Source organism: Lissotriton vulgaris, chromosome 8, assembly GCF_964263255.1.
Source record: "Lissotriton vulgaris chromosome 8, aLisVul1.2, whole genome shotgun sequence".
Taxonomy (NCBI): Eukaryota; Metazoa; Chordata; class Amphibia; order Caudata; family Salamandridae; genus Lissotriton; species Lissotriton vulgaris.
In genome coordinates, this window is record NC_141696.1 from 1299919571 (window position 1) to 1299991659 (window position 72089).

The 72089-nt window shown below is 43.9% G+C and overlaps 2 long non-coding RNA genes across 2 annotated transcripts; one reads left to right on the forward strand and one right to left on the reverse strand.

Annotated features, from left to right (window-relative positions):
- Window positions 1-28782: 28782 nt before the first annotated feature.
- LOC147698644 (uncharacterized) lies at window positions 28783-31000 on the reverse strand. The gene is made up of 4 exons (XR_015299216.1): window positions 30939-31000; window positions 29670-29768; window positions 29495-29574; window positions 28783-29168 (listed from the first exon to the last, which is right to left on the reverse strand). It is a non-coding gene; the product is annotated as an uncharacterized LOC147698644 (long non-coding RNA).
- Window positions 31001-38610: 7610 nt separating this feature from the next.
- Window positions 38611-40887, forward strand: LOC147698645 (uncharacterized). The gene is made up of 4 exons (XR_015299217.1): window positions 38611-38672; window positions 39843-39941; window positions 40037-40116; window positions 40443-40887. It is a non-coding gene; the product is annotated as an uncharacterized LOC147698645 (long non-coding RNA).
- The last annotated feature ends 31202 nt before the right edge of the window (window positions 40888-72089 follow it).

Consider the following 72089-nt stretch of genomic DNA (forward strand, 5'->3'; position numbering starts at 1 on the left):
ATGACACTCCCCAGACTCGACAGCCCAGTACCCACTTCCTTCACTGAGGATCACGATACCCCAAGAACAAGAACAAGACATTATGGCCCATTCCGATTCCCGAGCCACCAGCATTGCAATACACAGAGTCAGTATAATGAGTGGCAGCCCCTTAACACAGGTCCTAAAAGAGAGGAAGAACACCTGCTACAATTCAATGAAGTAAAGAAAGACAGCGAACAGTATCCCTCTGAGGTAGTAACTGAGGGAGACATTAGCAGGAATAGGACAGAAAGTGACCTATGCCAAAGAACAGGTAAAGAAGTAGGGGACGTGTCACACACACAGAACTCAAGAAGCCCTACAGAAAATACAGCAGCCCTCCAGCAACTGTCATTATACCTAGCCAGTATAGGGGATAGAATGACTGAGCAGATGGGAGCAAAGAAAAAACAGGCACCAAATGAAGTAGCTAGTAGTGTGAAGGAGGTAGAGCCACACAGTGGTGGAGTCCAATCTATCATGCCACAGCAAGGGCCATGGATAGACTTACATCAGGAAGCACAAAGTGCAGCCATACCACAGATCACCATGGCAGCTTCTCTCACAGCCCACTTAAGTGTGCCCCAAGCTCCGTCTACAGTCATTAATTGTAACACTCAGGTGACACGACCGCCTATGCCTCAGACATCACCTCCAGTAGTTACACCACGTAGGCTAGGGAGACCACAGCTAGAGCAAGACAATTTGGATCTGCCAAAAATGTTCGGACAGGCAGAAGAGAGGAGAAGGCAGAGAAGAAGAGAGATAGAAAGAATTGCAGTATTAGGTGACTATGGGCGACTGGATGACGTCCAACAGGAATATGATGCATCAGGTACAGCAGGTCTGCACACCACAAGATTTGGTGTACTGCACCATATGACCCTTGACAGGCCAAGACAGCCACTGATTAATGGTCTGACGCCAAATGAGATAGTGATACTTGGAGAAGGGAGTGACCTTTATGTCAATCCATTCTCAGATAAATTGGCAGACTGGACAGAAGCTAATGCATCTCGAATTAAGGTTTGGCCCCGAGAGGGTTCCTTTGAGCCAGATGAAATGGCCACTGCTGAAGAATGTATATTGCAGGGAAAAGGAAATGACGATTGGAACTATACCTACATGCGCGAAGGCCTAAGGGTCTGGAAGAAATACGCACGCAGGCATTGTCACACAAGACCCACAGGGGTAACACACCAGCTGCCCCTGCTGTCCAAGGAGGTCAATTACCCTCCTACCTCAGTAACTTGGTCCCTAACGGAAAAAGAAAATTTAAAGAGAGAACTCCCACCCCTCACGGAGGGTGCGGGAAAGCGGATAGAAGCCCTTGAAAATGACACTTCAAGTGTGTCATTGGCTATTTGGGATATGAAAAGCCTACTCACATCCCTGATTGGAATGGATGCAGAGGATATGTTTTTACGCATCAACACAAGGCTTTGCACCACTAATTCAGAATTAGATGGTGATCCTTTCAATAAAATAAGATCAGCGCTATGGAACGAACTGCGCCAGAAGTTTCCAGATGTCTCAGACATCGGATCTCTAATGTCACAAATAAGGCAATTAGCTATTGAGAACACAACTGCTGAATTAGAACAGCAGAAATTAAAGAAAAGGAAGACTCTTGATGGCGTTAGGCTAGATACACCAGTGAGTCAAGTGACTACTGTCACTAATTTTTCACAAAGTGCCTTAAATGTGCCAAGAGGTAACACACATGTAACAACACATCAGATACAACAGGTACCTCAGCAACACATGCCTGTGTACAAAGTGGTGCCCCAGACACAAGCCCCGATACCATAGGAAGCTTCAGTTCTGCCCCCCATTGATTCGGTTTCACAGGGCACCATCCAGCAGCACAAGGTTGGAGGCAATTCAAGTCAGGATAAGCCCACACACAACACTAGTGTGTCCCTTGTTGTCATGTCTCACAAAGATTAGAGAGGACCCAGTTGTGAATGTCAAGATTAACAACAACACGTATAGTTTTATTGACACAGGTGCCACATTCTCCTGTACCAAGGAGAGGGCACTGCCCATTTCCAACTAGAGCATAAAAACACTAGATTTCTCTGAAAAGATATTAAGGGTCCCTTTCACAGAACAAATACGAATAGAAATAGGAGATAAAGTTAATAAGGAGCGTCTACTTCATGCACCACAGTCCACGTGATTTGATGGCCAAATTAAATATGAAAGATAAGAATATGTTTCAATGGAAAAAGGCACAATGCCCTTTTCGGTTCCTAAGTGCACGCAGACTGTCAGTTCTATGTTTGCATTTTTGTTCAGAAATAGATAGTTATGTTATGTGAATGGTCAAATATAATTCACACTGTATATTTCGCTAAATATTGCAAAATAGAGCAACTAACTAAAATTATTTATTCTTGCGTCCCGAAATTCAGCAGCAGCTGACACAGGCACAAGAAAGATATAAAATGATGGAATGGAATGCACACTAGTTGCATCGCACTTCTTTTCAGATTTAGACACGGGATCATATGCTGCTAGGCCTATTGAGCATTTCATCCTTCTAAGGTGGATTCAAGAAATACCTTGAGTTGGGGACAATAGAGATCTGCTGTTTATCATCAATATACCATTCTGAGTGAACATGTGCATTACAAATAAGCCATATTTATTTCTATAATACGATACGTATATTTTACATATTGCAAATAGAGACAGCACATGTTTTCAGATATTAAAAAGAACTGAAAAGCCAACGGGCTTGTTTTTTTATTTTCGGACCACGTTCACAAGTAGCTTTCCTGGTCAAGTGCATATTCTGGGCGTAGAGCCAAACAGGAAAAAGGTTTCCTGTAGTCGACAGTTACAAATAAGATTGATGAGAAAGGGAAAAGTATTGTGTAATAATACGTTGGAGTGGCCCAAGATCACACAGTTAGGTGAAATAAATAGTAAGGAATATGTTAAGATGGATGAGAGGAGATAAGGAATACTTTTTCAGATATGCACAGCTGTACAGTAGTTACTTCACACAGGCCCAGTGCTGGGAAAGTAAAAAAGAATACAGATATAAAGTAGATTTCAATGTTAAGAGGACGTATGCAGGGAGAAAGCAATGCTCAGTATTAAAATGTTGTCAGACTGAAATGTGCGGATTTTAGAGGTGGTCGTATATCTGAATTATGAATATGAAAGCAGTAGCCAGAAGGCCCGGACATGCACCATCTCTATCCCCAGCACAAACTGACTGTGCCCTCCATTATGCTTGCCCAAAATACACCCTCAACAGTGCAAGAAGATACATCATGCCCATACACTATTGGTAATGCACAACACTATGATTGTATTGCACAGCTGCACCTTAGAGAGACACAGAGAAGTGCCCCACCTGAAGAAAAAAGATGAGGAAAGAGAGGGGAGTACAACAGGATATTTCATATTTTATTTTGCAGACAAATGACAGGAAAGCCTGTCATGCCACAGGCCCTTCTGCAAATAGCACTCAGTCAGTTGCACCTTCCTACACAGGCCTCTCGTGAAATCATGTCCGCAACTTTGCAGACAGAGTGGTTCATCCCCAGTGCACATGAACAGATACAACTCTTTGTATCCTTTTTTAGGGTCCTTTTTGGAGCTCCACATTAACTATGTAGACATGATTGACAGATGCCTAATAATAAGACACATCATGTTAGTGGTGTGCCCCCTTTTTTCACGGTGGATTTAAGCTGGACCATGTGTCCATTATGACGCAAGGCCGCAGCTAACTTCCTACTTCATGAGGTCATATGTCCCTGAGGATTACTGGATGCCGTTGCAGTGACCCGCAGTGACAGTCATTTTTCAGACATCTTTCTTTTGAATAACTGCGACAAATGTTAGGCCTGTTCAAAGCCAAGATCAGTAAGATAAGTGCCACGATTGGGAAGGAATGGTTATGTTGCCTTCTCGTTTGCTCTGTCTACACTTAGAAACACTCTCAGCTCTGATCATCACATCTCATCGGCTTGTCACTGACAGATCAATGAATATGGTTGTTCTCTCCACCAGACTTAAATTAAGATACTGGGCCCTCTTCTGATATTATAAACGATGAATAGTTGTTCATTTATGTGCACTAATGCGTGCTCCAAAGTTCCTTTCCATCCAGATATCGAATAAAAGAACAAGGGTCCTATCTCTGATGAACTTCCGCCTATCTGCTTTGGGACACACATCTTTGTAAAGGAGCAGTCCGGAAGTGGAGAGACTTTAAATTCAACGAACACTTGCAAATGAACTTTTTGAGGTTCCACTCGTCACCATCCAAGATCTGAACATTGAAGACATCATGTATCCACAGACTTTACAAGAATGTGAAGATTGTGTGATGGCCTACGGACTGAGACGCAGCAACAGAACCACCCTCCATGTCAAGATTTTAATTAAAAGATATGTACAAGTTATAATTATTTTCTTTGTTGTGTTTATAGCTTCAGTAAAAGCATTCCACTGGTTAGCAGTGCAATCTGAGAGAGAGAGAAGTTACTAGCAATATTAGATTTGTAACGACCATAAAGCTTCCCATGCACAAGTCACTTCCTGCTAACAAGCAAACTGGGATAAGCACCAGTAGTAACTATGACACCTCTGTGCCTATCTTGACACCTTCTGTACCCCATGCTGACCCTACAGGAAGGGACTTGACACTCGATATCATCTTGATCCCCACTGTGCCAGGTACCCCAAGACGATCCCGCGAAAATAAAAGAAGTCTTAGACATAGATAGTAATGTCCAAGACACAGTTGTTTACACCTTCGACCAGCACTCTATGCCTGATTTTTCCTCCCAGCGCCCTGGTGTGTCAGCACAGAATGATGGTACCCATAACGCATTGTTAGATAACATGTGGTACAGAGACATGAGGGAGGTGGGAAGAAAAGGCCACAAATGAGTCATGCTTTGTATGTTCTCACATTCCACACGCTGTAGCCACAGATGAATTGATCTTTCCTAAAGAAGCCCCACCACCCACAGCCAAATGTCCTTTACACTTGTTTCTTTGCCGCATACATGGTCAGATACAGCTCCACTCAGCCAAAGTGGATGATGCATTTGTAAATACAACAGAGTGGGATGACAAGTATGGGAACATTTAGGGACATCACCGATACATTGGAAATAGAAAGGAGAATGGAGGTTTACTGTGATATAAAAGTACCTGCCGACATAATGCAGGATTGGGAACATCACTATAAGAAAATAGGGTACTTCACCTTCCCAACACCCCCATCGAAATGCCACTCACCTGAACATCACCGATGTAACCACACCCATGACACATGCCCTTGTCAGTGGAGACATATTCTGCACCTGAAGGCCAACATTTATTTCGACAATAAGTGGAATGGTCCACGTGACTTAATATGTAAGGCAGCCTCCTTAGGTAGCACAGCTATAGGACAAGAGCACAAACATAATTTAAATGTGGAGACAGAAAGGGAGTGTGATGAGATATGGGGTAGGGAAACTAGAAGATACACGTCCAGTGAGGGTACACCATACACACAGGAAAAAGAATACAAGCTAAAGTCTCCTCTCCTTTGCTTCCTAGGTAATGGGACGGTACCTGTGGGCAGGAATGCCAATTACAAGAGCACTAGTACTAATTCGGACTCGAAGTACAGCACGTCCATCCTCATTGGCATCTATTGGATATGCGGAGAAAATATGTATCTGCAGCTGCCTCCCCAATGGCAAGGACTTTGTTCTATCTTGACGATGCATGAATGGCATCTCGTCGTCCCAGCAGCGAACATTTCCCGCATCCACACACACCCAATGGCAGGTGATGTCACCCTGCCCCACCACCGAAAAAGAGAAGTCAATAAGTACTCCTCAGATGACACATTCCATGAGATTCCGGAAGATTTCAACGATGCTGAACTTTTCTTTGGGGGAGCAATCCCCATGTTCCAAACAAAAGCCAATGCTCAATGGCTCCAAGTAACGAGATATGAACTGATGCAGCTTGTTAACAACACCCGTGATGGGTTCAACGCTGTGGAAGAAGAACTACGACCTTTGAGACTAATGGTTCTGGAACAACGCTATGTTCTAGACCAGTTAATTGCGATGAATAGTGGTGGTTGCGACAGAATGGGAAAATGGTCCTGCTGTGTCTTCAGTTTGGCCGATGATGCTGATAACGGAACACTTACAAAGGCCATTGAGGACTTGGACAATTTGGGGAGACAGATGCCTGAGGATGGAAGTGCAAAAGCAGATGTTTTAAGTAATTGGTCCAATTTGGACTGGATGCCTTCATGGCTATCTGCAGTACTAAAATTTATAATGCCTATATTGTATGTGCTTGTGGTTGTGTAATTTTGAACACAGATTATGTTGCATTATGTTGGAAGATTAAGGTCTAAGATAGTTGAGATGAACTACACAGGTACACACAGGGGACAAGGGGAAGATGTAGAGATAGCAATGTTGAACATAGAGCGTACAATACCTGACCCTCACTTAGCGCAGGTCCCCTCTGAAAGTCAGTACCTCCCTATGAGATCATGTGTACGAGATTGGACCAGAAGAGGGTTTGGGAACTAATTCTTCATAAACTCGCCCTGGCCACCCCCATCTCCAGCGAAGTATGCAGTTCGAATGGTGTTTAAAGATGATTTGATAAAGTTCGAATTTCGAACTTAAGGGGGGAATGTTAGAGTAAGAATTTTTACCTGCACAGCTTTCCAAGGACACACCTGTCACCTGCACAACATGACCCCTGTGTGGGCCCTGCTGTTTAGAAGTTACAGGCCTCAGTTACGTTGCCCTGAGCACTGCCATTTTCTCTTAGCTTAAGCAGAAGCAGAAAGCAGGTCTGACCCAAGCTTCACCCAGCAGCTCTTGTCTGCAAGGCTCAGCACTCCTACCAGGCCCCCACCTCATTGTATATTTCGCTCACACTGTAGAAGTCAGGTTCCTCTATAAATCTTGCAACATGCCCCACGTCCCCCACCTAAGCCATGAATAGAATAAGGGAAGTTCCCACCACAGCTACGTCAAGCAAGATATCCGATAAACTGAGGATAACTGTGGCGAAGTATTATCGCAGACTGCCTGATTGACACATGAATAGAACCCTTCAAAGCAATAATAACACATTTCTGATTAATGACAAACTTCCAGTCAGAATGGCAGGAACTCAGTCTAGGCTAGCGTACTTGCCACACAATTACGAGAAGGTAGTCACATCTACACTAATGATGGGAAAGTCACCAGGCAGGGGCGTGAGAGGCAATAGAAGGATGTGTGGTTCGAGGTGACGTAATATAGCGTGACCATAGGCCCCTCACCCCTGAACAAGTATAAAAGGGTGGTCCGCCCGATTATCGTTGAACTACTCCCGTCAGCACATGGGTGGCGGACAAGAGTTTTTCCCAGGGGTTACTCGAGATAGCCCCTGTTTTATGTACTTAGGTTTCATGTACTTAGATTCTGCTCCATTGTATATTCTGCTATAATGAAATGCTTTTTCCTTGTTGCATTTAAAGTTGTATTCCATTATTTGAAATGTTATGTTTTCTCTAACTTTGTTTTATCCGCACTGCATTTAAAGTCTTTGAACTAATACTTTCAGGACATCTTACAGGTAGTGGTGAGTGTGCCCAATAATAAGTGCTTAACCTCTTCTATACAATATGCCTCATGCCTCACCAGTGTTCTTAAAGTATAGTTTCTCTCTCTCATAGCTGCTGTAAAATGTACTTTTCAAACTCAAACTGGTCCATGTGACTTTCAAGAGAATGCTGGGTACAGGACCAAGTACTATGGGATTTTATGCTATCACTGATTATTTCTAGAAGCTGTGTCTTCAAATAAATTGTACAAACTCCAAGCTTCAGTCTCCAAAAGCTCATATGTATGTTTTTCCTGTTTTAGAGCAAGAGGTCCAGGACAGCCCCGGTGCAAATTAAGCCGTCCCATTCCCCTTAGTTCTCACTCACGGTCTCGCCAGCGCGGCTTCTGAAAGCTGTGCGCTGAGTCCTCCTGGCCCCTTCTGCCCCTAATAAATCATCCCCTCCGACACCTCCAAGCCTCCAGTGTGGTCGTCCAGCCTCCCAACAAGGCAGGCGCCTCACTGCTCCGGTCCGGCATGAGGCAGCTCCAGTGGCGGGATATCAGGATCAGTGTAGCCCCCTGCCTGGATCAGGGGGGTCACAATACTAGTCACAGTGCTTGGCCGTAGTCCGCAGTCCATGGGGAGCAGCCAGACTAGGCCACATCTCACCGCGATGCAGCGGGCCTGGCGAGCCTGGAGGCTGTGTCTCAGCGAGTGAGGCATCCTGCCTCAACTGATGGTTCCTGCTGGGCTACACTGGATGTAGGGACCCTCCTGTGTAACCGGGAAGGTGCAATGTCTACAGTCTGCGCAGAAGAATTGGAGGATTTTCGGGCCACGATGAGGAGCTCCTTAGATGGCGCTGCCATCATGGCTGGCTTGCCATGCCCCCCCATCCATAACACCAATAGTGACAATAATGGCAGTACTCCCTTAGGTCGCCACAAGATCATTCCAATTAACTGTTGCAGTAACTGGTGAAATGTCACAACCAAATTTAATTTAAGTGGTATGTTACAAGATGTTCTTCCTTCAGTGATGAGACACATCAAGTGCTGCATACAGTTAACACAAAATGCAGATTTTGCTTACGTGAAGGCACATTTGTATGCGTTGGGTGGCCTACCACATGTGGTTAGAGCAATTTAAGCAGCACATATTGCCTGGGAAGCAACACTCAAAAGAAAACAAGTATAATGCAATCTTAACAAACAAAATTCTATCCCTGTGCAAGGTGTACATACAAAGTGTATGTGTCTTTCACAGGATCAACTCATGTTCCTTTTGTACTTTGCAACAGCAGCATAGAACTGCTGATGCCACCATGTTGAAATATCTAAATGAAGATGACATGGTGGAGGAATCTAAAACAGATTAATCCCCTTTTTTTTAACTGTATGACATTACAAAATAGACCTATTACAAATGACTAAAGGTCTTATTATGATGCTGGTTGGGCATGCGTCCAACCAACATCATTTCGGAATGGAAAAAGCCCAAATAGTAGTGGGCAGTTCCATCAGACAAATTGGGATGCAAACGCCCATGAGGCAGTCAGAAACATACATTTTTCCATTGCGGCTTTTGTTGCAGCCAGAAAAGGGCTGCAGCACAAGCTGCATTGGAAAAATGTATGTTTTCTAACCTCCATGCACAGTGTGCCAGGCAGAATGTGGTGCCTGGCACATGGGGTATGCATATTTGGTGGGGCAGCACAGGTGCCCCCTTGGCCTCAATGACAGAGGCCGAAGAGAAACAGGGCCCTGCTAGGGGCTCCCAAAGTCCATTTCCGACAGCCTTTCTATGGAGGTTGGCTATTGAATGGCTATCTGAAAGGGACATCATAATTCTTACGGCGTCGCCTGAGCAGGCACCACCCTAACTGTAGGGTATTATGCTCCCACCAACAGTCCGAAAGGCTCCTTGAGCCCATCAGAAGCATTGGTCTGTCCCTCTGCATGCTGCCTCTGACCACCCACATCATATTGTGGTGGCCGGACCACAGCACCAGATGTCAGTTGGACCGCAACCTATGGCCTGCATATTTCCACAAATAACTCCACCTAGATGATGTCACTGGCCTGGATTAGCTGTAAAATAAGGATGTACCAAAGGATAATAGTACTCAACAAGTTACTACAAGTACTTTTTTAATATACATTTTTTTAAGGCATGCTGTTTTAACTCTTTAAAAATGCTTGTCATTGATTTCTCAAAATTGTGTTACATCAATACAAACAAACATATTTTTTTTTAATTTTGTTATCCATACGGGTCAACTCTCATCAAACCAAAGACATATGGAAGACTATTGCCAAGAAGGTGTGGATATTGGGGTCTACAAGCGATGCAGCATTCACTTCTGGAAACGATGGGAAGACCTGCAATGCTGTACTAAGAAGTCAGCAAAAGTCCAGCTCAGCCAGTCCTCCCGACATGCGAAGCGTGTGTGTCGCACCCTGACCCTTCTAATGGCCCGTATACTTGCGGTGGCCCTTCCCCAGTTTGATGGGCAGTTGAGAGCTTTTCATTTCAAATAGCTATTTTTTGTGACAACAACAAATTTTGGCAGCAATGTAAAGGTCGACACATGTCCAATGCACAGGAAGAGTTCTTGAAGGTGTAGGTTTCGCACAAGGTGTATGATGATGTGTTTGGTATATTAATTTATGGAAACTGATACCAATATATTTCTGATCACTACCAAAGGACTGTTTTGAGCAGACATGTGCTTGCCTAAAAAAAATCGAAATTAGTTTGTTCAATGTTATAAACAATATAGAAATGTAAATAAAAAATAGAAATGAGTTTGTTCAATGTTATAAACAAGTCAAGATTGTTAATTGTGTCAGGTGAGATGCTCCGTCACAATTATGAAGGATGTTACGTTAGACCAATTACGGGTGATATAGCATAAAATGCACTTACGATGCAGTGGATGTTCCAAATGTTACAACTGTGTGTTAGTATTATGAACAAACAAGAGTGAACATGTGAGACATAAGGACTAGAAAAATATGATTAAATAGCTACATTTTTTATTAAAAACATATTACATACGTTTTCAATCAAAAATGCTATTTTATTTATGTTAAACGTAACAGATGTGCATAAAGTCTTACTCCTTCACAAATGTGTATGTTTTTTAAAAAACAGAAAAGAATGTGAACACATTGGTGACATAGTAGCACTTATCCACAATTTGTTTATTTTTATGTCCTTTTTTATTTTCAGATGATAAATCAATAATGAACAAAAATAGATTACTTAAAGGAACTTTTGCAGATAGAATGTTTCATCACATATATGTTGGATTATCCTATCCAGAAAACCCGTTACCAGGCACAATTATTGACTCATTAGGACATTTTAGAAATGCTTCAAAGGTTTATTCTTTTTCATACTGTAATGTGCATTTTATTTTTTAAAATATATATGAATTACTTAATTTTAAATTTAGTGTGTTGTTGTACCAATTTGTGACTAAACTGAATGCCAGAATATTTATACATTTTTTTCACAATGCTGAAAAAACAACACTTAACTTAAGATATTTTGAAGTCAAATTGCAAAATGTTTTACTCTGTTCTAAAGTGGGTTAAATATGTATCAACCCCCATATATTTAATTATGCTGTAAAAGTAACTTTTTTCACAATGCTGAAACAAACTAAACTTAACTTAAGATATTTTGAAGTCAAATTGCAAAATGTTTTATCTGTTCTAAAGTGGGTTATAAATGTATCAACCCCCAATATTTAATTATGCTGTAAAAGTAACTTGAAACTAAACAAAACAAATATGTTTTAGTTTCTTCAACAGCATAAGTAAATACATAGGGCGTGACACATTAATAAGCAACTTAAATACTGAACAATAATATTAATGTTAACATTTGAAAAATACTTAGGCTACTTGAAGTAAGTTTTACCATTGTGAAATGCCCAAACAAATGAAACACGCTTTCAGTTTTTGCCTTGTATACACAATGTGTACAGGAATGTTTGCTTTATTTTATTTTTTGGGACATACGTTCACTATTTTAAACAACAAATCAGAACCATTCAGAGGTGCTAAACAGTTCCTGGAGAGAATTGGAAATGGTTAAGAGAAATTCTGTAAAATATTATGTGAGCAATACTGGGAAATAACTAAACTGTGACCAAATGGTTTCTGAAGAAGTTTGCTGCATACAGGAGATAATGATAAAAAATAAACCATAGCTTAAAAGACATGAAGCAGGTGAAATCACAACATTTTGAAAATGTTTTGAGTAAAAAAAATCATGATCAGTTATATTTACACAGACACAATACAATATGGTATATGTCTTTACAGCATCTTTAGGTGTAGCCCAAGGGGATGTGGCCCTAGAAGGCGGAGAAGCAACGGGCCACTGTGTTTCGGGTGGTGATACATCTGACACTGATGTATGCAGTGTCACAGCGGGTGAGGTGACTGGAACGGAGGTCATCAGTTTGTCATCATCTTCAGAGGCCTACACAAGTGACCAGCCCTTAGTGGTGGTGGACCCTACAAGAACTGTCCAAATCTCATCCTTGTTCACCACCCCGAGACCCATCTCCACCCTCCCACTTGCTCCTCCCCCCCAGTTGGCCAAACCCAACCCCTGTGAAACAGCTGGGGTCTCCTTCACCACAGGCACCTCACCCTCTGCCCTTGTCACCCCAGCTGCGCTCAGTGAGGAGGCTATTGACCTCTTACACAGCATCTCTGTAGGACAGACCGTGTTAGTGAATGGCATCCAGGGCCTTAGCTGCCAAATGCAACAAATGGTTGCATTTCTGGATGCCATTCACAGTTCAATGTCTTCATGCTAAAAATAGCCCCCTCACTCCAGCCTCCCAATCTTGTGCCCCAACTCAGGTCCCTTCCTCAACACAAATCCCAACTCCCACGCCAAGCCCAAGCAAACTCACTTCTTTGCAGGCACCCAATACAACAGACACACAAACACACGCACACAAAGAAACAGACAAACAACATACACACACTATTGACACTATGCCCACAGGCACCACAACCACCACCACAACCACCCACACACACCACAACAACCACATTACCCACAAGCACCACAACCACCACCATACCCACAACCGCCACAACCACCCGCACACCCACAGCCACCAACACACCCACAAGCACCACTACCACACCAACAACCACCACCACATGTGCAGTGCCACAACCACACCAACCACCTTACCAACACCCTCATCCAAACCAACACTCACACAAGGGCACACTTACACACAAAAAAGACAACACCAACCAAATGCACACACTCTTATGAATGCCAAACACCATCTAAACTACACACCTCCAAACATACACAACATACACCAGTCCCACATGCACAACACAACTACACCTACCACCTCAACAGCATGCTCATAAAAAATAACAAATTCACACAAGAGAACACCTACACACAAAACAACAACAACTAACACCAAATGTGCACACCTCCCTGAATACCAAATATCATCCAAAACACACACATTCAAACATACACAGCATACTTCAGACCCACATCTAACCGCCAAACATACAGACACACACACACATCACCCACTCCAGCTCCCTATATCTCTAAAAATCAATCCTCTCCCACACCTCCAACCCATATTCCTGCTCCCGATTTCACATGTTACCTGTCCCTAACCCCTAACAAACCTAACCCCACCCCTCCCAAGAAAGATCCTTGAGGTGCCTACACTGTGCCGAATAGATGCCCTTTCTTGAGGAAGCTATTCTTTGACAGTATGTTTAGGAGGCAAGGTATGGGCTACAAACCCACAGCCTGTTGGACTAGGCCAGCCTTTTTTCTCCTTTTATGTTATTGGTTTAAATAAACCTTTGAGAGAAGTATCTCATTTAAAAATAAAAAGATTTTACGTTTACAAAGTTTGTTGTAGCACTACTGTTCATTTACAAGTCATTGATTATTTATAATATTAGTGATGTAAATGTAAACTGCACATTCTTACATATATTTTTGACAGAAAATACAAAAGAGTTTTTTAAATTACATATGTGTACAGTCCAAACATTAGTGATGAAACTTTTGTACTGGCATTAAATTTTGATGTAATAAACCAATATTTTTCTTTTACTTTTTAACCCCTTGCATGCTCCCGTCGGCCAACGCACTACCTCGCTAGTGCTGCCGTCGGCTAACGGCCGACGGAGCCCTACCCACCTAATAGAACGCCCGCACTGCGGCGGAAAATCCCCCGCGGTTAAGGCGTTAAGTATTAATATAGGTGTGTTTATTTTAACTTGATCAGTGATAAAAAATAAACACATATGAATTACACCTTAAAAAATTAAAGAGAACTTTCCAATTTAATAAAATATAGAAATAAGCACCAGACAGGGGGAAATGGTACATTTACTAATATAAGAAAGGATTTAGGTTTAGAACTAACATTGATTTCACATTTATTTTGGAAAAAAAAATTCACCTTGTCTAGTGCAATTTCTACATTATAATATATGTAACTCATTCAAATAATGTGTAATGCATACATTTATAATTTGATAGTTTACAAAAAAATACTGAAAACACCTGTAAGGACACAGTTTGAATTTGTGTTCATCATTATAAAGGCAGCTTACATCAAATTTTAAATTGAAAAAACATTATAAAGGTGTGTTTTTTTATTTTTAAACAACAACATTACACACATACGCATTACACATTAGTTAAATATTGCTTGAATGAGAGATTTAAAAATTCATGATCCTGAAGTCTAATGTGAACAGACAATTCAAACCGAAACAAGTAGAAAAGAAGCTTACCTTCAATTTCGGCAATGGGGTTGATTTGCTGCGTAGTCAAGTAGCATCAGCAAAGCCAGGACTTGGGCAATCTGGTTCATATCGGAAACGGAAGTGGAATAAGTGAAAAAGGTGAGTTTCTACCTTATATCTTTTCTAAACCGCCAACTAAGGTGTGGAGGTTTTCCCACCACCGTTACGTAGGCAGAAAGGCACATCGCGATTGGCTGGGTGAAAATCTTGGTTGGACTCCCTCTGACAGGTGGAAATATTTGGTGAAGACAGCGGCACTCAGGTGGACTATTGTCTATAGACCCACCAGCATTTAAATAGAATATGTAGACCGCCTAGTAGGCAGGGGGATAAAACTGATGGAAAAGCAATGGCAGGACCAGATCTGTCAAGATCTAATCAGGCCCTATGTGTCCCTTTTTGGGCTAGCATACTGATACACATACCAGTTATATTGGATGAGGATGCTTTACCCACTTGTTGTGGCATGCTTCACCCTTGGCAAATTCAACCTACCCTAGTAAGATACTACTACTCACCCTCAATGCTAGGGACTTCTTAATTTTAGATATACTGTATAAACCAGGGATCCAGGTGAGTTAAATCAAACTAAAAATATATTGAGGTAAACTCAAAGATATCCCTTTATTAGTAGATACCACAGATATATTTTAAAAACCACACAGATGGAGGGTGGATGGTCTTAGGGTTGGAGTGGATGCTTTTAGGGTTTATTGACCAATCCTTCTGTGTTGAGCCAACATGCTTCTGACATCTCTAGTGAAGATACAGGTCAGGGGCATTCATCAAGATAATAGATATCCCTATCTCTTATTCTAATTACTTAATAGACCAAGAGCATAATTGCCATAAAGGTAATCCCTACCTTAACAAGAGGCATAAGTAAGGCTTCCTAAAATATATATATTTATAAAGCAAGAATCTTATGCTTTGAAGCAACACAAATACTGGCAGGAAAGTGCTTTTAAAGCCATGCTTTGTGGGGATCAATCCCTTCAAGTCAAGTGAAAACGTGCCTATGTAACACTGTACTGGAAATGAAGAAAAATGTGTGGCTTGCACGTTTAGCGAGAAAAGTGTTCATGCACAGTTCCTAGCTAGCACTTACCCTAATGCTGAGAATACCATACTTCAAGGTCCCTGTGTCGGTGGTGTCCTCTGTAGTCACACATTACATTCATAGAGGTAATTTTGAAACACATAGCAAGGAGGAGAAAATGTACAGAATATTGTTGTAGTACACCCATCGTGCATGATACTGGAAGAGTTTCAAGAAATCATCTAAGGTTAATTTAGGAGCAAGAATGAGTTATTCAATGTGCATTGATACTCATTATTGTGTGAAAATGACAGGCATTCAAATGTAAATACCAATTCAGTACATAATTATTGTGGGACTTACGATCATACAGTAATACCACAGCGTGCATTTGCACATAAAGGTATGGACAAATGCCCAAATTGAGAGGACATTAAACACTTGTAGTCCTTTCATGCGCAAGTCAGCAGACTCTTAGGCTTCATTTATGAGTCTGGCGGTCCACAGACGGCCAGTCTCATGGGGGTGTGGCGGTGGAAGTCTCCGGACCGCCCACTTACAAGTCGTGTATTCAGACCACCCTTGGGCCACTGCCAGAGAACAACCATTCCCTGGCAGTGGCACAGCAGTCAAAGGCTGCAATATGCTTGGTGGGACCACAACGGTCCCACCAAGCATGTTATGACGAATCTCTCTGCCACGGTTTTAATGGCAGATTCACCCCCAAGTAAACCCTGGTTCAGAGGAAACAAAGGGGACCTTACAGGGCCCCTTATGCCTTTGCGCCCTTTGGATGCACACAGAGGGGTACAGCATGTGCACCCCTATGTGCATGAATACCAGTTTCTGCAGGTAATGGACTTTCAAGTCATTGCCGTGCAGGAACTGTTTTTAGCGTTCCCATTGCAGTGCCTATTGTTAAAGATACCGCTGCAGGAACAACAGAAATAGCCCACCAGACACGAGTTACACTCATCTGGTGGGTGGCCTGACCACAAGTTTGGGGGTGGTGCAGCAGGGTGGCGGTCAGACCAGCACCGCATCACCAAACTCGTAATCGCTAATGTTAGAAAGAGGTGTAATTAGAAAAAGTGTTGTCAATCAAAAGGATATGTTTCTCAGTTTGTCAATTTCTCCCGACACAAGATGTCACACTCCAGTTATATACCAAATTTACACATATAGATTTATTCCAACTCATTGGCAGTCCTGCGAAGTACCACGCAACACCGCACTGAAATGCATTGTTACACATATTTGCATATGCCTGTCAGAAGCGCTGTGGAAGGAACCAAGTGTGTGGCAGGTGGCAGCTCGCCGCCTGTGGCTGTGGCGTGCATGTGCTCGCAGCTGAGCTATGGTTCAGCTGGCAGGCTCAAGTGTTACAATGTATCTTAATGTGATGATACCGCTACGGCTCTGCGTCAGACAACCTGACTTCAGGGCTGGGCCCAGTCAGGTTGTTTGAAACAATTGGCTGGTGACACTGGGGGACATAACATCCTACTGCTAGAGCGCAGCGGGGAGTTTGAGAGGAGGGCCGCCTGCGAAAAAATAAATATTGCCGAGCCCTGCCGAGAGATAGGGCTGTGGATGTCATCGGAGTCTTCCCTCACACTCACTGACCGGTAAGGTTTATACATCGGCTAGAAGGACTGTTAGACAGGACACACAACAGGGACAGTCAGCCTGGACTAAGATGGGTGGCATTGCAAACAGTAATGATTGCCGCGGGCGTGGATCGCAGCCTGAGCCTGGCATCAGAACTGCAGATAGTCGATGAGTCAGGCTGCAGCCTCCCTGTCCTTACATCTCCCGGTCTCACATGTATTCGCCGCTTGCCCCTCCCACCTCTTGTACCTTGAGAAGACACAGGGTCTTAGAGTCGGAGTACTCACTCATCTCTGGCCCGCCCTGGGTGCCGGTAGCCACGGTACACTGTGTGTACAGAATGTGCTGCTCCCCTCAGGTAAAAGGGTATAAGGCGCTTCTCCTGTCAGGCCGCGGATCTTCATAGAACTCTTTGTAATGGTCTTAGCACTGCGTCCTCATGGGACCCCGCTCTCAAGCTATCACTGAAAAGAGGAGCACAGAAATGAGTTTCATTGAACTCTGTTTTTACGCCAGTCTCAACCAGTGCCCCTTGCTTTACATCTTCTGCGGCAGTGTTCCACGATACTTTTAAGGAGTCCTAAAGTGGAGCGAGCCCTCAGCCCCCGTGACATAGGTTGAAGTCGCACAGCACTGTGTATTAATTAGGCTGTGCCAGTGACTCAGGTCAGTGGTGACGGACCCAACCCGTCGACAGTCTAACATCAAATTACTTTCAGCACCCAGCAGTGTCATCAGCAGAGCATTGTATAGGTCTCTGTGAGAGCCGTGCTGTGGTGTGATCTGTGCAATCAATTTTGGTGCCACTGAATCAAGGGGTAATTTTTTTAACATTGCTGCCGTCTGACTGTGAGTGACCGGTGTTTCTCAGCTTCTTAATGCTACTTGTTGTCCAATCAATGCCAGTGCTTCTTTGCGGTGGTATCCACGAGTCAGCTATGTTGACTCTTATTTTTTAATTCAGGCAGCTCATTTTTATTTATTTATTTAATTCGACTTTATATAGCGCGAACTTTACCCGAAGGTGTCAGAGCGCTTTACATAAGAACCAGTTGCAAAACATAAGGACTAAGGATTACATGCATTACATAAAAGATGCAAACCGAAAAAATTGCAGTCACACAAAGAGGAGACTGGTGATTAGAGTTATCTCTATATACATAGCCCTTGCGGTTAGTTACAACAATCTGAAACCTTGCAAGCTATGCATTTGTGGCAGTTGGAAAAGGTACAATGCTAATTAGCCCTAGCGGTTAGTTACAACAATGTGTTGTAACTAACCGCTAGGGCTAATTAGCATTGTAACTTTTCCAACTGCCACCAATGCATAGCTCGCAATGTTTCAGATTATTGTGTATGACATTTTCACAATTTCAGTGCAATTATGAGTGACATTTCAACGACTATGAGTGACACTTTCTTATGATTACAATCATCCAATAAAGACAGAGAGAAACAAAAATATCAGAAATTACACCCACTTCAGCAACGAGATACTCCAAGATCTTAAAACAGCTGAAAAGCACCAGAAATGGAAGGGCACTTAAGCGTGAATGTGCGAGGTGCTCTGCTTCTAAGCACCTCACGGCACTGACACCCAGGACCTCCAGCCCTCCCTGAGTTCTGGGATGCTGTACGCCCTACCATGCTCCTCACACTCCTAAGGAGACACCCTGGCTGCAGGCACAGAGAGCAGGTGCAGCCTTGTGCTAAAGGTGTAAATGTGTGACATGCTTTGCTTCGAAGCACCTAACACAACTGACCCCCAACACCACCAGCCATCCTTGGGTTCTGAGGCACTACCTCTGGTCTACCATGCCTCTGACAACTCTAAGTGGTCACCCAGGCTGCAGACGCCCTTTTAGAACTCATGTACATGTCATATGTGTGAATGGGCTCGACACTCTGCTTCTTAAACACACCACACTGCCACTCAGGACCTCCAGCCCATTTGGTGTTTTGGGTCGCTCTTTTTGCCCTAACACGCCTCTCACACTCGTAAGGGAACACCAGGCTGCTCCTGCTCCTGCTCTGTCTCTACCCGGGGCTGCTGCCAGCCCGGGGGGAGCCCGAGGACTCCGACCTGGCTAAGGAGGAGGAGGAGGACCCCCCACGGAAAGCACCTCTACAACGCTGAGATGTTCACTCACACCATTACCGAGGCGCCGCATTTCATCATGTTCTTTGCGCCCTGGACCTGGACATACACGGTGGAAGTGAGAGAGTGCCGGCGCCACTCTCCATGGCTGCACTGAGCCCCTCATACTTCAACCTTATTGGACCCGATTCTTCAAACGTCGCTGATGCTTCCCCTCCTTGCTAGACTTCAGGGCCGAGTTGAGTCACAGCGGAGGTTTGGAAGTTGCACTTCTCTCAGCAACTACACTTGAGCCCATCTTTCTACCATCGCTCTGGTGAGAGGCCCCCTCCTCCTTCCCTTTAAACTTTGTTTTTGACTTTGCTGCCTCCCGTTCTGCGAACAGCTGCCTTGGCGCCTGTGGTCTTTCTTCCCTGACCCCTGGTCTCCGGATCAAACTCCTCTGCCCCAGCTCCTCAAGGACGATGAGGCTGTGACTTTGCTGTGGACAGCCTTTCTCCCCCCGGACTTGCTGGCTATGTCAGCCCTCTTCCTGGACTTTCGGACTTGGACCTTTATGCTCCCCGCCATTTTCTTTTTATGACTCGCTTCTTCTTCTACCTTTCTCCTCAGCCATTTTAGCGATCTCTGACCTCCCCCTCTGTCCCAGCGACCTTTCTTTTGTCTCTCCTGTTGCCTCTGACACACTCCTCGCTGTCTTACTCGTTACTATCTGCTTCCCTCTCTCGTTTGTCCCACTTTCCTGCCCTTCTCTGTCCCTCCCTTGCTGGTGCTGTGACTGTATTCCCCCTCCGACCCCACTTAATGGAACTCTGCTTTTCTCTGCTTTTCTCTATATAGAGATGACTCTAATCACTAGTATATGCAGTAGCCCTTTGTACTCTCTACCACTCCTATATGACCGCAGTAAATACGGCGAGAACTTCACTAATTATTCTACCCAATAAGAATAAAGAAAACATTATAATGCCAACATTCTGTGCGTAAGTTTGTCGCCACTTACATCTTCAAGAGGTGTACCGGCCTGTCAGCCGGCATGACCTCCATGCACCAGCCGTTTTCCGATAATGCGTGGTGCACACGAGCTGTTGAAATCAATTTCGCAACACTTCTGACGCAGATAGCACGTCATCAAGGACTCACGTTGCTTGGCAGCCAATGTATCCGCCAGACACTACAGCAAACAGCACATTTTATTCGGGCTAAGTGTGGCATTGATTGTTTTTCAATGAATAATGACTCTTGCCACCTGGTATATGATTTAAGTGTTTTTCCTTTGGCTAAAATCAACCACAACTCGACTTGCGGTACACAATATTGTTAACCCAGAGGTCTGGACCCAAGCGGTGCTGTGTGTTATCACTGCTGTTCTGTTCACTGTTATAATTGCCCCATCTGAGAAGCCCTCTCTCATAGTGCCCAAACATAAGAAAGGAGATCGAAGTAAACCTGCTAATTATAAATTATCCTCTCTTAGATGCAACCGGTAAACACTTTGAAAACATGAATTTACAATCTAATCATAGAATGGGTGGAACACAACAGCATTTTACATTTCACTCAGATAGGGATGCACAAATGTGTAAAATAAGTCAGGTAAATGTTGTCTACTATCGCTGCTCTAAGCAACATAATCCAGTTTGAAATTTAACATCATTTATTTACCCAAAAGTGTTTGAACAGTGAGAGTTTCTGGTTGGATCTATAAAAACATAATTAGCTCCATAAAGGAACTGCATAATGGTATTTATTATGGAAAAGGTCTGCTTCAGGATCAAGGGGACATTTCACTCCCTTTTGATACCCCATCAGAGGTTAGGCAGGGTAGTATGTTACCCCCTGCTCTCTTCAGCCTCTCTATTTATTTGTAGGCGTACGTCATAGAAAAGGGAGGGTGTAAGCCACATCCTGTGAAGCTTGCTACAGGGCCCCTACCAGAAAACTCGAACCCTCATTTGCTGTTTCTGCCTGTTCTGCTTCTACAAACAATGTGGACAGCTGTCTGAGCCAAATCCATATCAGTATCAGGGCCAGTCCCTGGGCCAGCTGGAATCAGCACAGGAGACCATGGGTCAGGTACTACAAGAGTAGGCCTCAACAAACATTGTGTGAATCTGTTTTTTGTGTGTTTCCAAGCGATACCATAGGCTTGCGATGCCCTAATTTGTACTATCTCCAAGTTACTATTTATGCTGTTGACAACTCAATCGCTGTACAGGTTGCTCTTGGCTTGTTTTCTCTGAAGACCTTTGTATAAGCTAAATTAGTTAATGTCTAGATTTAGAAAGTGTTGGTGTCTAAGATACAGACAGGAGCAAATATAGCAATGCTTATGTTATCAAAATATTCCTGCATTTTAGTGTTTCTCTCTTTTAATATTAGTCACGTTATACAGGTGATGTTCACACTTTTACTAATTGGGCATATGTATTATGCTCAATTTTCTGTATGCTTCAAAATGAAGCAGCAGTAACTAGCATCTGTGACAAAAATATTTTCACATGATTGCATGTAATTTGAACTCAATTTAGAAAGTAGCACTAAGAGACGACAAATGTGTTTTATAATTACTCTATCGAGTGGGAAGTTTATCAAACAGCTAAACCATGTCTGTCCAGGTAGATGAGTCTTGGGAAAACAGGCAGTCCATTCTCCTAATAATGTCCTAGATCACGATTACACTGTTGAAAATAATTAAAGGATCATGCTCGTTGATGTTTTACCCCTTCGATGCTGATGACGAGCTCAGCTCGTCATCAGCCACGGGTGGCGTGTGCGGGTGATGAGCTGAGCTCGTCATGTAACGCGGTTTTGCGAAAACAGCCGTACAGCGCAAAAATGACCGCAGCAGCGATGCGGTTAATCAAGTATAAACAATGCGTTGTGTTGTGTTCATCTTCTACGGGCAAACTACGTAAAATATTCATTAGAGCCTCACAAACCCTGAAAATGGTTTGGCCTGGTAGCAAGGATGCAGTGGACCACATTTATCCAGACTTGTGCAGCTAGAAAATAGACAAAATAGCCTTCCTTATTACATAAAAAAAGGTAAAAGAAATCCAATAGGAATGACATACCGAAAAATTGACATTGATAGGTGGAAATTCATTTTTAGATTACTAATTACTTTTGCGTCATTTCATGAATTTGGACTGAATTTGGCAGCACTGTGGTCTGACCTATTAAGGGTACTTTTGAATGTACATTGGCCAAGATTGGTCAAGAGGGAGGGATAAAACAAAAGTAGCATTTGATGCTGTGGTATGGTATTTGGATATGTAGATTGCGAGTGGTGGAGCTGGAGCCCAAGTACAGGACTTGGTTTTGCAGGTCCGATGTGGCTGGATTAGAAGAGTCAGGACTTTACCTTCCTCTAGAATTTAAGAAGTGATGATCAGGCTCTGATGTGTTGAGGGAGGATGTTCCAGTATTGGGTTGTGGGTTGTAAAAATTTATAGATAGAACTTTCCTGGTGTCAGAGACTGAAAGTTCTACTACTAAACAATTTTGACAACCGATTTCAAGTTGCAAGAGCGAGCCTTTTAACTCTATGGAGAACAAACTAATCAACCCTCCCTTCGCTCTCCCTGCAGTACTCCGTTTTGCTGGTATACTGAACTGACAGTAACCGTCCAAGGAAAAACGGTTCAGGGGATCCCAAGTCTCTTGGAGGGATATTATGTCAAAAGTCTTTAAAAACCTCTCCCAAATTTCATCACCCTTTTTGGCCCTTAAGCCAGCTATATTCCAGCTCAAAATCCTGCAGGATGTAGCTGGTGACCTCTCTATGGGTGCCTGTACCTGGGTATTAGTTAGTCACTCGTTCTCCTCCAGGCCGGAGAGTGGAGAGAAACAGTTTCCTAATGTGCACCCCGTTGTGTTTTGAGTGTCAGTATTAGTATTTGTAGCCCTGAGTAGATTCCCCCCCTTCATGCGCTGGCTGTGAGCAACTATTTGTGTTTATGTGCGGTGCATGTGCTTTTACCACAGGGGCAGCTGAGAGCCATGCCCTATTTTGTGGGGTGGATAAGGACCGTCCCATAAGAGTCGGTCTGCTATATTTCGGGTTTTAAAATTGATTACCACACAATCACCTTCACGCGATTTTCTTTGTCGACTCACCCAACGTACTCTTCTAACCATGATTATACTTGCAGCTATGTCAGTATCCCCACTCGAAAAATTGCTGCACCATGTTTTGGTTCTTTCCATGATCTCTTGGTTGCTTTCAGACCCGTTTTTTTTTTAAGTAGAGGAACCCCTGTTAATACAGCCACTAGGGGGGCAGCTTGCTGCGGGAGATGTAGGTTGAATTTGCATGGCATCACGTCAGGATCCTTACCACAATACTGTTGGCCAATTGGGATAGACTTATGTTGCTTTACTACGTTACTGCTCTCAAGAACAGAGGACCTCACGTCCCTCCCTGGGACCAACCCAGCTCGGGCAGTAGTGACAACAGGTACATGTGCTATATTAGGGTGTGTGATTGGAGTGTCACTTTGCACCGTGTTCCCTTGGTGCGAAGTCTGTGGTCCTGGAGTCTTGTCCAACTGCCCACGGAAGTCTTGGACAAAGCTGTCCAGAGCAGCCCATTTCTTTAACAATCCAGCTACGCACGTATTGAGAACATCGATGATATCCTTATCGATACTTGTCAAAGCCGGTCCTAGGTGCAAATTAATGAGCACTTCAATTTTGGAGCTTAACCTGTTGACCAAATCATCCTCCAGATCCTCCGATATGCTATTAATATGCTTAGTCTTCCTGTTGCACTTCTTAGTTTGCCTGCCCTTACCCGAATGCGTTACTGTGGTCTGTAAATCCTCCTGGGTTTGCAGAGGTCCCTGACTACCTTCATTTGGGGCCGCTGCTAGTGTTGAGGCGTGGCTGGGGTCCAGCTGAGTTTCGAGCTGTTGATCTATGGGCTCGAGTATAACCCCCTCCTCGGGATGGCCTGTTTCTTCGTTTGCCGAAGTCGTTAAGCGCAGTTCTTTTTGAGCGTTTGCAATTTCTTTAGTGATCACCCCCACGGCTGATGTAAGATATGATATAATAGTGTCTGCTTTTCGTGGGATCTTTGTCTTCTTGTTCCCTTGGCCCGCTTGGCCCCCGTTACAAAGTTGTTTACGCTTACCCATTGTAGCTTCTTTGGGGGGTAGCCCGTCCTGTTCCCTGCCATCCCCGGACGGCCACAGGCGGCCCGCCTTCTTCCCGGGCTCAGCCCGGCGTCAGCCGCACGCGTCCAGCAACGCGGGAGGCGCGCCTCGCTCTTATGCGACTCCGGGCGCGGCTGAGTGATGCGGCGGTCAGCGTCCACGAAGCAGGGGACGCTGGGAGATGTAGTTGTGTCCCAATGGCTCTCCACTCTCGGCGGCCGCAATGTCGACAGCGGCGGCGTGGGAAAGCAGAGATGCTTGCGGGACCGGAATGCTGCCACAGCGGTAGGAATGGGTGGCTGTTAGTGCAGCCCCCAGCTGAAGTTGTTTCCCGCTCCGCCGCAGGAGCGCCTCGCTCTTATGCGCCTCCGGGCGCGGCTGAGTGATGCGGCGGTCAGCGTCTACGAAGCAGGGGACGCTGGGAGATGTAGTTGTGTCCCAATGGCTCTCCCCTCTCGGCGGCCGCGATGTCCACAGCGGCGGCGGGGGAGAGCAGAGATACTGGCGGGACCGGAATGCTGCCACAGAGGTAGGAATGGGTGGCTGTTAGTGTTGCCCCCAGCCTTGAGGCCCATAGGAATGCATGGGGAGTCATTCCTTATTTGCGAATAGCAATTTGCTATTCGCAAATAAGGATGCGATTTCAAGGGTGCCAGGGGTGTCCAAAGGACACCCTGTAGCACTCCAGAAATGTAAATGTAGACTGATGTTGCGCAAACACATGTCCAAAGGACATGTGTGTGTGTAACATACAACTTTGAAAAATGCACAAAAGTGCATTTTTCAAAGTTTTCGCTACTCACCACGAAGTCAGACTTCGCGGTAAATAGCGGCCAAAAATAGCGATTTCGCAATTCAAAAATGGTTCATGAATTGCATTTAAGGAATCTCAAATAGAGATTCCTTAAATGCAATTCCTCGCAATTTAGCGGTTTCGCAATTTGCGATTTTTGCATTTGGGATGATGAATCCCAAATGCAAAAATTGCGCTTGCAAAGGGCCAGATTCTCAGAATCTGGCCCTTTGCCAGCCGATTTTACAATGATGAATCTGGCTGTAAGTACTTTGGATCTTGCAGTATTATGCAGTATATGCCTGTAATGACTGTGACCGATGTTTTTGTGTTTGTTCTTGACAAAATTGAAATATAAAATTACAACCAAAAAAAAAAAACATTCTGTGTGTTAGTTTGTCGCCACTTACAACTTCAAGAGGTGTACGGGCCTGTCAGCCGGCATGACCTCCATGCACCAGCCGTTTTCCGATAATGCGTGGTGCACACGAGCTATTGAAATCAATTTCGCAACACTTCTGACGCAGACAGCACGTCATCAAGGACTCGCGTCGCTTGGCAGCCAATGTATTCTTCAGACACTACAGCAAACAGCACATTTTATTCGGGCTAAGTGTGCCATTGATTGTTTTTCAATGAATAATGACTCTTGTCACCTTGTATATGATTTAAGTGTTTTTCCTTGGGCTAAAATCAACCACAACTCGACTTGCGGTACACAATATTGTTAACCCAGATGTCTGGACCCAAGCGGTGCTGTGTGTTATCACTGCTGTTCTGTTCACTGTTATAATTGCCCCATCTGAGAAGCCCTCTCTCATAGTGCCCAAACATAAGAAAGGAGATCGAAGTAAACCTGCTAATTATAAATTATCCTCTCTTAGATGCAACCGGTAAACACTTTGAAAACATGAATTTACAATCTAATCATAGAATGGGTGGAACACAACAGCATTTTACATTTCACTCAGATAGGGATGCACAAATGTGTAAAATAAGTCAGGTAAATGTTGTCTACTATCGCTGCTCTAAGCAACATAATCCAGTTTGAAATTTAACATCATTTATTTACCCAAAAGTGTTTGAACAGTGAGAGTTTCTGGTTGGATCTATAAAAACATAATTAGCTCCATAAAGGAACTGCATAATGGTATTTATTATGGAAAAGGTCTGCTCAGGGTCAAGGGGAGATTTCACTCCCCTTTGATACCCCATCAGAAGTTAGGCAGGGTAGTATGTTAGCCCCTGCTCTCTTCAGCTTCTCTACTTATTGAAGGCGTACGTCATAGAAAGGGGAGGGTGTAAGCCACATCCTGTGAAGCTTGCTACAGTGCCCCTACCAGAAAACTCGAACCCTCATTTGCTGTTTCTGCCTGTTCTGCTTCTACAAAACATGTGGATAGCTGTTTGAGTCAAATCCATATCAGTATCAGGGCCAGTCCCTGGGCCAGCTGAAATAGGCACAGGAGACCATGGGTCAGGTATTACAAGAGTAGGCCACAACAAACATTGTGTGAATCTGTTTTTTGTGTGTTTCCAAGCTATACCATAGGCTTGCGATGCCCTAATTTGTACTATCTCCAAGTTACTATTTATGCTGTTGACAACTCAATCGCTGTACAGGTTGCTCTTGGCTTGTTTTCTCTGAAGACCTTTGTATAAGCTAAATTAGTTAATGTCTAGATTTAGAAAGTGTTGGTGTCTAAGATACAGACAGGAGCAAATATAGCAATGCTTATGTTATCAAAATATTCCTGCATTTTAGTGTTTCTCTGTTTTAATATTAGTCACGTTATACAGGTGATGTTCACACTTTTACTAATTGGGCATATGTATTATGCTCAATTTTCTGTATGCTTCAAAATGAAGCAGCAGTAACTAGCATCTGTGACAAAAATATTTTCACATGATTGCACATAATTTGAACTCAATTTAGAAAGTAGCACTAAGAGACGACACATGTGTTTTATAATTACTCTATCGAGTGGGAAGTTTATCAAACAGCTAAACCATGTCTGTCCAGGTAGATGATTCTTGGGAAAAACAGGCAGTCCATTCTCCTAATAATGTCCTAGATCACAATTTCACTGTTGAAAATAATTAAAGTATCATGCTCGTTGAAGTTTAATCAAGTATACACAATGCCTTGCGTTGTGTTTATCTTCTAAGGGCAAACTACGTAAAATATTCATTAGAGCCTCACAAACCCTGAAAGTGGTTTTGGCCTGGTAGCAAGGATGCAGTGGACTACATTTATCCACAGACTTGTGCAGCTAGAAAATAGGCAAAATAGCCTTCCTTATTACATACAAAAAGTTAAAAGAAATCCATATAAGAATTACATACCGAAAAATTGACATTGATAGGTGGAAATTCATTTTTGAATTACTAATTACTTTTGCGTCTTTTCATGAATTTGGACTAAATTTGGCAGCACTGTGGTCTGACTTATTAAGGGTAATTTTGTATGTACATTGGCCAAGATTGGTCAAGAGGGAGGGGTAAAACAAAAGTAGCATTTGATGCTGTGCTATGGTATTTGGATATGTAGATTGCGAGTGGTGGAGCTGGAGCCCAAGTACAGGCCTTGGTTTTGCAAGTTCGATATGGCTGGATTAGAAGAGTCAGGACTTTGCCTTCCTCTGGAATTTAAGAAGTGATGAGCAGGCTCTGATGTGTTGAGGGAGGTCATTCCAGTATTGGGTTGTGATGTAGGGGAATGAACATCTTCCAGTTGTGCTTTTGTTGATGCTTATGGGGCTGGTGATGGGAGTGAGAGAGATGCTTATCGAAGCTGTCTTGATGGTTGGTGGAAGTGTTGTCGGTGGTAAGGTTCTATGAATGGAGGCGGAATCTGGGGTCTGAAACTGTCGTGTATGTCTGCGATCTTCTGGTGGAAGAATATGGCGAGGGAGTTGCAGAGGTCTTGTGACGGTGTGATGTCGTTGTTGCTGGCGCTGGGGTTGGAGAGCTCTTGATGCTGTGGGTGTTCTTGTCTAATCGTTCTTTGAATTATGTCCTTTTGGTGGTGCGGATCAGCTGGTGGTGTTCGCAGGTGGCGTTTTTGAGGGCTGTCATGTTTTCTGAGGTCCGATCGTGACGCCAGTTTTTTTCGAGGGTCCGGCAGGATTTCTTTGATTCTTTGAGGGCGTCTGTGAACCATGATGTTTTCCTATTGCTAGTCTTGCCTGGGGGGTTCTTCAGAGGGACAAGGTCATTGGCGCAGTTGGTGATCCATTGTGCGAGGTTGTGGGCTGTGACGTTGGGGTCAGCGATAACATAGGTGAATGGGGACTCCCTGTGATACTTTAAGGTCTAGAGGAGGGAGTGACAGTCTATAACAAACAAAGAGGGGAACCTCTATACTGACCTATATTTCTTTACATCTGAGCATTACAGTCTCTACAAGGTTACAATTATGATGCTGCATAAGAACAAGAGATAATTCATTAAGACATGGAATGTATATTTGATTTCTTTCATTTATTTTATATCTTTTGCATAACAAATTATTTTTTTCTTCATTTTCTAGTGATCATTTTATCAAAGTTACAAAACAGAGACATGGTAACATATGTATATATAATTAAAAATTGCATGGTTGGATCATGTATAAACACAAACCCCTAAGCAATACACATAAAATAACTTTCACTCATACCTTCATTCATACAAATTCAAACTTTCATACCCATTATTCTAACACTACTGACAATAACACAAAACAGTGGAAAAAAGTGAACAACATGTATCGTGTCCTTCGATAGACTCCTCAGAATATGGCTAGACCCCGTTATCTTATTTCTTCCTTTTTGTTTTGAGGGTTAGCAGTTTTTAGTGCTCCTTTCCTTTCCTTCTCCAGATTTGGATTTCTGATTTAAACTGAGGATGTCTGATGCGTACGGCCTACGTACGTTTCGGTGATGTGCTTAGTTTGCTTCACCTTCTTCAGGGCCAACATGTAAATGGACAACAGACAGGTGCATACATACAGTTAAAACCAGGGGGTTTTCGTTATCTGCAATGAGAACATATATACCATGATTAAATTATGAGCATCCTGAATTCAGATAAATGTTTCAAAGGTTTAATAAAACTGTTTTGTGCTATGGTCCAACCTGTGACCAGATCAAAGTTAAAAATTAGTCGGATGTGGTAGGAATACTGAATAGTTTAGTACCTTGTTACCCAAGCTGAAAAGGAAAGTTGTGTGATAAAGTAGTTTAGTAAAGCCTTATACCTCCCAAAAGAATAAGAAAGCAGATTAGGTGACACCTGGTGTGTGGACACATGCATGACAAGTATGTGTCATCTACAACTAGGTTGAGGAGTTACTTATATCACCTGTGTCTGCGTTGACACTATTAGGACCCTTTTAGGAAAATAGATTTTATGGACAGTCGTGTCTCTGTGAGGGTAGCTTCCTGTAGATAGGGATACAAAAATGAAGCCTCTTAATTTTCTATGCTATTTTTTAGAGACGTTTCTTTATATAAGTTTGTTTGTGGCTGCATATTACCGAAGAGTTTTGGATCCTCCAGATGTATCTGCGGTTAGGATTAAAGGCTATAATGTGAGTTCTCTGGGCCTATGTTATCGGTCATTATTTCTTTGGGACCTAAAACAAAGCAAAACAACGCGGGTCACAGATTTGTAATGGATACCAATGTGTGTTCATAGTTTGGGAGATGACAAGAATAAGAAACGCCTCGGCATATGACCTATCGGGCATATATGTCTTATTTGTGGGGGTAACACAGTGTTTTCTGTGTTCATAATTTTTGTGTTGCTGATCTTTCGGGCTCTGAGTGGTAGCTAAACTCTGTCTCTTTTTACTGTCCTGTACTAAGGTGCGTTCTGCTATTCATATTGACTACGAGGCGCAAGATATGAACAGTGAGATATTAACTTCTAGCAGACTGATGTTATGTTAAATGATGACCCTCTGTGTGCAGTATTTAGTTGTGTTAATATTCTTAACTGTGTACTGCCCGTCCTCGAATTTGCCATTAGTACTAGTTGCAGTGTGATTGCTTCTGCTTGTGACAGAAATGATATCTGTTCACTTTTATATAGGAATGCTACACTGTAAACTTAATGATTAAAATTTCTGCGCCGAGATGAGATGGGGGCTCTCACTGTCTGATTGAAAGTGCTTACTCGGGAGGGCTGCAGTCTGGTAGTTTTCTAATTTTTGGCTCGCTATGATTGTATAAACAAATTCCAATGCATTAATTCCAACCCTTAGACATAGCAGAGCAAGGGGAGTTCGAGCCTATAAGGAGAAAGTGCTGCACGGAAAACATTTTCCTAAGCACTGAGAAATCTTTCGCATCCTCGGGCGCTATTGTGTGCTGATACTGCGTGTTTATCCTAATGTGTGCATATTGTGATATTACTGTGATAGTGGCTCTTACTGTCTGTAAGGACGTGCCAACTGCGGATAAGGAGTGTTAAATAATACACTAGTTGGCCATCTGTTACGTTTGCAAGGTAAATAGCAAGTGCGCTGGCTGCAACTTTCAATTAAAACCGAGCGTCTGGGAATTGAAACTATTAAGGGAGGCATGCAGTGAGGGAAGAGAGTTATGTAATATTCCTGGGATTAGTGATTTCCCTGACTGCGAGGACGTACTTACTACGGACAAAGAGTATTAGGTCATTCCCTAGCTGGCAGCCCACTACATTTATCAGATGAAGAGCAAGTGCGCTGGCTGCAACTTTTACTATCGGCCCAACATTGAGGGATTTAAACCAATAAAGGGAACATGCCGTAAAGAGTGCTTACCTATATGCAGAGAAATCTACTTGCATCCATGGGCGCCTCCGGCCGATGTCACTGCCACTGACATTCGGCCGTAGTGAGTGTAACGCTTATATAGCGCTCTCAATGGGGAATTGGTAACAGCTGCGGCATAACCCGCGATAACGTTAAACCTGTTCTTGAGATGACGATAGAAAGGGGACTCAGCCAGAGCAAACCGAAAGTGCAGTGGTGAGCACAAAGAAAGGACTGAGATGTGACTATGTTGAGAGACTACAACATGGCGCTCGTTGCCAATAATGCCTCGGTCTGCTCTAGTTATACGTGCTGTTGTGGGTACTGTGTATAACTTTAATGGTGATGTAACCTTGTGTGTTTGTATAGTTTTAGTATCCACTTAGTGGTGTAATAGGGCTGAATTCCTGCAAAAGGCTCTGTAATTATTTTCCTGTGGGAGAGTTCTGCTGCTCTTGCTCCCAAAGTGAGGAGGCACGGGTTGTTTAACACTGTATTGTGCCTTCTTGGTGGCATTTAATGCCTATTGTCATTTAGTTTTGCTATATGGCCACTAGTTATAAGGTTACCAGGGAGTGATCCCGTGATGTAAAGCCCACATCGCCAAGAAAAGATGTGTTGTCTTCCTATGTCAGTTTAGAGCAGTCCTGGAGACAGCGGGTTTATGATAAGGGTGTTCTAGTAATAGATGTCATTATATCTATGTATATAAATCAAAGGATAATTGGGATATCTGTGCACTGATGTGGGAATTTGATATGGGGCTGGTCCTGTGTGTGTTAACTATTCAGTAATAATCCAGCAGATTTCTTCATTGTGGCCATGGCGTACTGTATCTAGATGGTATATCCAGAAAGTTTCTCGTTTTTTCCGAAACTTTGTCATGTCCGTACCTGGAGTGTACTGTATATGTTCAAGAATAAGCCAGCGCATGTCATTTTCTGAGTGGTCATATTGAATATAATGTGCTACCATGGGTGCATTAGTTTTTCTAGTTCTGACCGCTGACTTGTGTTCCGAGAATCTAACTCGGAATGCTCTAGCTGTTTCTCCAATGTAGCCTAAACCACATGGGCAAACAATGAGATAGATTACATTGGAGGTTTTACAATTTGTCATTTCTTTGAATTGACCAGTTCTGTTTCTGTAAGACCATGAGTTGCCAGGGATGACCTGATCACAGGCATGACAGGTTCCACATTTATGGTTCCCTTTTGGTAATGGCTTGCCATCTATGGTACTTTGACGTATTCTATCTTTTGGTTTGGCCCTGCTGTGGACTAGCTTGTCTCTGAGGTTAGGATTCCTCCTAAACGCAATCAGAGGTTTTTTCAGCTCTGTCGAGTGGTCATAGGTATTTAGAATCTTCCAATTTTTATTTATAATCTGTCTTATTTTGTTGTTAAGAGTGGTGTGATTAAGGACACAAACCAGATTAGAGTTAGGGGCTTTGGCACTTTGGTTAAGGAGGGCATCCCTATTATAATACTTCGCTCTTTTAAGTGATTGGCGAACTAATCTTCTGGGGTAGCCTCGCTCCAATAGGCGGTCTTGCAGTTTGATGGCATGTGTCATAAAGTCTTTGTTGTTTGTGCAGTTTCTCTTTATCCTTAGAAATTCTCCAAAGGGGATGGAGTCTTTTTGACACGGAGGATGATAACTGCCGTGTTCTAAGATGGTATTTTTCGCTGTTGGTTTGCGATATAAGCTGACTGTAATTTCTCCTTCTTTATTTTGAATCCATATGTCCAAAAATTCAACTTGTTTGGTTGAAGAATTACAGGTGAATTTCAGATGTGGGTCTGCTAGGTTGAGCCACTCCATAAATTCCTTTAGCACTTCCTCGGTTCCTGTCCATATAAAGAATATGTCGTCTATAAAACGATGCCACCTCGTAACATTTTCATAGAAGGGGGCTACTTCATTGAATATGTTTTTTAATTCAAATTCACCCATGTAGATGTTAGCAATGCTAGGGGCGCAAGAGGCCCCCATACTGACTCCCTTGATCTGTTGGTATAGATTCTCTCCAAACTCAAAAAAGTTGTTGTGGAGAACAATATCCAAGCATTCCATGATGAAGGTGTCTGGTCTCTGTCCCGGTGTCCTAGCAAGGAGCGCTGCCACCGCTTCCATTGCTAGGTCCTGGGGGATATTGGTATAGAGAGATTCTATATCGCATGTAACTAAGAATTGTGTATTTTCATTGAATGGGACATGCTCTAGAATGGTGATAATATGACCTGTGTCTTTTATATAGGAGTCATATATGGTAGTAAGAGGGCATAGGAACGTGTCTAAGTATTTGGAGAGAGGCTCTGTATTGGAATTTATGGAGGCTACTATGGGTCTGAGTGGAGGGTCTAAGACATTTTTGTGTGTCTTGGGGACACCATAGATCGCTGGAGTAACTGCATTGGTTTTTATCAGAAAATCACTTTCTTTATGGCAAATGAAGCCATCTTCGAATGCTTTGTTGACTGTCTGTTCTATTTGTTTAGTCAACTCTGATATTGCTCGTCTGTTGATTTTCTTGTAATGTTCTTCAAGATTGAGCATTTTTTGGATTTTATCAGTGTAATTTTCGGTATCCATAACTACTATGCCTCCTGCTTTATCACTCGGTTTAATAGTGATACCTGTGTTTGCTTGCAGGCGTTTAAGAGCTTCTCTTTCTGATATGCTCAGATTTTGTTGTGGTTTAGGGATGTATTTCAAGGTTCTTTCCAACTCTTTTAGCACATTTTTTTCGAAAATCCCTACTTCTGGGCCTAGCATGTCAAGTGTTGGCGTGAAAGTGGATGGCGGTTTGCATCCAGATGTGTTTGCCCCTTCTTCACTCACCATTATCCCGTCAAAGAATTTTTTAAGCCTCACCTTACGAAAGAAGGAAAATATATCTTGATTGATTTTGTACCTATTCGCAAACGCACTGGGAACGAAGGAGAGTCCTTTACTAAGGACTCGCACTTCTTCTGATGATAATTTGTGCTTGGACAAATTGAATATTGGAATGGCAGGTGTGTTATCTAGTTTTATTGTTTCCAATATTGTTGTCTTCTGGTTTGGACATAAGGCTGAGGATGTGGAGGGTTCGATTGTTGGTAATGGTTCGTGTTCGTCCCTGGGTAACGAGGTCTGTGCATACCTCGTCCTCTCCCTAAAAAAGACGATCGTCTAGGGCCTCTGTTGAATCTACCTGTTGGTTGCCCTCTTTGGTTGTTCTCATGGTAACCATAATCTAGCTCTTCTGCTTCTAGTCCTTCTGGGTCTGATTCAGAAGAGTTTGTTTCAGAGAAGTTTTGGATTCTTACTCTTTTGTTGTATCTCTGATTATGGGGCCCTTGATTATATGTTCTGACTCCTGATGGTATCTGGTCATGGGGGCCTGTCTGATAGAAATCTGGTCTTAAGTAAGGATAGATTTTTTCACGTGCAAACCATCTGACATCCTTTTTCAGTTTGTCCATTTTTTTCTTTATGAGATAGGTGTCAAATTCCTCTATTTCTTCATTGATCTCTTGTAGTGTTTTTTTCGCTTCTTCTACAGCTGGGACAGTTGTTAATTTCTCCTCTAGTTCTGCTATTTCTTTGTTTAATACAGCTAGCATCTCTCGGACTGTGTCTATGATTAATAGCATCCAGTCTCGCGAGCATCTGTTAGCTATAAGTGACCAGCGTTCTAGGAATTTGCGCACTTCTATAAACAAGGCCGGTATATTCCTTACTCTGAGACCTGTGGGGATTACTCCTGCTTTAAGGTACTCACACATGAAAAATGCATGAGATTCCATGCGTTTAGCTTTCTTTTTGAGATTAAGTAATTTTAGCCATTCACTATTGGAGTTAGGTAGGGAGTTAGGCCAGATTACAGGAAATAACACAGCAAGTACTAACTCCCTACCTAACTCCAATAGTGAATGGCTAAAATTACTTAATCTCAAAAAGAAAGCTAAACGCATGGAATCTCATGCATTTTTCATGTGTGAGTACCTTAAAGCAGGAGTAATCCCCACAGGTCTCAGAGTAAGGAATATACCGGCCTTGTTTATAGAAGTGCGCAAATTCCTAGAACGCTGGTCACTTATAGCTAACAGATGCTCGCGAGACTGGATGCTATTAATCATAGACACAGTCCGAGAGATGCTAGCTGTATTAAACAAAGAAATAGCAGAACTAGAGGAGAAATTAACAACTGTCCCAGCTGTAGAAGAAGCGAAAAAAACACTACAAGAGATCAATGAAGAAATAGAGGAATTTGACACCTATCTCATAAAGAAAAAAATGGACAAACTGAAAAAGGATGTCAGATGGTTTGCACGTGAAAAAATCTATCCTTACTTAAGACCAGATTTCTATCAGACAGGCCCCCATGACCAGATACCATCAGGAGTCAGAACATATAATCAAGGGCCCCATAATCAGAGATACAACAAAAGAGTAAGAATCCAAAACTTCTCTGAAACAAACTCTTCTGAATCAGACCCAGAAGGACTAGAAGCAGAAGAGCTAGATTATGGTTACCATGAGAACAACCAAAGAGGGCAACCAACAGGTAGATTCAACAGAGGCCCTAGACGATCGTCTTTTTTAGGGAGAGGACGAGGTATGCACAGACCTCGTTACCCAGGGACGAACACGAACCATTACCAACAATCGAACCCTCCACATCCTCAGCCTTATGTCCAAACCAGAAGACAACAATATTGGAAACAATAAAACTAGATAACACACCTGCCATTCCAATATTCAATTTGTCCAAGCACAAATTATCATCAGAAGAAGTGCGAGTCCTTAGTAAAGGACTCTCCTTCGTTCCCAGTGCGTTTGCGAATAGGTACAAAATCAATCAAGATATATTTTCCTTCTTTCGTAAGGTGAGGCTTAAAAAATTCTTTGACGGGATAATGGTGAGTGAAGAAGAGGCAAACACATCTGGATGCAAACCGCCATCCACTTTCACGCCAACACTTGACATGCTAGGCCCAGAAGTAGGGATTTTCGAAAAAAATGTGCTAAAAGAGTTGGAAAGAACCTTGTAATACATCCCTAAACCACAACAAAATCTGAGCATATCAGAAAGAGAAGCTCTTAAACGCCTGCAAGCAAACACAGGTATCACTATTAAACCGAGTGATAAAGCAGGAGGCATAGTAGTTATGGATACCGAAAATTACACTGATAAAATCCAAAAAATGCTCAATGTTGAAGAACATTACAAGAAAATCAACAGACGAGCAATATCAGAGTTGACTAAACAAATAGAACAGACAGTCAACAAAGCATTCGAAGATGGCTTCATTTGCCATAAAGAAAGTGATTTTCTGATAAAAACCAATGCAGTTACTCCAGCGATCTATGGTGTCCCCAAGACACACAAAAATGTCTTAGACCCTCCACTCAGACCCATAGTAGCCTCCATAAATTCCAATACAGAGCCTCTCTCCAAATACTTAGACACGTTCCTATGCCCTCTTACTACCATATATGACTCCTATATAAAAGACACAGGTCATATTATCACCATTCTAGAGCATGTCCCATTCAATGAAAATACACAATTCTTAGTTACATGCGATATAGAATCTCTCTATACCAATATCCCCCAGGACCTAGCAATGGAAGCGGTGGCAGCGCTCCTTGCTAGGACACCGGGACAGAGACCAGACACCTTCATCATGGAATGCTTGGATATTGTTCTCCACAACAACTTTTTTGAGTTTGGAGAGAATCTATACCAACAGATCAAGGGAGTCAGTATGGGGGCCTCTTGCGCCCCTAGCATTGCTAACATCTACATGGGTGAATTTGAATTAAAAAACATATTCAATGAAGTAGCCCCCTTCTATGAAAATGTTACGAGGTGGCATCGTTTTATAGACGACATATTCTTTATATGGACAGGAACCGAGGAAGTGCTAAAGGAATTTATGGAGTGGCTCAACCTAGCAGACCCACATCTGAAATTCACCTGTAATTCTTCAACCAAACAAGTTGAATTTTTGGACATATGGATTCAAAATAAAGAAGGAGAAATTACAGTCAGCTTATATCGCAAACCAACAGCGAAAAATACCATCTTAGAACACGGCAGTTATCATCCTCCGTGTCAAAAAGACTCCATCCCCTTTGGAGAATTTCTAAGGATAAAGAGAAACTGCACAAACAACAAAGACTTTATGACACATGCCATCAAACTGCAAGACCGCCTATTGGAGCGAGGCTACCCCAGAAGATTAGTTCGCCAATCACTTAAAAGAGCGAAGTATTATAATAGGGATGCCCTCCTTAACCAAAGTGCCAAAGCCCCTAACTCTAATCTGGTTTGTGTCCTTAATCACACCACTCTTAACAACAAAATAAGACAGATTATAAATAAAAATTGGAAGATTCTAAATACCTATGACCACTCGACAGAGCTGAAAAAACCTCTGATTGCGTTTAGGAGGAATCCTAACCTCAGAGACAAGCTAGTCCACAGCAGGGCCAAACCAAAAGATAGAATACGTCAAAGTACCATAGATGGCAAGCCATTACCAAAAGGGAACCATAAATGTGGAACCTGTCATGCCTGTGATCAGGTCATCCCTGGCAACTCATGGTCTTACAGAAACAGAACTGGTCAATTCAAAGAAATGACAAATTGTAAAACCTCCAATGTAATCTATCTCATTGTTTGCCCATGTGGTTTAGGCTACATTGGAGAAACAGCTAGAGCATTCCGAGTTAGATTCTCGGAACACAAGTCAGCGGTCAGAACTAGAAAAACTAATGCACCCATGGTAGCACATTATATTCAATATGACCACTCAGAAAAACATGCGCTGGCTTATTCTTGAACATATACAGTACACTCCAGGTACGGACATGACAAAGTTTCGGAAAAAACGAGAAACTTTCTGGATATACCATCTAGATACAGTACGCCATGGCCACAATGAAGAAATCTGCTGGATTATTACTGAATAGTTAACACACACAGGACCAGCCCCATATCAAATTCCCACATCAGTGCACAGATATCCCAATTATCCTTTGATTTATATACATAGATATAATGACATCTATTACTAGAACACCCTTATCATAAACCCGCTGTCTCCAGGACTGCTCTAAACTGACATAGGAAGACAACACATCTTTTCTTGGCGATGTGGGCTTTACATCACGGGATCACTCCCTGGTAACCTTATAACTAGTGGCCATATAGCAAAACTAAATGACAATAGGCATTAAATGCCACCAAGAAGGCACAATACAGTGTTAAACAACCCGTGCCTCCTCACTTTGGGAGCAAGAGCAGCAGAACTCTCCCACAGGAAAATAATTACAGAGCCTTTTGCAGGAATTCAGCCCTATTACACCACTAAGTGGATACTAAAACTATACAAACACACAAGGTTACATCACCATTAAAGTTATACACAGTACCCACAACAGCACGTATAACTAGAGCAGACCGAGGCATTATTGGCAACGAGCGCCATGTTGTAGTCTCTCAACATAGTCACATCTCAGTCCTTTCTTTGTGCTCACCACTGCACTTTCGGTTTGCACTGGCTGAGTCCCCTTTCTATCGTCATCTCAAGAACAGGTTTAACGTTATCGCGGGTTATGCCGCAGCTGTTACCAATTCCCCATTGAGAGCGCTATATAAGCGTTACACTCACTACGGCCGAATGTCAGTGGCAGTGACATCGGCCGGAGGCGCCCATGGATGCAAGTAGATTTCTCTGCATATAGGTAAGCACTCTTTACGGCATGTTCCCTTTATTGGTTTAAATCCCTCAATGTTGGGCCGATAGTAAAAGTTGCAGCCAGCGCACTTGCTCTTCATCTGATAAATGTAGTGGGCTGCCAGCTAGGGAATGACCTAATACTCTTTGTCCGTAGTAAGTACGTCCTCGCAGTCAGGGAAATCACTAATCCCAGGAATATTACATAACTCTCTTCCCTCACTGCATGCCTCCCTTAATAGTTTCAATTCCCAGACGCTCGGTTTTAATTGAAAGTTGCAGCCAGCGCACTTGCTATTTACCTTGCAAACGTAACAGATGGCCAACTAGTGTATTATTTAACACTCCTTATCCGCAGTTGGCACGTCCTTACAGACAGTAAGAGCCACTATCACAGTAATATCACAATATGCACACATTAGGATAAACACGCAGTATCAGCACACAATAGCGCCCGAGGATGCGAAAGATTTCTCAGTGCTTAGGAAAATGTTTTCCGTGCAGCACTTTCTCCTTATAGGCTCGAACTCCCCTTGCTCTGCTATGTCTAAGGGTTGGAATTAATGCATTGGAATTTGTTTATACAATCATAGCGAGCCAAAAATTAGAAAACTACCAGACTGCAGCCCTCCCGAGTAAGCACTTTCAATCAGACAGTGAGAGCCCCCATCTCATCTCGGCGCAGAAATTTTAATCATTAAGTTTACAGTGTAGCATTCCTATATAAAAGTGAACAGATATCATTTCTGTCACAAGCAGAAGCAATCACACTGCAACTAGTACTAATGGCAAATTCGAGGACAGGCAGTACACAGTTAAGAATATTAACACAACTAAATACTGCACACAGAGGGTCATCATTTAACATAACATCAGTCTGCTAGAAGTTAATATCTCACTGTTCATATCTTGCGCCTCGTAGTCAATATGAATAGCAGAACGCACCTTAGTACAGGACAGTAAAAAGAGACAGAGTTTAGCTACCACTCAGAGCCCGAAAGATCAGCAACACAAAAATTATGAACACAGAAAACACTGTGTTACCCCCACAAATAAGACATATATGCCCGATAGGTCATATGCCGAGGCGTTTCTTATTCTTGTCATCTCCCAAACTATGAACACACATTGGTATCCATTACAAATCTGTGACCCGCGTTGTTTTGCTTTGTTTTAGGTCCCAAAGAAATAATGACCGATAACATAGGCCCAGAGAACTCACATTATAGCCTTTAATCCTAACCGCAGATACATCTGGAGGATCCAAAACTCTTCGGTAATATGCAGCCACAAACAAACTTATATAAAGAAACGTCTCTAAAAAATAGCATAGAAAATTAAGAGGCTTCATTTTTGTATCCCTATCTACAGGAAGCTACCCTCACAGAGACACGACTGTCCATAAAATCTATTTTCCTAAAAGGGTCCTAATAGTGTCAACGCAGACACAGGTGATATAAGTAACTCCTCAACCTAGTTGTAGATGACACATACTTGTCATGCATGTGTCCACACACCAGGTGTCACCTAATCTGCTTTCTTATTCTTTTGGGAGGTATAAGGCTTTACTAAACTACTTTATCACACAACTTTCCTTTTCAGCTTGGGTAACAAGGTACTAAACTATTCAGTATTCCTACCACATCCGACTAATTTTTAACTTTGATCTGGTCACAGGTTGGACCATAGCACAAAACAGTTTTATTAAACCTTTGAAACATTTATCTGAATTCAGGATGCTCATAATTTAATCATGGTATATATGTTCTCATTGCAGATAACGAAAACCCCCTGGTTTTAACTGTATGTATGCACCTGTCTGTTGTCCATTTACATGTTGGCCCTGAAGAAGGTGAAGCAAACTAAGCACATCACCGAAACGTACGTAGGCCGTACGCATCAGACATCCTCAGTTTAAATCAGAAATCCAAATCTGGAGAAGGAAAGAAAAGGAGCACTAAAAACTGCTAACCCTCAAAACAAAAAGGAAGAAATAAGATAACGGGGTCTAGCCATATTCTGAGGAGTCTATCGAAGGACACGATACATGTTGTTCACTTTTTTCCACTGTTTTGTGTTATTGTCAGTAGTGTTAGAATAATGGGTATGAAAGTTTGAATTTGTATGAATGAAGGTATGAGTGAAAGTTATTTTATGTGTATTGCTTAGGGGTTTGTGTTTAGACATGATCCAACCATGCAATTTTTAATTATATATACATATGTTACCATGTCTCTGTTTTGTAACTTTGATAAAATGATCACTAGAAAATGAAGAAAAAAATAATTTGTTATGCAAAAGATATAAAATAAATGAAAGAAATCAAATATACATTCCATGTCTTAATGAATTATCTCTTGTTCTTATGCAGCATCATAATTGTAACCGTGTAGAGACTGTAATGCTCAGATGTAAAGAAATATAGGTCAGTATAGAGGTTCCCCTCATTGTTGGGGTCAGCGATGTCGTCTGGCGGGTTCTGGCTCAGTGATGAGAGGAGTTGGTCTGTGGTAATTTTGCTCCAGCATCTGCGCGGGATTTGTTGCGTGCGGTGGTGGGATGTATTCTTTTTGAAGATGAAGTGGATGCATCTGTGGTCGGTCCAGTGTAGTTCTGTGAAGTGGCTGAAGGAGACGTAGTTGCTGGCGGAGAAGATGGGTCGAGTGTGTGGCCGGCGAGGTGGGGGTGTGTGTCCACTAGTTGCTTGAGTCCGAGGTTTGCCAGGTTGTCGAGCAGGGTGGTGGTGTTGTTGTCGTTGTTTTCCTCCAGGTGAAAGTTCAGGTCCCCTAGTAGGATGTATTCTGGTGAGGCTATGGCGTGCGGGCTGATAAAGTCGGCGATGGTTTCGCTGTATTGTGTGCGTGGGACCGGTGGTCTGTAGATGAGCGTTCCTCTCAGGGTGGTTTTGGGGTTGGTGTGAATTTGGAAGTGTAGATGTTCGGTGGCGAGGAGTGTGTCTTCGGAGTTGGTCGTGACGTTGATGGTGTTCTTTTAGATGATGGCGATTCCTATTCACAGGGGATGTAGAACCTGCACGAAGATTTTACCTAGCTGGCTGTTCAGAGCCCTTTAGCTCCTTCCATCTTATACTGTTGAATTATGTCCATGAGCGTAATTTTTCAAATATTTGTCCTAGGGCAATAGAGGGGAGGATGGAAACACTCCACATCCATGAAATGTTGGGATTCTCACCAAAAGGGGATGTAAAATGTACCTTTCTCCCAAAAAAATTCCCTGATTTAATCAAGGAGTTTAGAACTGGTCCATGGGCAATGTGTTAGCTGAGGGTGAAGCTATATGACTGTACCTCTTTACTCAGTAGCTATAACCATAAGAGTATCTCATTTCCTAACTCTACATCTACTATAACTCAAACTCTAACTTTGCACAGGTACAAGTATGTACCTTGCATAGAGTCATCTCTGTCCCCTGTGAAGATAGTGCAAGTTCGTACGGCTATTGAGTGCAGCCCTATATGAAGTAATTTTGATTGCTTATAATTTTAACCTTACAAGGGCTTTGGACTTTCAACTTTAACTTTTATGAGGAAAGTGTACAAATTCTTCAAACATAATAAGTCCATTAAAGTGTGTTTTTGGAAAGTGGGTTCAGAGTGGCGAGATAGATGCAAGATAATAATGGGATTAAAAAGCATTTTTTACAGTGAAAATTCAACGAGAAAAATGATAAAACTAAAGGAGAAAGCACTGTTGCTTGAGCATTATGCAACATAACTAGTGGGAAACCACACTATTGAATCTTGTGAGCGTAATACCTTATAATGTCTAAATTTGAGGTAGGTTACCATCCTTACATATATAACTATACTTGATATGAGCTATACATTATACATTTTAATTGTTATACAAATCAAAACATAAGTACTAACATACTATTTTTTTAAAGGATTGTGCTTCCCCTCCAGCGTTCAAGGGAAGATAGAAGTTCTATGTTAAACTTTTGTTTTAGTTCAATTTGCACTTTCAGATAGAACTGCAATATACCTACAAAACTGATTAAGACTTAGGGCCTGATTACGAGTAAGGCGGTCCATAAGACAGCCATACATGTCGTGGTGGTCCGACCACCACCACCACCACTGTTGGCCTGCCCACAATATTCTGACCGTGGCAGTCAGACCACCACAGTACTGCTTGGATCACCACATCTGCTTGGATCTAGGATCCCACTGCGGTGGTGCAGCGATCAGGAACAGTAATATGCTGCCTGTGCTACTACGGTACCTCTCAGCATATTCTGAGTTGCCTGTGCACCACCCATTTCAAAGTGGTGAGCCGACCATGAAAAGGGTGGTGGAGACGCAACTAAGGGGGCCCTAACAGGGCACCGTAGCACTCCTGGGCCTGAGGGATCATGCGGGGGGCTCATGTTGTGCCTCTCTGGAATTGCACCCCTGTTCCTGCATGACATGGTGCATGCCACACCATGCAGGAACATGCTGCAGGTTCTGTCACAGTGACGGTCTGCATGCCAGGCTCTCCTATGAGCTTGAAGAAAGTAAGTCTTCCTTTTGTTTGCTCAATAATACACACCACTCTGAAACAGTCATCAAACCATATTATACCACATCAACTGAGCACAAGGGAGAATAGTTGCCAACCCAAAGCAAGTACACCAGAAACTACCCCTGCAAGATTCCCTAAAAACCAGGAATCGGAAATACTGGAGGTAGATACGATTCCTATTATTAATCTATCTTAAAGAGTACTCTCAAAGGTTGAAGGGAGGTATTAGAAAAAGGATTTAGCTTCGCCCCCACTGCTCCTCCTAAGAAATTTGAGCTTGACAAAGATCTTAAATCTTTTTTTAGAAAAATAAGACTGAAGAAATTCTTTAAAGATAAAGAATGTCACACCACGACTAATGTTTCTTGTTTTAAACCTAAGTCAACTTTTACACTTTCACTGAGTCAAGTCAATAAAAATATTTACATTTTTGAGAGAACTGTTGAAATTAATATCGAAAAAGTTTTGGAAGTTCCTAACAAACGGATCAATAATCTTTCAAGAAATCATAGAGAAGCACTCAAATTTCTGCAAGATGATACCAGCATCAAACCTGACGATAAGGGCGGGGGTGGTGGTTTTTGACATCACAGACTATAATGCTAGAATGGGGAGCCTATTAGAAGAACAAGATCATTGCTGGCGAGTGCCTCACTCTCACAATGATAGTCTTAAAAAGGAGAAGGTCCACAATCTGTTGGAATTGGCTAAAACAGAAGAATTAATTTGCAAAGAGGAATATAAGTTCTTAGGCAATACAAACCCTATTACTCCAGTAATATATGTACTTCCAAAAGTTCATACAAATTTGAGTAATCCACCCATGAGACACATTGTGAGTAGCATTGGCTCTATATTAGAGCCTTTGAGTAAATATACTGATTTCTTTCTCAAACCCCTTGTCCACAAACAGAGGTTTTACTTGAGCGACTCAGCGCATGCAATTTCCATCTTTGAAGGTCAGAGGTTCAATGGGGTGAACCAACTTTTGGTCACTCTAGACATTGAAGCCCTTTATACCAACATCCCCCAAGATGACACTATTAGAGTAGCGTCATCAATACTGGATAGTGTATACCTCGGTGGAGGTAGCAAAGATTTTATTATGAACTGTGTGACCATGGTACTCAAAAATAATTTGTTCCTATTCAATGAAGATCTATTTCAGCAAGTCAAAGGGGCCAGTATGGGGGCCACATTTACCCCCAGCCTGGCCTGTATATATGTCAGCAACTTTGAAAAACATCATATTTTCAATGAACTGGCACAGTTCTTTGAAAATATCAGCACTGGCAACGTTTAATTGATGATATCATCTACATCTGGGACGGTGCAAGTGAACTTCTGGGCAAATTCATTGAATGGCGTAATTAAGGAGATCCTAACTTAAAATTTACAGCACAATGGAATAATTCAAGAATACATTTCCTAGATATTTGCATTAAGAACAGTGAGGACAAATTAGAAGTTATGTTATATGCCAAACCAACTAATAAAGACACACTCCTCAACTATCGTAGTAATCAGCCTAAGTCACACAGGGACAATATTCCCTTTGGAGAGTTCCTGCAACTTTGCAGGAATTTTTCCACAGTCGAGGACTTTTATGCATACTCAGAAGTACTACAGAAGAATCTCAAAGATAGAGGATATCCTAAAAAATTAATCAAACACTCTTTTAAGCGAGCCAGGTACTACGATGGGGATTACATGCTCAACGTGAACAGGAATAGGACCAAGAACAAAAATACTGAGAGAATAGTTTTTGTAAGTCAGTTTTCCAACATGAGTAACCAGATCAAACATATTGTAAATAGGAACTGGAAAATTATTAATGATGGACCAGGACAATAATTAGAGAAACTATTGTTTGCCGTTAGGTGCAATACAAATATACGTAACTCATTGGTCAGTACTTACAGGAACATAGATGACAACATGCAGACCACTTTGGACAACAAAAGAGCTATTGGAAATTACAAATGTGGATGATGTTCCATCTGTGAACATTGCATAGTGACTAAAACACTACAATTCAATGGAACAAGACCCACTGCTAACACACTGAACAACTGTTACACTAAATGTTTAGTCTATCCCCTTATTTGCCAATGTGGCCTTGGCTACGTATGGGAGACTAGTCATAAACTGAGACTCAGATTGCTTGAACACAAATCAGCACGGAGGACCAAAAAAGAAAATGCTCCACTTACTGACCATTTTTCCAAAGCCAACCATGACTGCAATGGGTTCAGTTGGTATATTCTAGAGAAAATTAAGATGAACAGGCGAGGGGGTGATGTGAAAAAAGAGAAATACAATGGTACATCTGCAAATTAGGGACTATCAATAATGGCCTTAACTTAAGAAAAGATTGGATCGCATTCATTATGTGTTTAAAGCTCTACATATTAGATTAGGTCTCCAAGCTGGATTTATTTATAATTTGGATACTTTATATTTAGGGGCTTGTATTGATAGCACTAGCAGTTCGCAACTGTATAACCAGAATAGGATGGTGTTTCTCCCATCAGTATTCAAGAGTAGTTTTTTTTAAGAGACATGTTAATATATGTATTCACAGAGGCTATTTGTGGTTTTACCATGACCCCGCCTTTTTTTTGCCTCGGGTGGCCCGTCATTTATCACCGTTCAACTGAGTGGCTTTCACTGCAAATGAGATTTTAAATTATTTTACGTATGTTGATCTATGCATTCCCAGAGGCTGTTTGTGGTTTTACCGTGACTTTTTTTGCCTCTGGTGGCCCGACATTTATTACATAACAACTGAGAGACTTTCACTGCAAATGAGAGTTTAGATTATTTTAAATAACTTGAATCAGTCTCTGTGATTGATATTAAGAGGTTGTTATTATATTTGTTATTTTTGTATTTTCCCGCTATCCAGTTTTCTCCTTTTGTGTTTATGCGATAGACTTAGAATATATGATAATGAACATTTCAAGATGGTCGGAGCTGCTCTTTTTGATCTTGACCTTATTTTGACTTCGGGTCAAGCTCAGAGCTGCTCTGCTTTATTTTCATGTTGAGCACTGCCTATAGGTTCTATTCACTTCCGGGCGAGAGTGATAGGCCCGTTGCATTTGAAAGTACCGCCTTTTGGTAACTGGGTCATCCGTTCGGGTATTTATAAACGACTCCATCCACTGCTGGAGTTATTTCTCGATTGATAAACGCCACATGGAGCTACTGCTGGTGCCGTAATCTTAGTGGTAAGGTAAAACTCTTTACACGCCAGATGGGTCCATGCACACAACGCGGTGCAGTCAGGGATAGGGGTTCCTTTTAAGCCATTAAAATATTGGTTAGCGGGTCTCTTTTGATTTCTAATACAACAGTTAGATTGAACATTGGAATCATATCCGCTATTGACTATATTATATATGTGTATGAAACCTGCGAGAGAGGAGGGGCCAGTATGTAGTCGCTATGTGCTAATTAGTTTAATTAAACAGAAGATCGATATTTTACCTGCTTTTGATCATACATATTAGGGATGGCTGTGTGTAGATATGAGTTTGAATTTTTATTTAACAATCCTTTAATGAACACTTTTTATCCACACTTTAGGCCCAATTCATGAAGGGCATCTTTATGATTATCTGAAGGACCTTTTAAAGATTTTTAAAACTGCTTTCACCATAATATTTATGGCAGTAGGTATGTGAGTTCACAACTTATTAAGATAAGAAGTGGATAGCGGATTTAAACCATATTAAGGTAAAGTACCTGATGGTGTTCCATTGCATTCAACAGATTCAGTATGTGAGGTACTGTGTTGAGAAGGGTTGCAGACCTCTAGTACAATATGCCTATGGAGCTAGAAGAAAGGCACTTGTAGAATGTTCCACTTACTACCTCTGGTACAGCTTCCATGAAGATGAGAGGTGTGCACTATTTTGTATCAATAATTATGGTATTCTGTACTAATGATCACATATCAGTGGGGGAGGAGAGATGAGATGCTCAGTGGGCAATCAATGTCATGTTCATAAAGGTGTGTATATTGGTGTAGTTAGACTTGCAAGGTTTGAGTAAACAATAAAGAGATGTGCATTGCAAGGTGACTTTCTATGTGCCAAATGTTTGTTGGTTGTGTATCAGAATGTATACAAATAAAACAATGGTAAAAAAAAATGCCATTCTGGCACTTATGAATACAAATAGGGATCTTTGTGCCCTTAGATTGGTCTCCTAAAGTAGCAAGAGGTACCAAGATACAAGAATGTACCTTTCAGCACGTTAAGAATTATTTGTCTCAGTTAGTGGCTGAACAGCAGAGTACAAATTGGAAGGTGAGATCCATTTCCACCAGTTTTTCCAGCATACTTCTTATTAAGGCTTTGTAATGACAGAAAAGAGCTTATGTAACTGACAAGTTGGTTTGAATACAAATGACATGTTAGTGTGTATGAATTAAAAGAATGGGTATGGTCTGTGGATTGTGGTAATAATTGGGGAGTCTATGATTGTTTGCGCAACCAGTGGGCCAACATATGTAAGTAGTAAAACTTTCTCTACTTGTATGGAGTCTCAGTGGCTTTCACTGCAAATGAGATTTTAAATTATTTTACGTATGCTGATCTATGCATTCCCAGAGGCTGTTTGTGGTTTAACCGTGACTTTTTTTGCCTCTGGTGGCCTGACATTTATTACATAACAACTGAGAGACTTTCAATGCAAATGAGAGTTTAGATTATTTTAAATAATTTGAATCAGTCTCTGTGATTGATATTAATAGGTTGTTATTATATTTGTTATTTTTGTATTTTCCCGCAATCCAGTTTTCTCCTTTTGTGTTTATGCGATAGACTTAGAATATATGATAATGAACATTTCAAGATGGTCGGAGCTGCTCTCTTTGATCTTGACCTTATTTTGACTTCGGGTCAAGCTCAGAGCTGCTCTGCTTTATTTTCATGTTGAGCACTGCCTATAGGTTCTATTCACTTCCGGGCGAGAGTGATAGGCCCGTTGCATTTGAAAGTACCGCCTTTTGGTAACTGGGTCATCCGTTCGGGTATTTATAAACGACTCCATCCACTGCTGGAGTTATTTCTCGATTGATAAACGCCACATGGAGCTACTGCTGGTGCCGTAATCTTGGTGGTAAGGTAAAACTCTTTACACGCCAGATGGGTCCATGCACACAACGCGGTGCAGTCAGGGATAGGGGTTCCTTTTAAGCCATTAAAATATTGGTTAGCGGGTCTCTTTTGATTTCTAATACAACAGTTAGATTGAACATTGGAATCATATCCGCTATTGACTACATTATATATGTGTATGAAACTTGCGAGAGAGGAGGGGCCAGTATGTAGTCGCTATGTGCTAATTAGTTTAATTAAACAGAAGATCGATATTTTACCTGCTTTTGATCATACATATTAGGGATGGCTGTGTGTAGATATGAGTTTGAATTTTTATTTAACAATCCTTTAATGAACACTTTTTATCCACACTTTAGGCCCAATTCATGAAGGGCATCTTTATGATTATCTGAAGGACCTTTTAAAGATTTTTAAAACTGCTTTCACCATAATATTTATGGCAGTAGGTATGTGAGTTCACAACTTATTAAGATAAGAAGTGGATAGCGGGTTTAAACCATATTAAGGTATAGTACCTGATGGTGTTCCATTGCATTCAACAGATTCAGTATGTGAGGTACTGTGTTGAGAAGGGTTGCAGACCTCTAGTACAATATGCCTATGGAGCTAGAAGAAAGGCACTTGTAGGATGTTCCACTTACTACCTCTGGTACAGCTTCCATGAAGATGAGAGGTGCGCACTATTTTGTATCAATAATTATGCTATTCTGTACTAATGATCACATATCAGTGGGGGAGGAGAGATGAGATGCTCAGTGGGCAATCAATGTCATGTTCATAAAGGTGTGTATATTGGTGTGGTTAGACTTGCAAGGTTTGAGTAAACAATAAAGAGATGTGCATTGCAAGGTGACTTTCTATGTGCCAAATGTTTGTTGGTTGTGTATCAGAATGTATACAAATAAAACATTGTTAAAAAAAAATGCCGTTCTGGCACTTACGATGACAAATAGGGATCTTTGTGCCCTTAGATTGGTCTCCTAAAGTAGCAAGAGGTACCAAGATACAAGAATGTACCTTTCAGCACGTTAAGAATTATTTGTCTTAGTTAGTGGCTGAACAGCAGTGTACAAATTGGAAGGTGAGATCCATTTCCACCAGTTTTTCCAGCATACTTCTTATTAAGGCTTTGTAATGACAGAAAAGAGCTTATGTAACTGACAAGTTGGTTTGAATACAAATGGCATGTTAGTGTGTATGAATTAAAAGAATGGGTATGGTCTGTAGATTGTGGTAAGAATTGGGGAGTCTATGATTGTTTGCGCAACCAGTGGGCCAACATATGTAAGTAGTAAAACTTTCTCTACTTGTATGGAGTCTCAGTTTTTTTTACAATATATGTTATTATAATATGGTTCTGTAATGTATATGTGGTGTTTTTTGTGGGTTTTTTTAACATTGAATGGTGAGGCTGCGGCTTACTTTTGAAATACCTGCACTGCGGGTATTGCTTTAAAACATTTTTTTGATCTATTTGCTGATTTAGTGTGCTTTGAGTGTTTTATGCTATTTTTGCTTTTATACTCTTCTTACCCCTTCCGCACATCGTACCTGCAGGGTGCTTCTCTTCCCCACTCCGATCCACCGCAGCTCTATCGCTTTTTCGTGGAGGGCGGTCACTTTCTGTTTTGCCGGCATTAGGTTATACACTTCCGGGGGCGGTGCGGGCGGTACTGTTCCTGTTCTCTAGTACTTAGGTATGAACTGACTCCGGACGTGCCACCTAAGGAAAGCCCGTCTGTGCCCGTCCGTGCCTGAACGTCACAGACTCCAAACATGCTGCTGGTTTGATCAGTGGTAAGCTTACCTACTCTTGTGACAACCTCCTTGCCATTAGGCAAATAATGAGTCCCTGCAATCACCCTCGTTGTAACCTGCCTGAGGGTCAGTTCCGCTGTAATAATTGTGGTTTCAACTCTTGGGCAACCACCTTGTCCCTCCCCACTTCCCCTCTCTGCTCCAGACAGAATATCAAACTGTTTAGCATTAATTGTCGCTCACTAGCCAAGCACTATCCTGATGCCTCCGACCTGTTACACAATTAATCTCCCTATGTCCTTTTTCTGATGGAGACATGGCTGTCAGCTAAAATGGTGGCTGAGCCAGGCTTGGCACTCCCCCTGGGTTTTAGCATTGTTACTCTCAATAGAGAGGCCAGAGGGGGGGGTATCGCAGTTGTTTTCTAATCCTGCTACACCTTCACTTTTTGTTAAAGAAACACTGGTGGGCTGTGAGTGTGCGCATTTTGGGATCTCTTTAACACCAGCTATACCATGCCTACTGGTTTATCATCCACCAGGACCTTCAAATGAGTTTAGGGCTGCACTAATTGACACAGTTAGTTCCCTGGCTATGAGATCGGCCAATTTCAGTGTTATTGGTGATTTGAACTTGCATCTTGACAACCCCCATGACTCAGAACTGGGTAACTTCTCTGCTGACCTAGCCGCTTGTCAGCTGCTGCAACTGGTTCAAGGCCTTACCCACTCTGTTGGCCATTTGCTAGATCCAGTCTTCTCTAACATTCCCCATCTCACAGTTACTACCCCCATCCCGGTGTGCTGGTCTGACCACTATCTGATCCCCATGACACTCTCGGGGCTAGAGCCCCCTCTGAGGATGCTCCAGAAATTCTCTCCCAAACGCCCATGGCACAAATTAAATGTTGACCATTTCCATGCCCTCCTCTCTATGAACACACCCAGCTTGCCGATAAAGCTCTATCAGACTGGATCCTCCACACTTTGGACGCACTTATTCCTGTTAAATGGTCTAGATGCCATAACACCAAATCTAGTCCTTGATATAATGACAAGCTTGTCACTATAAGTAAAGCTTGTAGGAGGTTGGAGCGGGCGTGGAGACGAGATTATGACCTTATCCTGAAGGGGTATTATTACGAAGCGACCAAGAAGTATCACAGGCTATTCAGACTGTACGGGCAGCCTACTTTGCAGACAAGATCAAGAGCAGCAGTAACCTCACTAAGAGTATTTTTTATTATTATTATTATTATTTATTTTTGTAGAGCGCGTAGTCACCCAGAGGTATCCCAGCGCTAACAAGATCCTATCTCCTAAGTTAGGAGGAACAAAGGAGAAAAAGGGGGAGGAAAAGAGGAAGGGGAGGGGGGGCAGAGAAGATCAGGATTAGGACATGTAAGATTCACTAGGGAAAAAGGTGAGTTTTGAGCCGTTTCCTGAAGCGGAGATATTGTGGTTCGAGTCGTAGGTCGCGGGGGAGTGAGTTCCAGAGTCGTGCAGTATGGATTGAGAAACGTCTTCCTCCTGACCGGGCTTTCTTGAATCTGGGGATAGCGATGAAGTTTTCCGTGTCCGATCGGAGGGATCTTGAGGGTTTGTAGGATGTGATGAGTTTCCTAAGAACAGGGGGGCCTTGATTTTGTAGTAATTTGTGAGCTAGACACAGGGCCTTGAATTTGACCCGCTCCCTTATGGGAAGCCAGTGGAGGAGTTTAAGGGCCGGTTTGGCCGAAGCTCTGGCAGGGGTCTTTGTGAGAATCCGGGCCGCAGTGTTCTGGATTCTCTGGAGCTTGTTCAGCGTCGCTTCGGGGGCGCCCAGGTAGATCACATTGCTGTAATCAAGCCTCGAGAGTACGAGGCCTTGAATTAGCAGCTTTTGGGAGTTGGTGGGCAAGAGGGGCAGGACTTTCCTTAGCGATTTCAGGAGCCCGAAGCAAGTCCCGGCTACTTTCTTTGCCTGCACGGTAAACAAGAGGTCGGTGTCAAGCCACACTCCCAGACTTTTCACTTCTTCTTTAGGTTCGGGAGGAGGGCCCAGACAGGCTGGCCAGATATTCGGGGAGAGTGTAAGTCCTTTCGGGCCGAGGAGCAAAACCTCAGTTTTCAAACCATTTAATTTTAGGGCTGAGGTGTTCATCCAGCTTTGGACCTGCGCCAGGCAGTTATATAAGTCTGCTGGTTGTTGTCTGGGGAGAGATAGTGATACAACTAATTGTGCATCGTCAGCGTAACTGACGACGCTCACTCCGAATGGGATGATGACCTCCTCCAATGTGGACATATAGATATTAAATAATGTGGGGCTCAGGGAGGAGCCCTGGGGCACGCCACATTGGAGGGGAACTTCGGAGGAGCTGGCGTTATTCTCCCAGATCTGGTAGGTCCGTTGATCCAGAAAAGATGAGAGCCAGGCTAGGGCCGAGCCCTCTATACCAGCTCCCTTGAGTCTTTTAATGAGGAGTTGGTGGTTGACGGTATCGAAGGCCGCACTTAGGTCGAGGAGGATCACTGCCACTGATCCTCCTCCGTCCAATAGCGCTCTGGCCACCTCTACCGCTGCTAGGAGGGCGATGTACGTGCCCTGCCCTGGACGAAAGCCCTTCTGGGAACTTTTTAGTATGTTGTTGGCCTCCAGGAACTTAAAGATCTTAAATCCGCTGGGTATCTGCATCGCCCTCTATCACGTCGGATGAGCAATGTGAGGCTCTTGCCACCTTCTTGGTTAACAAGGTGGAAAACATCTATAAGACCTTTCCTCAAGCCGATATGTGCTCTGACCCTGCGGGTAAACCCCTTCCCACTCGCGCGCTTGCCGCCTTCCAGCCGATCTCCCAGGATGTGCTGCGCTCATTATGCATTTCAAAAGACAGTGGTCCCTAGTAGTTCAGGGATTAGGCAGAATTGATGGACATACACTCAATAGTCAGTATGACCTTTGTCCAGCAGGACAGGTTTTTATTTTAAGAGATATGGAAAACATAAAAGGATTTTTTACAAGGTGGGTACAACCAGTAACCCACAGGGGACAAGACAAAACAGGGGGGTAAACTTGACGCAACAAGGGCGGTCTGTGCTAGTATCTCAGTGAACAGACAATGGTAAAGTACAAAGCATCATTGTGAACAATTTTCTATTTGTAGGGTACATATGATGCTACTATGTCGACGGCGTTTCGATGCCTACACACAGATACATGGCATCATCTTCAGGACAAAGAATTAATTTGTTTGTCTTGAAAGCATAACAGTTTTTTGGGGCCTATAAGCATACATACAGTTATATTGGGGAAACAAAAAAAGGGGAGACAAAACATAAACATTGGTCAATAACAAAAAGACTAGGCATGTATATAAATCTGACCAGTGATCATCTGTGGCATTGTGAACTGTTTGTGGCAGTTATTCATCTTTTAGGAATAATAATTTTGTGAATTGTAACGTGGTGGCGTGACAGGCTTTTGTTTCCATGCAACCTATTGTGAATTGTTTAATACAGTGGGGACAACATTTAAAATCCGACGCAGTGACGGAACTGTGAGGGGCGACGCATGAGATTAAAAAACATTCAATGAGCTCAGAGTTGGGCCATGCAAAGTTTAAAAACGGGGAAGTGTTGGTAACCGGCGGTTACGTGTAAAGATTTTTACATGCGGTTCAGAGGCGAAAGGAGTTTGTGAATTATCGTTTAGCTCTACATGATCAATTTTAAAAGGGAAGTAGCGCGAGCATACAGATCGTGATTTACCAATATTGTGGTCCACAAAGTAGTCTGTTAAGCAGTACCTATGCTTTTGGAATCAAAGCAAGTAAGGAAAATGAAGGGTTTAGGAGCACAATAGTATCCTGCCAAAAAAGCGGGAAAATAAAAGAGTGAGTAAAAACATATTGATTGACCGGTGAGAAGGTGATGAAAAGCTCATAAAATAAAATAATTACCAAACCAGGGCAAGGGAGCCTCTAAATACGAGACCGGACCAATCGTGTCTCACTGAGAAGGAAGAAAGTAGATTTATATGAATTATGGTCCTCGTGGGGTATGGAAATGCCGATTAGAGCATTCTGCAGGTACTTACTTCCTGGTTTGGCTGCTCCTTGTCTATGCAGGATACAAAATGGCGAGAATCGCTGTCGTGCTCGTGCCTGAGGGCTAGATATAGGGGAATTCAGAAATGAAAGAGGGACTAGTCGTGGTGAGTATGGCGGCCATGCTGGAAAGGTGTGGGAGTGTTTAGAGATAGGTAAAGGACTAATCGCAGTGAAACTGGCGGCCATGCTGGAATGGTGTGGGAGTGAGGAGAAGAGGTTATATATAAAGGACTAATCGCAGTGAAACTGGCGGCCATGCTGGAATGGTGTGGAGGTGAGGAGAAGAGGTTATATATAAAACCAAGTGCAATAAACATTTACATATTTACATGAATTATTTAAGAAACATCGCGAAACCTAGGAGGAAGTCAGGTATGTATTACAGGGTGACTGATCACAGGAGAGATGTCCAATCTTCGAGACGATTGAGGCCTGTATGGATACTGTTGGTGCGCAGTATCCAGTGAAGTTCCTCCTTGTTCAGTAACTGAGTTACGTCCGCTCCTCTGGGTGGTGGTTTTACCATGGTGATGATTGTCCATGTCAGATCATTTTCAGTGTGCCCTTTTTCTTTGAAATGTTCGACAAGAGGGGCATTTGGAGTATGGCACCGGATCCTACTACGGTGTTGTCCGATGCGTAGCTTGACCTTCTGGCTGGTTTGTCCAACATATATCATCTTGCAGGGGCAAAAAATGGCATACACCACATTGATGGAGTTACAATTAGTGAAGTGTTTTCTTTCAAAGGAAATAGTGCCAAAAGTAAATGTTTTTCCCTCAATAGTGAAGTCACACACTATGCAACTGCCACATTTTGCATGACCCGTTAGGGCAGGTAACCCCCATGCATCATTGATGGTTGTTTTCAAATTAGGCTGAGGTAGGGAAGCTCTTACCAAATGATCTTTTACATTTTTTGCTCTCTTGAATGCAAAGATAGGGTGCTCAAGATTCAGTAGTCCGGCATTTAATACAGGCCAGTGTTTCAAGATGCTTTTCTTTATGGCATTAGAGGCTGGGGTAAAAGTGGTTACACACACTAGTCTGTCTTGGTTTTTCTTTGGTTTTGGTTCTAGCAGACTCTCTCTGGGGCAGTACCAAGCCCTTTTTAAAGAACGCCTTACTAGTTTTCGAGGGTATCCCCTGTTTCTGAGTTTTATGCTGAGAGTTTTTGCCTCAGAGAAATAGTCTTCTTTGAAATAACAGTTTCTTCGAATACGAAGGAATTGTGAAAATGGGAGTGAATCTCTGAGTGCTCGGGGATGGTGACTGCTATAATTCAGCAAGGTGTTTCGTTCAGTTGGTTTTCTGTGGAGGCTGGTGGTAAGGCGTCCTTCTGTATGTTTAATTTCTAAATCTAGAAATGGAATTGAGTCTTTATTCTGGGATAGTGTGTATTTCAAGCCATTACTGTAATTGTTAAGCCAATGTAGTAGGTGTGGTAATGCTTCCGGTGAATCGTTCCAAATCATAAATATATCGTCTATATATCGTTTCCACAGGGCAATGCCACTGTGGAAAGGATTGGATTCTGTCAGTATACAAGAGGTCTCAAGATGATCCATGTAGTGAGTCGCTAGGTTGGGGGCAAAAATAGCCCCCATAGATGTTCCACGTAACAGGCCATAAAATTGACCCTCAAAAAGAAAAAAGTTTTTTGTTAAACAGATCTCCAGAAGTTGAAGAATAAAGACTGATGGGACATTGTGAGGGCGCGGACGTGTGTTAAGAACTGTCTCAATCACGCGTAGTGAATCATATTGTGGAATATTGGTATATAAAGATTCCACATCCAGCGTGCACATCGTGCTGGATGTGGGATCAAATGGGTATTCCTCAATCATGGTGATCATTGACATGCTGTCTCTGATGTAGCACAGTGTGTCAGCTACAAAAGGTTTTATAAAATAGTCAATATAGTGCCCGAATGGCTCAAGGACAGAGCCACACCCTGACACTATTGGGCGACCAGGTGGAGATTCACAATTCTTGTGAATCTTTGGTAGGCAGTAGATAACTGGTACCCGTGGAGCTTTGGTATTGAGGAACTCATGTTCTTTTTTAGACAGGTATCCTTGTTCTAGGGCATCAGCAGTGACCTGTTGGATCAGTTTCTGTATTTCTTCTGTGGGATTTCGAGGTAGCTTACAGTAGTGTTCAGTGTTAGCTAGTTGGCGATGGATTTCTTTTTTATAGTTATCCAATTCTTGGATAACAATGCCACCTCCCTTATCCGCAGGTTTTATTATAATGGAGGAGTTATTTTTCAAGGAGGTTAGAGCTTTCTTTTCGTCAATTGTGATGTTGTAGGGGATGAATGGTTTTTGTTTTTCAAGGGTGGTAAGGTCATTGAGGACAAGTTTCTCAAATGTTAGTATTTCAGGGGGGACCATGCTGCCAGTTGGTGAAAATTTGGACGGTGGTTTAAAAGGAGTGTTCAGGTTTGGCATTGGACTTGGGTTCAGCAAGAAATAACTGTGAAGTCTGATTTTCCTGAAAAATCTTAAGAGCTCGGTTTGAGCATCGATGAAGTTAGGTCGAATAGTTGGTGTAGGAGAGTAGGGTCTGCAATCCTATGATCACCCAGATTTTTTGCTTTTGTTTCACTGGTTTACGACTTTCTCTGGCTGTGGGCCTGCCAATCAGACCCACAGCCTGGCTGTTCTCTTTCTAAATTACGATATGTACCCTAGGTGCATTTACCAATTGGTACTGGGCCACCTTATCAGACCCTGTAACTCGGGGCATGGGTGTACCCAGGGCCGCCAGGGGCTGCAGCATGTATTATGCCACCCCTGGCTGGCCTCCTAAATTTGACACAACTGGCTGCATGACAGCTGGGGCGAAGTCGTGTAATCACCCTTTGCTTTAGATATAGTAGTCCTATATCTAACCACAATGGACACCCGAGTTCCTATCAGTCACTCCTATGGCAGGCCTTGACAATCCTGAAGGCAGAGTGCGTGGGCTCGTGTGAACTGTGCTCTGGCCCGAGCCGAGCCCAGTTGCAGCTTGCGGACAAAGGACCCAATGGCTGTTCCATGATAACGCGTGCCACATCGGTAACTTCGGTGTCGCGTTATCAAGACATGTCGAGTAAGGTGTCATACGAACCGGGATGCTGCCCTCTCACCAACCCTGGCGAAGAGGTTAGCATTCCACCCTTCTAGAGGGACACGACATGTACGTAACTGTGAACCCCGGTTAAAGTTAACGAAAGCCTCAGCTCCACAAAATGGACGCTGCCACCACAGACACGAGTCTGACCTCCTGCTGCTGGGAGTCCTTCCAGCGAGGAGCGCTTGGACAAAGGGTTTCCTGTCGAGGGCGGTGTTCGCACCGTCCCAGACAGGGTTTGTGTATTCTGGGTAGGTAGGGCTTTTGCGAGAAGGTGACTGCGGAGTGGCACCCCGGTGCTCACTACGCATCTGCCGGTTAGAACCAGTTCCAGGGGCGACAGCCCTGGCCTGGGGAAAGTCCGGCAGGGGAGAGGGGTGTAACTGCCCCCCTTCCTGGTCCCACCCTTAGGGCAGGACCTAGTCATGTTCCCACCCCTTTCTTTAGAATAAAGGCCGGAGCGGGGACCCTTCCAAATTAGATCATCTTTGAATCAAGAATACTTTCTACGAAAGGACTTCAAGACTCTTCTCAAGATTTCTCCCTTGTGGCTAAGGAGTAGTCACCCTGCATCAGCGGGCACCAACTAAGAACTCTGCGGTTTGCTGTAAGTCCTTCCTCAAGGAATCCGACGGCCCAGCTCGACGAGAACCGGCTTCCCTGGCACCTCTGACCTCTACCCACGTCATCAGCTCAGCTGTGATCTGTGGGTGCGACGAGACCTCGAGGGACCGGCCATCATCAGAACCTGCACGCTCTTAACCAGCACGATCATCGAGATAACTCTCTGGTGAGTGCTCTGGGGTCCGAGAAGCCCCGACCCTGAGCCGCTCCAGCACCGAAGTGCAGTCTCCCAGCATCTCCACGATCTGCGTGGGGCCCTTCTGCTCGCTGCTCAGCACGTTGTCTGGTCACTAGCCGCTGGCTTGTGCCCTTCTTTGACGACATCCGAGAATCCTCACTGCTGGTCTGGTTGCTCCAGACTGGCCCCTGCTTCCATCTTTGCGAGAAGCACCCCGGACCCTCCTGGTCCACTCAAGACGCCATCTTAGGCCCACCACGTGGTCCTGAGACCTGCCAAGGCTTGTTGCCCCATCCTGGGCCCAGCGACGCCGACAGCATCATCCTTCGTGGGACAGCTCGCACCTCCACCGTGGTCGCCGACAACGCCTCCTGGTCCGTGAGACTGCAGAGCCTAGCGCCGCCCACTCACCTGGTCGAGGTGACGGCCAACCGGTGCCTTCCTGGTACCCTCTGACTACTGGCTAGTAGTACGAACTTGGTCCCCTCTGCTTTCAGGTTTCTTCCATCTCCGATCCAGGCTTGGATCACTACGAACTATTCAGCACTGGTCGCCGGCCAGCAACTCCTTTTCTCCCGGCTCCTGGCTCGTCAGCGAAGACCCCGACGCCTGTAAGACTTGTGCAGCCGCAGCCCTCGTGGCTAGGTAACTTCGGCATTTCGGTGCCTGCATAGCCTCCTTACTCTAGGGTCCCGAGTCCCTCGCTTCCGACTTGCCTTATCGGGTCCGCCCGAGACCTTAACCTTTCCGTGTCCCCGGACACTTGTTTTAATTGTGCACTTGAAGTATTTGCTAAAGAGATTTGGTTTGTGCTTAGTACCCTGTCCTCATAAAGAGTACAGGGCTGTTGTGATTCTTAATAAATATCCTGTTTATTTTCATAACACTTGTGTGGTGTCCTTTCACTGGGTGTTCGAGGGGTACATGTGTGGTAAACAGCTGGCTTAACACGCCCTCTCGAGTCTTTAGCCTTAGACTACTCGTATCCACGCTACTAGGATAGCTGGTCTATAGGTTGACTTACAACCAAACACCATAAGGGTCGTTGGAACGATACATAGCGGTCGCTAGAATAGCGAACACTGCATATCGGGCCAACTTCTCACATTGGTGAGCAGCGGTTGGGATTTGAGCTTGCTGTTGTTTTGCCACACGTATCCTAAGAATATCTTGTTGAAAGATCGCACAAGTACTGTTAGTACATATAACTAAAGCTTAGAATACTCTGAGTTCTACTGAACCAGCTGTTGCAGCTCCTCAAGGCTTAGCACACCTTGGCTGCAACTCTTAGCGAGGGAAAAAGTAGGTAAACACATAGTGTAGGTAGGTGCATCACTTACACCACACTAGAAACAGTATGTCGGACAAAGGAGGAAACTCTGAGTCTCCCCTTGTGTCAGTTGACCCTCCACAGGTCATCCCGTCAAGATATACTGCGCTTAACTTCCATGAGTTACGACAAGTATGTACCTCTAGGAAAATTAAGCAAGGGGCTAACCCCACCACCTCCTTTCTGATTGGTCTCCTAGAGACTTATGATGCCAGAAAGGCTGAGAAGCTTCTTAGCCCTTCTAATCCAGAAGGAGACATGCCTCCCCTCGAGGGAACCCGGGACGATCCTGACCTCATTCACCTCGCAACTGAGAACGAAGATGGTGAGGAGGATGAGGATGAGGATCTCTCAGGGGATGAGGCAGATAAGGGACAGGTCGAAGTCGTCAGACTAACACGGTCCAACTTAAGCAAACACGATAGTGGTACTGGGGGACCCCCGGCGCTACTGTCAGGTGCGCTTAACATTGGGAATGGACGAGTTAGGTCTCTATCAAGAGGCTCTAACAGATCCTTTCGAACCAATGGCTCTCACAACTCTTCTCAAAGAGGGATGACGTCCCCTCAGAGGAGAGTGTACGAAGCTAAGGAAAGGGCGGCTAATCTGCGGATCGAAAGGGAAGAACTTGCCCTGGCCAAAGAGAAGCTTGCCTTTGCTAGAGAGCAACAGTTAAGTGGGGTAGTCCCCACTGGTGGCAGCAATGTACCTAGTAATAGGGAAAAGAGTTTCGATACGAAACACCTTGGGAAGATAGTGCCCCCCTTTAAACAAGGGGACGACATCCACAAATGGATTACTGCTTTGGAGAGGGCCTGCACTGTGCAAGGTGTTCCCCAGAGTCAGTGGGCAGCTATCTTGTGGCTCTTCTTTGAAGGTAAAGGAAGAGACAAGCTCCTCACCACAAGGGTAGAGGACGCTAACAATTACCAAGTCTTGAAGAATACACTCGTTGAAGGGTTCGGCCTAACCACTGAGCAGTACAGGGTGCTGTTCAGGGATACCCAGAAAACGCAGTCTCAAGATTGGTCTGATTTTGTCGATTGTGCCACTAAGGCTTTTGAGGGCTGGTTGCTGGGCAGTAAGGTTACTGATTACAAAGGATTGTACAATTTGATGATGAGAGAACAAATTTTAAACAATTGTCAGAACCAGTTGTTGCATCAGCATCTTGTCGACTCGGATCTGACCTCTCCCCAAGAATTGGGACAGAAGGCAGACAAATGGGTTCGTACGAGAGTTAAACAGAACCAGGGCCAGAATCAAGGTGGTCAGAAGAAAGCAGACCAGAAGGGTAAAGATTCTAAGGGGGAACAAAATGACCAGAAGTCTTCGACAGGTCCCCAACAACCCAAAGAGGGTGGGGGTCAGGCTCCCCAAAAGAAGAAAGAAGGCCAATCCAAAAGATGGTGCCAGTACTGTAAAAGTAAATCTCACTGGTTTAGTGAGTGCACCAAGAAAGGAGGAGGGCAGACTCCTGCCACTGCAGCCCATAAGGCACCTGTGCCCCCTAGTACAGTCAGCAGTGGTAGTGCGCCTCCCAAGGGTTTAGTAGGGTTAACCCTGGGTTCTGAGGGGCGTGACAACTTAGTTGGCACACTCACTCAGGCTGTCCTTGTCAGTACAGGGGACGTGGACGTGTCCCCTGACGTAAGCCCCAATACTTTGGGCAAATACCGACAGACGCCTTTCATAAATGGAAAGATGGCTCAGGCCTATAGGGACACTTGTGCCAGCGTCACCATGGTGACGCCTAACTTTGTGGACCCTGGACAGATCATGCCAGGTACAGAATTCCTGGTGACCAATGCAAGCAATGTCACTACCAATCACAGTATGGCAATTGTAGCTTTCTCCTGGGGAGGGGTAACTGGCCAAAAGAAGGTTGTAGTTAGTCCAGACCTCCCAGTGGATTGTTTGTTGGGCAATGATTTGGAGTCGTCACAATGGTCAGAAGTGGAGCACCGGACTCACATGGAAATGTTAGGTTTGCCAGCACATATGTTCACTGTGACTAGGTCACAGGTCAGGAAATGCCCCACTGAACAGGTGATGGATCCTGGAACCACGGACCAGACACCTCCCAAGAAAAAGAGCAGTAGGGTTAAGGCTGCGCCTTCCCTCTTGCCCCAGGTCGAGGATCAAGTCTCAGAGGAGGCTGACCTACAGGAATTGAGGGAAACTGAGCCGCGGGAGTTCGAACTTGATCAAGTTGAATTCTTGGGCTCAGGGGGACCCTCAAGGGAGGACCTGGGGAAGGACCAGTTAGACTGCCCTTCTCTTGAACCCCTCAGACAGCAGGCTGCTGCTGAGGCTGCTGGGAACGCTACAGGTACCCACAAGGTATACTGGGAAGATGGACTCCTGTACACTGAGGCGAGAGACCCCAAGCCTGGCATGACCAGGAGGCTGGTCGTACCCTTGTCTCAGCGTGGTTTCCTACTTACCTTGGCCCACGAGATTCCCTTAGCAGGTCACTTAGGCCAGACGAAAACGTGGGACAGGCTTGTCTCGCACTTTCACTGGCCTCACATGAATGAAGATACCAAGGAGTTTTGCCGCTCCTGTGTCACTTGCCAAGCCAGTGGTAAGTCAGGTGGCACGACAAAGGCCCCCCTTATACCAATGCCTGTGGTGGGGGTGCCCTTTGAACGGGTGGGGATCGACATCGTCGGTCCCATGGAACCACCAACAGCATCAGGGCACAAGTTTATACTGGTGGTAGTGGATCATGCCACCAGGTATCCTGAAGCTATTCCCCTTAGGACCACTACAGCACCTGTTGTGGCAAGAGCCCTAGTTGGAGTATTCTCCAGAGTGGGTTTCCCTAAGGAGGTCGTCTCCGACAGAGGTGCAAACTTTATGTCGAGCTACTTAACTGCTATGTGGAAGGAATGTGGTGTCAACTACAAGTTCACCACGCCCTATCATCCACAATGCAATGGGCTTGTTGAGAGATTCAACAGGACCCTAAAAGGGATGATTCATGGACTACCGGAAAAGCTTCGGCGTAGATGGGACGTCCTGATCCCCTGCCTCTTGTTCGCCTACAGAGAAGTCCCACAGAAGGGGGTTGGCTACAGCCCTTTTGAACTTTTGTATGGGCATCCTGTAAGAGGACCCCTGTGTTTGGTGAAGGAAGGATGGGAGAGACCTCTCAAAAAGCCTGCAACCAACATAGTGGACTATGTGCTTGGCCTCCGCTCGCGGATGGCTGAATACATGGAGAAGGCATCCGAAAACCTTAAGGCCAGCCAAGAACTCCAAAAAGCTTGGCATGACCAAAAGGCTGTCTTGACTGTTTACCAGCCCGGACAGAAGGTGTGGGTGCTGGAGCCAGTGGCCCCAGCAGCACTCAAGGACAAATGGTCCGGGCCCCACACCATCCTGGAGAAAAAGGGAGAGGTCACCTACCTGGTCGACCTGGGAACTCCCCGGAGCCCCCACAGGGTGCTTCATGTCAACAGGCTAAAAGCATATGTCGACAGGAAGGACATGAGTTTGCTCATGGCCCTAGATGAGGGACAGGAAGAAGAGAGTGACCCTCTCCCCGACCTGCTCACTCAGAATCCTGACGATGGCTCGGTAGATGGTGTTGTCTTTTGTGGCAGCCTCTCCGAACATCAACAGAATGACTGTAAACAGGTTCTTCAGTCGTTCAGGCATATGTTTTCTCTAACACCCAGTCGGACCGATTGGTGCACCCATGAGGTTGACACTGGTGACAGCCTGCCCGTCAAGAGTAAAATCTACAGGCAGCCTGATCACGTTAGAGACTGCATCAAGAATGAAGTGCAGAAAATGTTGGAGTTGGGAGTCATTGAACCCTCGGATAGCCCTTGGGCTAGTCCCGTAGTTCTAGTGCCGAAACCTCACACCCAGGGTGGTAAGAGAGAGATGAGGTTCTGCGTAGACTACAGGGGTCTCAATGCAGTCACTAAGACTGACGCCCACCCAATACCAAGGGCAGACGAGCTTATCGATAGATTGGCTTCGGCCAACTACTTAAGTACGTTTGACCTGACAGCTGGGTATTGGCAAATCAGGTTAGCTGAGAACGCCAAGCCTAAAACGGCATTTTCAACCCCTGGTGGGCATTATCAGTTCGTGGTGATGCCCTTCGGTCTGAAAAATGCACCTGCCACCTTCCAACGGTTGGTGAATCAAGTCCTTACTGGGCTGGATGACTGCTGTGCAGCATATCTTGACGATATTGCTGTCTTTAGCTCCACCTGGGAGGATCACCTGGTCCACCTGCGGAAGACGTTAGAGGCGCTGCAAGCAGCAGGTCTCACTATCAAGGCCACCAAGTGCCAGATAGGGCAGACACAGGTTGTATACCTGGGCCACCTTGTAGGTGGAGGCCAGGTTCAGCCACTGGAGAGCAAGATACAGTCAATCAGGGACTGGGCTCCTCCAACCACCCAGACTCAGGTTCGAGCTTTCTTGGGCCTGACTGGTTACTATAGGAAGTTTGTCAGGAACTATGGTTCAATGGTGACACCATTAAACGAACTGACAAGTAAGAAAATGCCCAAAAAGGTTCAGTGGACAGCGAGCTGTCAAAAAGCATTCGATGACCTAAAGCAGGCCATGTGCACGGCGCCTATCCTCAAGAGTCCGGACTACTCCAAACCATTCATTGTCCAAACAGATGCTTCTGAGTTGGGTGTAGGAGCTGTTCTTTCTCAACTGAATTTTGATGGTCAGGACCAGCCCATTGCTTTTATAAGCAGAAGGCTGACCCCTAGAGAGAAGAATTGGTCAGCTATTGAGAGGGAGGCCTTTGCTGTGGTTTGGGCCCTGAAGAAGCTGAGGCCATACTTGTTTGGCACTCACTTCAAGATTCAGACCGACCATAAGCCCCTCTTGTGGCTAAATCAGATGAAGGGTGAAAACCCCAAACTGCTTAGGTGGTCCATTTCCCTACAGGGGATGGACTTTACAGTGGAACATAGACCTGGTACTGATCATGGCAATGCCGATGGGCTCTCCAGATATTTCCACTTAGAACAAGAAGACTCACCTGGTCAAGGTTAGCTAATTGTTCCGACGTTTGGGGGGGGGTCATGTAGGAGAGTAGGGTCTGCAATCCTATGATCACCCAGATTTTTTGCTTTTGTTTCACTGGTTTACGACTTTCTCTGGCTGTGGGCCTGCCAATCAGACCCACAGCCTGGCTGTTCTCTTTCTAAATTACGATATGTACCCTAGGTGCATTTACCAATTGGTACTGGGCCACCTTATCAGACCCTGTAACTCGGGGCATGGGTGTACCCAGGGCCGCCAGGGGCTGCAGCATGTATTATGCCACCCCTGGCTGGCCTCCTAAATTTGACACAACTGGCTGCATGACAGCTGGGGCGAAGTCGTGTAATCACCCTTTGCTTTAGATATAGTAGTCCTATATCTAACCACAATGGACACCCGAGTTCCTATCAGTCACTCCTATGGCAGGCCTTGACAATCCTGAAGGCAGAGTGCGTGGGCTCGTGTGAACTGTGCTCTGGCCCGAGCCGAGCCCGGTTGCAGCTTGCGGACAAAGGACCCAATGGCTGTTCCATGATAACGCGTGCCACATCGGTAACTTCGGTGTCGCGTTATCAAGACATGTCGAGTAAGGTGTCATACGAACCGGGATGCTGCCCTCTCACCAACCCTGGCGAAGAGGTTAGCATTCCACCCTTCTAGAGGGACACGACATGTACGTAACTGTGAACCCCGGTTAAAGTTAACGAAAGCCTCAGCTCCACAAAATGGACGCTGCCACCACAGACACGAGTCTGACCTCCTGCTGCTGGGAGTCCTTCCAGCGAGGAGCGCTTGGACAAAGGGTTTCCTGTCGAGGGCGGTGTTTGCACCGTCCCAGACAGGGTTTGTGTATTCTGGGTAGGTAGGGCTTTTGCGAGAAGGTGACTGCGGAGTGGCACCCCGGTGCTCACTACGCATCTGCCGGTTAGAACCAGTTCCAGGGGCGACAGCCCTGGCCTGGGGAAAGTCCGGCAGGGGAGAGGGGTGTAACTGCCCCCCTTCCTGGTCCCACCCTTAGGGCAGGACCTAGTCATGTTCCCACCCCTTTCTTTAGAATAAAGGCCGGAGCGGGGACCCTTCCAAATTAGATCATCTTTGAATCAAGAATACTTTCTACGAAAGGACTTCAAGACTCTTCTCAAGATTTCTCCCTTGTGGCTAAGGAGTAGTCACCCTGCATCAGCGGGCACCAACTAAGAACTCTGCGGTTTGCAGTAAGTCCTTCCTCAAGGAATCCGACGGCCCAGCTCGACGAGAACCGGCTTCCCTGGCACCTCTGACCTCTACCCACGTCATCAGCTCAGCTGTGATCTGTGGGTGCGACGAGACCTCGAGGGACCGGCCATCATCAGAACCTGCACGCTCTTAACCAGCACGACCATCGAGATAACTCTCTGGTGAGTGCTCTGGGGTCCGAGAAGCCCCGACCCTGAGCCGCTCCAGCACCGAAGTGCAGTCTCCCAGCATCTCCACGATCTGAGTGGGGCCCTTCTGCTCGCTGCTCAGCACGTTGTCTGGTCACTAGCCGCTGGCTTGTGCCCTTCTTTGACGACATCCGAGAATCCTCACTGCTGGTCTGGTTGCTCCAGACTGGCCCCTGCTTCCATCTTTGCGAGAAGCACCCCGGACCCTCCTGGTCCACTCAAGACGCCATCTTAGGCCCACCACGTGGTCCTGAGACCTGCCAAGGCTTGTTGCCCCATCCTGGGCCCAGCGACGCCGACAGCATCATCCTTCGTGGGACAGCTCGCACCTCCACCGTGGTCGCCGACAACGCCTCCTGGTCCGTGAGACTGCAGAGCCTAGCGCCGCCCACTCACCTGGTCGAGGTGACGGCCAACCGGTGCCTTCCTGGTACCCTCTGACTACTGGCTAGTAGTACGAACTTGGTCCCCTCTGCTTTCAGGTTTCTTCCATCTCCGATCCAGGCTTGGATCACTACGAACTATTCAGCACTGGTCGCCGGCCAGCAACTCCTTTTCTCCCGGCTCCTGGCTCGTCAGCGAAGACCCCGACGCCTGTAAGACTTGTGCAGCCGCAGCCCTCGTGGCTAGGTAACTTCGGCATTTCGGTGCCTGCATAGCCTCCTTACTCTAGGGTCCCGAGTCCCTCGCTTCCGACTTGCCTTATCGGGTCCACCCGAGACCTTAACCTTTCCGTGTCCCCGGACACTTGTTTTAATTGTGCACTTGAAGTATTTGCTAAAGAGATTTGGTTTGTGCTTAGTACCCTGTCCTCATAAAGAGTACAGGGCTGTTGTGATTCTTAATAAATATCCTGTTTATTTTCATAACACTTGTGTGGTGTCCTTTCACTGGGTGTTCGAGGGGTACATGTGTGGTAAACAGCTGGCTTAACACGCCCTCTCGAGTCTTAGCCTTAGACTGCTCGTATCCACGCTACTAGGATAGCTGGTCTATAGGTTGACTTACAACCAAACACCATAAGGGTCGTTGGAACGATACATAGCGGTCGCTAGAATAGCGAACGCTGCATATCGGGCCAACTTCTCACAGTTGGGACCAAGGAAAGGCCTTTTGTGAGCAAGGATAGTTCATTGTCTGATAGCTCATGTGTGGTAAGATTAAAAATGGGTAACAAGGCAACCGCTTGAACAGATTCATTATTTTCTAGGACAGTAGTATGGGTTATATCTACCATTGGTAGTGTTGTCGGCGGGTAAACCGCTCGCCTGGTGGATTCGGGCGATTGGGCCATTTCTGAGGCTGTTTGGTTTTGCCTGTTCCCGGCGGTTCTGATTGACCTCTGCCTCGCCCTAAAAAATTCCTGTGCGAGGGTCCTGGGCTATCACTTGGGTCTGAATACTCAGATGAATCTCCTGAGCTATCAGAAAAGCCTACAAAATTTTGTCTTCTGTTAAACCTTCCCCAAGGTCTTTGGTTTTGAGGGCCGTTATAGGCTCGGTTAATATAGTAGTCTTTAATTAGGTAGGGATATGCTCTTTCTTGTGAAAAGTTTTTTATATCTTTTTTTACTTTAGTGGTTTTTTTATCGGTTTCAAATTTGTGGAACTCTTCGATAGTTTTAGCTACTTTTTCGAGGAGTTTCTTAGCCTCATTATTGGTATTCTTATCTTTAATTTGTTGTTCCAATTCGCCAATTTCGCTAGCTACTTTTTTTAGTTCTTCTGTCGCAATATCTATTCCTAGCACCATCCAGTGCCTTGAACAGGTAGTGCTGATGTAACTGAAGCCGTTTAAATATTTCGGGTTGTCTGTGAAGACTCCCGGAATATTTCGGACTTGGAGGCCGACTGGTATTATGTTGGCCTTCAGATATTCTGTCAGTAGTTTAATCATTAGTGTTAATCTGACTTCTTTTTCTCATTATGCAGCAAGGTTAAATCCGGCTCTCCTGCTTATCCCATGAAGCCTGATCAACTTATTATACATGTAAGAGGGGGGTCCCCATAGGAAGGAGTTGTGTATTGTATATAACAAACACAGCAAATTGCACAAAACATCAGGCAAAAATTGTGTAGACAAAATTCAAATTGGCATATGTTATTTAATGGCCAATATTTTGTGATTAGTATCTACAATCAAAACATCAAGTAGATTAACGGCCCCGAAGGGGGGAGAAAGGAGAAAGGGAGGGGTAGTGCTCAAGGAAGTGTCGGGAGGTCATAACATAGTGTAAGAGAGTAACAATACAAATTAGCAAAGGTTATCGAAAGATAATCTGAATACACACGTCCCAAATCAGGACTACAAATTCAAGAACAAATATGAACAAAGCAATTCCACGGTCACCACTAATTATTAGTAAATGCAAAAATGTGCCGGAAAGACAAATACAGAAGGAACTGTCGACGTTTCGACCCCTATCTATAGGCCGAATGGAGTCCTTTTATGGGGTCTTCATCAGGACATCAAAGTGGGGAAGAGAGGTGGGGCCATTCTGTATAAAAAAATGAATAAACACGTATTTGACAACAATCCATACGGAGGATGAAGAGCATCATCCTATCTAAAAAATAGATGCAAGACATTAAATCTGATTTACCATGGTTGTGTTCCCACAAAGAGGGGAGGTTTCGGTACATATGCGGAGGAGACTCGCAGAACGTCGAGGTAGGTATGGATAATGAAACTCAACGCACCAGTAATCTATAAAAAATGAAGAGATCTTACTTTGGTATCCTCAGTTGTGATAGGAAAAAGCATCACAGTTGGCCTGATTATGCGCTTTTTTTTTATACAGAATGGCCCCACCTCTCTTCCCCACTTTGCTAATTTGTATTGTTACTCTCTTACACTATGTTATGACCTCCCGACACTTCCTTGAGCACTACCCCTCCCTTTCTCCTTTCTCCCCCCTTCGGGGCCGTTAATCTACTTGATGTTTTGATTGTAGATACTAATCACAAAATATTGGCCATTAAATAACATATGCCAATTTGAATTTTGTCTACACAATTTTTGCCTGATGTTTTGTGCAATTTGCTGTGTTTGTTATATACAATACACAACTCCTTCCTATGGGGACCCCCCTCTTACATGTATCATATAGCGCCCAGGTCCCCTAGACTGCATGGGTTAACCCCTCTTTTTGTAATGATCAACTTATTAAACTGCTACCTGTGCTTCTTACACCTCTGGGCCAAGTGATTAACATGTCCCTGTCTGTGACAGTTGTCCCTAGGATTTGGAAGCAGGTTAGGGTTGTTCTCCTGTTAAAAAAACCTACCCTCGATACAGCTAAACCTGAAACCTTTCATTCTATCTCTCTCCTGCCGTGGGCATCCAAGATCTCTGAGGCCTACTTAAATTCCATCTTGACAGGTTTTTGGGAAGAGAACAACATACTTGACCCATCTCAGAATGGCTTCCATCTGGGTCACAGCATGTAGTCTTCCCTCTTTGCTGTGACCAAACATCAGAGGGTAGCACTGTATGCGGGACGTACTTCGGCACTGATCTCATTGGATCTAAGTGCCTCGTTTGACACGGTCTCTCACCAGATCTTGCTGCAAATGTTGGGGGAGGTAGGCTTTGTGGGCCCTGCCCTGGACTGGTTTTCTTTCTGAGAGGACCTTCCAGTTAACGGCTCCATCTTTCACCTCCATGGTTCATACTATTAAACAGGGTGTGGCACAGGGCTCATCTCTGAGCCCGAGGCTTTTTAACTTGTACATCAAACCATTAGCAGCGGTGGTCAGGAGTAGAGGGCTTACAGTAGTATCACATGCAGATGATACGCAGTTGGTAGTTCCACTCTCCGATGACTGCGTGCAGGACGCTTATAAGTTTCAGAGCGATCTTGCTGCTGTCGCTGGGTGTATGACTGCCAACTGCCTCCAGCTCAATGCCAGCAAGTCTGAGGTTTTGCTGGTAGGGAAAGATCCTGAGCTGTGGAGTGAACGCTGGTGGCCTGCTACCCTGGGATGTGCACCCATGCCCAAACAGGTGGTGAAAAATCTAGATGTCTGGGTTGTCTCGGCTCTCAGCTTCAGGCCCAAACTAAGAAAGTGGCAGGGACTTGTTTTGGTATACTACGGAGTACAAACCGCTGTTGGGTTTTTTGATCCACCCATCAGGCAGGTTATTGTTCAGGCCTCTGTTTTGTCAAGACTGGATTACGCCAGCACGCTCTACCTAAGGGCCAACAAGGCTGAATTTTGAGACTGCAGAGGGTCCAGAATGCAGCTGCCAGACCTCTCCTTGGCTTTCCTAGAAACTGCTCCACCACCAGTGCTATTCCTCGGCTACATTGGTTGCCGGCGGCCAGATGAGTGGAGCTTAAGTCTCTCTGCATTGCTTTTAAGATCTTGAATTTGTCCTATCCTGGCATCTTGGCCAACCTTCTTTCATCATATACTGCCACCCGCCAGTCCCGCTCAATAGGTCATCATCTGGGGGTTGTTCCTCTGGTAAGGAGGGTACGAGCTGGTGGGCGCTCTTTCCACACACTGGCAGCTAAACTCTGGAACTCACTTACTATACACATTCGCTGCATTGATAATTACCTGGCTTTTCATAAGGCTATTAAGACCCACCTCTTTCCTCCACTATAGGCCCCTTTCTGTCGATAGCCTCCTCTTCTGTTTGCTATTAATGCTGGGATGCCCCTTTGCTGGGGCAGCTGTGCGCTCTATAAAACTACATAAAATAACAATGTGCAATTTATACCTTGTCTTTGTATTAATCAGTGCTATGTTGTGAATACAGTATTTAAGATATATATACTTATATGTTTGTTTTAACGTACAGGTAGACAACAAAAAACTGGCTTCATGTATATGTTGGGAGAGTCTTAATCTGGTCTTGATAAACATGGAATAATTTGAACATCACCAGCAAAACACGTTGACGCCTTGGTACACAATCGGTGTTGTAAGTTGGACCATAGATATTTAATTATTAACAACATATCGGGTACCGGGTTCTAATGTTTCCCGAACATGGATGTGCTTTCTATGACAAAGTATATTGTCTTCTTTGTACTCTCAGTGCCCTTATATTTTGTTGTCCAATTGTTTGTTCGTATATGGAGTGGCAAATTCTTTTTTGCTACGAGCTAATATAATATTGGTACTTCATTGTAGGAATATGAAATTTATGTGACTTCATATGGTGTAAATTTTAACCCTATTTTTGAATAGTGTCCAATGTTTTTAATGTTTCATTAAAAAGACATATATTTTCTACTATTGGTGTATTTCTGGTGTACCAGTTTTGGGTTTACAACTAGACTCCCTTGTTTTCACTTAGGGGCCGATTATGATAGCGGTTTTTCTGCATCCTCCGGGCCGGCGGAAGCCACCGCCGGCCCGGAGGATGCGGAAAAAATGCTGCGGAGCCTCCAAAGACCCACCGCCAAATTAGGATGTCTGGTGGGTCTGGAATTCCGTCCGCAGCTTTCCACCGCGGTCGGAAGGCTCTAACATATTAGGATGGTGGTGAATTCATGCTTTTCCACAGCGGTTTTTTGTTGAAGGCGAGGTGGGGGGTGCACATGGGGTTACCTGTGGTAGCCCCCTGCATTTGCATACACAATGCGGCAGGCACCGCGCGGTGCCTGATGATTTATGTATGCAAATGCATTACATGATCCCTTTGATTCGAATGCACCTCAGCCTCAGAAAATCAAAAAGTAAGTATAATCAAATGAAAATTAATATATAGTGAACCAATTTAAGGAAACAGATCAGTCATTTTAAATATGTTGAAACTTTTCAGTTAAATACAAAGGAAAAATGTGTAAAGTCAAGATTAGTCTTATATCAATAAAAGCCAACAAAATTATTCTGCGTATATACACACTACTTTTCCGAGGTGAGTTACATTTTTTTAAAAAAAGATTTCCTTCAAATAACAAGATTAAAATGAACATAGAACGCATTTTAATTTTTTTTAAAGTAATTAAACAGAACTGAAGAATAAAGAAACTCTTCCATTTAACACGAAGGAAAACAATTATTTTAAAAAAAAAGGTAAAATTCTCGATTAATTATTCCTAATATAATCTTTTGTTAATTAAAATGTATATGTTTGAATATGCTAATGGATTTCAATTGGAATTTTATAAGACTGTTCATTTACCACTTATTGTAAAGTGTTTTGAAAAAAATATTCCCTTCTGAATAGCATTTTTTGCAATATCATGGGCAAAT